Raw genomic sequence first — 72,089 nt, 5'->3', positions numbered from 1 at the left:
TAGATTTGTGCAAAAAATACAACAATCTATCCAATGGCTTCCACCCTTTAATCTCTACAAACTGTTGGCTTCTACCCTTTAATCTCTACAAACTGTTGGTTTCTATCCTTTAATCTCTACAAAAAAATACAACAGGATCCATGTTTAACAATAGAGACACCATACATCTTCCTCAAAATCATCATCAGTTTTACCGAAATGGACCTCATGAACGATACTGTTGACTCGAAGGTAATCCTTCATATGCTCATCCCATACCGGACCAGCAAGCCTGTGCGATATGATAACCACACCACCCCCCAGGTTCCTCGATATAGGGTCAAATCGTGCAGCATAGGACTTGTCACTTAAAATGATCATATGGAAATCTGAACCCAAAGCAGCCCCAACCAGTTTCTCTACTTCTTCAGTGGTGAATATCAACTCCTCCCCAACGACCTTTTTAACGATATCACTATCATCCCCATTGAGATCAAAACCATAGAATTCATCATCCCCACCATCACCGCCCCCATCCTCACCCTCGCCATTATCATCCTCATCCCCACCATTATCGTCCTCATCACTGCTGCCACTAGAATCATCATCACCGCTGCCACCAGAATCATCACCACTGCTGCCACTAGAACCATCATCACTGCTGCTGCTAGAATCCTCATCACCGCTGCCACCAGAATCATCACCACCACCGCCACTAGAAAGTACGTCCCTGAGGTCTTGAGGAGAAAACTGGATGCGGTGTGCTTGAACTCCAACACTCTCGACAAAGTTTAGACCTCTGTAACTCTGTCCACCATTAGTGAAAAATAAAAATAACATCAGAAATCTATATTGGGAAAACAATATACTGCATTAATCAAGTTCATTTGTTGCATCCTTGTTCTGTTATCAGAGAGACAGAGACCAAACTCCAATCGATCAACACCTCCATGATTTGATGCAACTTAAACCAAAATCAAATAAACAAATCGATAGAATGAATGAATAGGGATGAGTATTACACAAATGGAACTTCAAATGTAAATGGAAACAAAAGATACATTCACCGGATTCTCACTATGACCACAGCTCGGAAGCTAACACACTATTTTCATGAATGCCTATCAAGGAAGAAAGTATCTGCATTTATACCCAATCCGTTTCTCTTCTCTCCATTTTGCATTTATACCCCTCAACTTTCCTTCTCTCCCATTTCTGTTTGCTCTGCTGATGTGGCTTATCCCTCTCCACCTCAGCTTGTATGATGGTGAACTTGTAATTGCAACATCATTCCGACCCCCCAAAAAATAAAACACATACCAAATTCATACTAAAAATTTAACACTAAGCATACCATTTGAATTCCAACTATCTTGAGCGAATTCAGCCCTCCTCTGCGCTCGAACTCTTGGCGCAGAATCCTCATTTTGATTTCGATTTCCTTCAAACACATATCGCAAGATTCAACCGACGAAGAAAAAAAATTCAAGATTATACCAAAAAAGTATTGAAGAACAGAAACACATCAAGAAAGTACCTTTGGAACACCAAGAAATTTCAGCCCTCCGTCAAAGGCGCGCAATGTGCGATTTGCGACTCGAACTCAAACCTCACTTCGAAAATCGACTTCTTCTCTGCTTCTCTCCCTGTTTTGATTTTGACTTCACTCTTCTTGAACCCTTGATCTTTTGCAGTAACCGTTTTTTGATTTTATTTGCCCGCCCCTACCAAAGTTCACTGACATGACAAAATTGCCCCTTACTTCACCCATTTTAGTAGGCATTTCTTTAATCTTTATTTTCTTAATAAAATAAGGTAGCCACATACGGGAATTAAAACAATACTTAGAAAATAATAATTCATTCAATAAATCAAATCCAACAATCAAAGTAAAATTATAAGAATACATACATGGAATAAATCATCCACCACCACCACTACCCTAGTTAAAATTTAGTCTCAATTAACTACGGATCATGTTTACAATTTCCCACACCAATTTAATATTTTAATGGTTTTCATCCCATTTATATTATTGTAACTGAAGCTAATGTGATAATTAAGTTAATTAATTTCGAAAACAAAAATGAAACAAAAACTAATACTTTCAAATAAAGAAAAAGAATTCCCGTACAATAAAAAATAACCCTCTATATTTCCAAGCCACCTCTGCAAGTGTCAGAACTGTGATTACCACTAAAAGTTCACTTCACAGTTATCATGGGTCCCACGGGATTATGAAATAATAAAAATTAAAAACCCGATTAGAGCATCCAAGTCTATATTTTTAGGCAAGAGCATTGACGTGGGTTCAGATCCATTTTTATTCATTTTTTACATCATGTTTTTTCGCAAGAGTACAACATCCATATCCTTGCTCTTTTATCTATCATTTTATTATTCAATTTAAATACTTCAATTACTAAAAATATTTCCACAATATTAAAATGCATTAAAAATACCCGAACTACTATTACAAATTATAAAAAAAAATTACATAATTAAAATTCTACAAATTAAAAATTACATAATTAAATCCTAAAAAATCATCTATGGAAATTTTAAGAAGACTAGTCCGACGGATTGTTGTCGGAGAGCTCGTATCATTGCATGATGTGCATCAAATTGCTGGGGAGTCATTGAAACGCTCAGGTTTGTTCCCCCCTTTTTGGTTTTGGTTTTGGTTTTCGTATGTGAATTGGAGTGTATCCAACTGATCAGGAAGAGATTCCCGACCTAGTTGAGTCGTTGGTACGATAACCGGGACCTGGCTTCAAACAAATTTCCTCAACCCACTTCTACTGGTTAGTATAATGGAGGTAAGGGTCGAATCCCACGAGGATGGACACGTTTTGATAACTGTGGTGACTTTCCTGGGTGTTTGGTTAGCTACCACGCTTGGGTTGAGATTTTACCTAGACAGGAAATAAAGGTGGTGCTCTACTGACTAGTAGGCGGGAAAATAACAGACATGTGGGAGTGTTCGTGAAAATAGGGGACAAGGTGTATCAGAGACATATGGAAAGTGGACAGTTACTAAAAGAGGAAATTTAGACAACAAGGTATATCTGATGGCTGGGGGCTTTCTGACAGGTCTGGATAGTACATCTGAAAAGTAGGGAACAAAAACAAAAGTAACTTAAAAGTAAAAGTGGTCCAATAAAGTTGATTTTGACGTTTTCTTCCTCACCAAGTATTGACAAAAATCATATGAACACAGACACCATAACTAGAACTTCAGATTCATAAATTCAAACTCAAGATCCATTGATTAAAAGGCTTAAACTTAAATTAAACGGTAAAACTGCAACTTTACTTCTACTGACTGACATGCAAGGTGGTAATCACGGCGCAGAAAAGAAACTCATGCACGAAAACTTGACTAAACTGGCTACAACTTCAAATCAACAACTCCCGATAAGAAAACACTTAGAAATTGAAAGCAATAACTAAATCTAACTTTCCTAGGCAGAATGAAGCAAACTCGAACCAAAGTGACATGCGAAATAGAAACTTCATAATGTAAATGTTGGAAAATAACACGTACTTCAAAAGAGCAACAGCGATGAGTGTTTGCAAATAACTTAAATGATGAAAACAAGTAAACTTTAAACTAAGAAAGCGATTAAGATTGTTTGTGCCACTCCGGGCGATGATACTACTACACTGCTACGATAACTGGCTGGAACGACGGACTGATGACTTCTCCGGCAAACTCTGGACGTCAAGTGACCATGGCTGTGGCGAGGAACGAGAAGTGGGATAATGCTGAAGGATGGATCTTCTAGAGAGAATTCTACTAAGTGTAATTGTCGAACTGCGAACTGAGAGCTTCGAAAAACCGAACTCCTCCTCTCTCTCCAAGTGGCTTCTTTTATAGGGAGGCTTGCCCTTGCTTTTAGGGTAGACTTCTCCCGCACTTTGACCTTTTTGCCCTTGTCAATGATCATCCCAGCTATCCTCCTTCTCCATCTCGAGCCTTTTCTCTGGCATGCATCCTGGTCAGTATCGCACCCTTCTGGCGCCCTTTTCACTTGCGTCACCCGAATCGTCTCCTACTGACTTGGATCCTTCAATCCTGCACACTTAAGCAACTGTTTTGCACATAATACATGCATTTCACGACATACTGACCAGTAACCAAGGCTTAGAATACGACTTATCAAACTGCTCACACTTACCACATGCTTGTCCTCAAGCGTGAAGACAAACAAAAAGAAATAAGTCGAATTCGAGCCTGGTTACTCCCCCTGACCGACTCTACCTAACTAGACTCAAGACTCTGACGCAAAAGAAAAGAAAACAAAAACGACACAAACACATAAGACACATAGTTAACTTAAACACATAGAACAGGCTATATTTTCAACCACCCTTCCCCTCGAGATCAGGTGCAATCCGGCCTTAGGCAGCCTTGAACTTCCGCCGCCCCCCTTTTCTTCCCCAGTCAGTATATCTGCTTGTCGGGATCACCCAATCCTAGGCCAAACACTGGGTTCACTCAGTCACTCATTCCTCATAGGGGATGTTAGGACTGTTTTCTCTCAATGCTAAACCACAGATGTTTCGGACTCAGATCTCACATGCAGCTCCCGAAGGTCTTTAAGGTTTGTAATGGGGCTAGTGGCTTGTAATGTTTGGGGTAGTTGTCCCTAAGGCTCTAAGGTCCAACAATAACTACTTATTTGATGAGGGAGAACTGTGTGCATTCGAGCTTCTGGCTAGGGCTTCTTCTTTGGCTGGACAATTTCTGACATTGGCTTCCAACTGGTCAGTAACTTTTTCGTGGCTTCGCCACCCTTGTTCCTTCTTCTCCTTTCTCTTTTTGTGGTCAAGTATCTGCGACCATTTTCTTCAATTTTTCTTTCTGTGGCTTCGCCACCCTTATTCCTTCTTCTATTTTTTGGATCTGAAAACTTCAGATCGATTTTCTCCTTCTTTCTTTGTTTTTCTCTTCTTCAGCTGGTTCCTTTTGTATGTCCTCCTGGGCAGTTGCTTCCTTGCCTCATGCCTTGCACGCACACAGTTCCAGTGGCTGATGGGTTATTTCGGGGTATAATTCAGGCTAGAAAATGGGGTTCTAAGGGTAGTTTTTTTTTTTTTTTTTTTTTTTATGGGGGGGTTTCCTACTGCCTTCAGGGTTTGCTACACGCGGTCACCTTGCCCTAGACATCATGTGGTAGCCTCTCTTTTTTTTTCCAGTACTTAGTGGAAAATAGTTCCACTTTGGGGTTTCTAACTCACCTTTTAAGAGGGTTTTCGTGTCTGACCTAAGGGATGGGTTTTTCCTTCATACTTGCATCATCTATACTGACTAGGGGTTACTGGAGGGGGTGGTTTCTGTTTTCCGGCATGCCTTATCTCCCTCAATTCCCCTCACCGTCAGTTCGAGGCAGTTGAGTTTTAAGCCCATTCATAAAACATAACACATAATTCCTAGACCTAAACAAACCTAAAAAAAACTAACATGCACTGACTCAAATAACACATATATACATGTCATACTGGCCATTTGCTCCCCCCTCTCACTTCACAAGTGTCTGCCCCAGATACGGGCTGTGAAGTGAAAATTGGGAATGGCTAGTATGACAGACACACACTTATAACAAACATATATTATATCTAAAAACTTCTCACACTTAGACTACGCAGTAGGCTAAGTGTGAGGTAACATGCTCACGACAAAACACAAAGAAAAACATAATAAACATACATGCACCAAAAGTAGCAAACCCTTTACTTCTCACACTTAGACTATTAAATAGGCTAAGTGTTATGAATGAGGTTTGCATACAATTAAAACACATAAATCTACCTATTTAAAAAAATACGAAAACATAAACAAAAGAAAAAAAACTTAAAAAAAATAAAAAAAATAAAAAGAAAACTAACTGGTCAGTTGGGGGTGGTGGTTGTGAGAGAGAGAGTGCAGGTAAGGGTTTGTAAAGTGAAAGGGAGTAGGCGGTGGGGTGTTTTATAGAGGGGTGGGTAGTTGAGGGTTTTGACCGGTTGTAGGCGGTCGCTCGGTTGAGACGCTTCGTGTGGAAGGCGGTTGTGCTTGCTGGCAGCCGATTGGACGTTGCTTGTCACGTCCTTGCTTCACGCGCCTCCCAGCCTCTGTACTCGCCTGCAAAGCTGCAACACCCCAAAATTCAAACTTTACTCAACTCCCTCTTCTCAATTAGCTAGAAATAGAAATAAAGCAAATAAATGGCTCTTTAATATAATTCAGAGTTTCACCCAAGTGGTATCCTCGTGGTCAGTACGAACTCCGAATTAATATTTAAGATCCGAAAAATCTTTGTTGTTGTTTTTCCTTCTTAACTTAAATTAAATTACCAAATATTTAAAATATTTACATCATTACTAAGGGTATTTGAAGTTTTACCCGGTCAGTAAGTACAATACATATGACGTTGACCAGGTGGAACTTCAAATCCCTTTCCTACTGGTCATTTAGACGCTCTTAAAGTGTAGTGGAATTTCTTCCACTACACACACCTCTTCATTTTCCCTATATATTTTCAATCTATGTCCATTAACGACAAAAGGTTCAGAGTTAGGGATACTCCCTGAAATCTCGACCGCTCCATTAGCACGTAGTGCAGTGATAATGTAAGGTCCTGCCCATTTGGACTTGAGCTTCCCAGGCATTAGCTTCAATCTTGACTGGAAGAGTAGTACTTTCTGACCAACTTGGAGATCCTTGGTTCTCAGATTTTTGTCGTGCCACATCTTTGTTTTCTCCTTGTACCACATGGCTGAGTCGAACGACTCCAATCTGAGTTCTTCCAGCTCTTGAAGTTGTAGCTTCCTTTCCTCTTCACAGGCCTTAGCATCCACATTAACCTGTTGTACTGCCCAGTATGCTCGGTGTTCAATTCCCACTGGCAAGTGACACATCTTCCCAAAGACGATGCGATAGGGGGACATCCCTATAGGAGTTTTGTAGGCTGTCCGATATGCCCACAGAGCATCTTCCAACCTTGTGCTCCAATCTTTTCTGGAGGGGTTGACTGTCTTCTCTAAAATGCTCTTTATTTCCCTGTTTGAGATCTCTGCTTGCCCGTTGGCTTGAGGGTGGTAAGGACTGGATAGGCGGTGATGAACTCCGTACTTCTTCATCAATGCTTCGACCGTTCGGTTGCAGAAGTGAGTCCCTTGATCGGAGATGATTGCCCTTGGTATCCCAAATCGGCTGAATATATGACTCTTGAGGAACTTGGTGACTTCCTTAGATTCACAAGTGCTTGTGGCCTTGGCTTCTATCCATTTTGACACGTAGTCAACTGCCACTAGGATGTAGGAGTTCCCATAAGATGAGGGAAAAGGACCCATGAAGTCCATACCCCAGATGTCGAACACCTCACAAACTATTACTGGAACTTGCGGCATTTCATCTCTCGCGGAGATCCCACCGGTCAGTTGGCAACGGTCACAGCCCTTGCAGAACTCGTATGCATCTCTATTCAGGGTCGGCCAGTAGAATCCGCTATCTAGCACTTTTCTGGCAGTCTTCCTTGGCCCGAAATGTCCTCCACATGCCAAGGAGTGGCAGTGCGTCAGTACATCCCGTTGCTCCCAGTCAGGAACACATCTTCTAATGACCTGGTCTGCTCCTGCCTTCCACAAGTATGGGTCGTCCCAGAAATAATACTTTGCTTCGCTCTTGATCTTCATCCTCTGAGCCTTTGTCACGTTTGGCACCATTGGCAGCTCTCCTGTTACTAGGTAGTTTGCCAAGTCCGCATACCAGGGTTCCTGTCCCACTTTCTCCTTGCCCTTGGTTGTTGCGTCCTGACCAGTGAGTCTCATCACTTCTTCCCAATCGATCTTCCTTGCGGAGAAAATTACTTCACATAAATGCTCTTCCGGGAATCGATCCCTTACATCTTCACTGTTCCCTTCTTGTATTATTCTGCTCAAGTGGTCCGCTACCTTGTTCTCAACTCCCTTCTTGTCTTCTACCTCCCAGTCGAATTCTTGTAAAAGCAGCACCCATCTGATCAGTCGGGGCTTTGACTCCTTCTTCGCAATGAGATACTTGATCGCCGCATGATCAGTATAGACGATGACTCTGGATCCCAGTAGGTACTGCCTGAACTTCTCGAATGAATAGACAACCGCCAACATCTCCTTCTCGGTGGTGTCATAATTCCGTTGGGCTTGATTCAGGGTTTTTGATGCATAGAATATCACGTACCTTTTCCCATCTATCTTCTGACCCAGTACGGCCCCCACTGCATAGTCACTAGCATCGCACATCACCTCGAAGGGGTGATCCCAGTCAGGAGCCTGAATGATCGGTGCAGAAATCAATTTTTCCTTAAGGAGGTTGAAAGCAGCCTTGCAATGCTCATCGAAGACGAACTCCACCTCGTTCTGGAGAAGCCTGGTAAGAGGTTGGGCAATCTTGGCGAAATCCTTGATAAATCTTCGATAAAATCCAGCATGGCCAAGGAAACCTCTTATTCCTTTCTGATCAGTAGGGAAGGGTAGTTTGGATATGACATCCACTTTAGCTTGATCCACCTGGATCCCCTTTTCTGACACCACGTGTCCTAGAACAATTCCTTCTGTAACCATAAAGTGGCATTTCTCAAAGTTCAAGACCAGACTCTTTGCTTGACACCTTCCTAGCACCACATCCAAATGTTGCAAGCACGAGTCGAAAGAGTCTCCATAGACAGTGAAATCATCCATAAAGATCTCTATACAATCTTCAATCAAGTCCGAGAATATGCTCATCATGCACCGTTGGAAAGTACCGGGGGCGTTGCATAGGCCAAATGGCATACGCCTATACGCATAGGTTCCAAACGGGCACGTGAACGTGGTCTTATCCTGGTCCTCCGGGTTCACATAAATTTGAAAGTATCCACTGTACCCATCCAAAAAGCAGAAGTACTTCCTCCCAGCCAGTCGCTCCAGCATTTGATCGATGAATGGCAGGGGGAAGTGGTCCTTCCTGGTTGCAGTGTTCAGCTTTCGGTAATCTATACACATTCGCCACCCAGTAACTAGTCTGGTGGGCACTAGTTCATTCCTCTCATTCTTAATCACCTGGATCCCTGACTTCTTGGGGACCATATGGATTGGGCTAACCCATTCACTGTCTGGCACCGAGTATATAATGCCCAGTGAGAGCAACTTCAAGATTTCCTTCAGTATCTCTTCTCGCATGTTTGGGTTCACCTTTCTTTGAGAGTCCCTATGCGCCTTGGCTCCATCCTCTAGCCTAATGTGGTGCATGCAGACGTCCGGGCTTATACCTACCAGGTCCGTAAGGCTCCATCCAATAGCCTTCTTGTTTTTGCTCAGCACAGTTAGTAGTCTTGCCTCTTGCTCTTCAGTCAACCCGCTGTTGATGATTACAGGGAATGAGTCTTCCTCCCCTAGGTAGGCATACTTAAGGTTTGCTGGCAACTTTTTCAACTCCACTTGCGGGGGTAGTGTGTCTGTAGGTAGAGGGTTCTTCTTTGAATCCTCCTCTTGTTCTTGTTCAGCATCTGATTTTTCCTCCATACTGGCCGGTACCACGGCCCCTACGGATCCTGCTAGTTCTGACTTCTGACAGAATTCCGTAATTGCTTCTTCGATCTCTTCGTCAGTCAACCCTCGGCTACTGATCAGATCACACCATGCGGCTGCTTCCACATCAGCCTGGGCATACACATCCAAGGCTTGGAGCTTTTCCTGCAATAATTCGGTCTCAAGAAATTCTTGGACTAGGGGGTCAATTACATCAACATAACATAGATTTTCAGAATCTATTGGTCTTTTCATGGCTTCATTGATGTCAAAGACAAATTTCTCACCATTAAAGTCAATGCATATTGTCCCCTCGGCCATATCCACAATTGTCTTAGCCGTTCTTAAAAATGGTCTTCCTAACAATATCCCGCTAGACTCCCTAGCTTCTGGTTCACTCATTTTAATGACATAAAAATCAGCGGGATAAGTAAAGTTCTGTATCCTGACCAACACATTTTCTAACACACCCTCAGGATTGATACATGACCTATCAGCCAGTTGGATCAACACCCTAGTATTCGACAATTTTACCCCCTTTAACCGATTATAAATGGATAACGGCATAACATTGATAGATGCTCCTAAATCACACATTGCATGCTCGATTTTCACATCTCCAATCGTTATGGGTAGGGTAAACATACCTGGGTCGGCTCTCTTGGGTGGTAGCTTCTCCTGTACAATGGCTGACGCTATTCCCTCCACCATGATCTTTCCATCCTCCTGGGCTTTCCCAGCTATGAACTCCTTTATAAACTTCCCCAGAGGGGGCAGTCTCACGGCTTGGAGGAATGGTATGGTGACATCCAACTTCCCAAAGATCGACATGAAATCCACAGGGTTTTCCTTCTTCCTCTTCGTCACAAACCGATATGGAAACGGTTTTTCTCCCTTAGCTTCTCCAGTCAGTCCTTGTGGAATTCCCTTTGGCTCCTCCTGGGCTTGAGGTTCCGATGTGGGTATTACTCCTCCCGGTTGCTCATTCCCAGGTTGTGTTTCTCCCTCCTTTTCTTCCACGGTAGGCTCCTTGTTTAGAAAAAACGGATCCTCCATCTGAGGCAGAGGCCTCTTGAGCTCTTCCGCTGGGATGACGTCGCTCAGCACCCCTTCTCTACTAGACTCCCCAACAGGGTTCTTGAGCTGAGGTCCATTATAGGCTGTCCCGGACCGCAGTGTAATTTTGCTCACATTTGCCTTTTCAGGTACATGGACTGTAGATGGGAGTTTCCCTGAGTTCCCTTTCATTTCGCCCACCGAGTTAGCGAGTTGGGCCAACTGCCTGTTCATCATGTCCATATTTGCCCTATGCTCCTTCTGGGCACTTTGCATCCCTTGCATTGTTTCATTACTGGACTGCAAGTCATTTTTAATGCTTTGCTGCGAGGCAAGCATCTCCCCCATCATGTCCTCCAGATGCTGGTTCCTTCCTACCCAGTTAGATTGGTAGTCAGGGTTTGTTGGTCCGCGGTTGGGATATTGGTTCGGTTGGGGGTTGGGTTGATTTGGAGCCTGATTTTGGTTCTGATTCTGATTTCCATCTCCCCATCGGAAATTTTGGTGGTCCCTCCACGGTGCATCTCTTTGTTTCCCCGGAATCCAATTGCCATTGGAATTGTAGTATCCTGCGGCATTTGCTTGCTCCACATCCAGCGAGTTGTCCGGCTGATCATATGGTAGTGTTGGGGCTTCTTGGCCTCCAGTTGGAGAAGGTGGTGGAGTGTTCTGCTTGATTGCAGTCAGCAATTCCTTCTTTAATTCCTCCATCTTCAAGTCCATCCGTTCCTCCTGGTCAGTAGCCGAAGCACTCGCTACCCTTTCTCTGCTGTACCCATCTCTCGCGTTGTCGTACGTCTTCTTCGCATTCAACAGCTTGCGTAGCACCTTTTTGGCTTCACTTACTCTCAACTGGGTGAAATCACCTCCAGATGATGAATTCGCCAGATCCTTGGTTTCCTTGTTCATCCCCTCATAGAAGGTGTGGTGCACCTCTATCTCCTTCATGCGATGGTTGGGGCATGACTCCAAAAGGCTCATGTACTTCTCCCAGTACTCACTCAGAGTTTCATCATATTCTTGCCTTATGCACGATATTTTCCTCTTCAATGCACTTGTCTTCGAAGACGGGAAAAACTCGGCTAGGAAAACTGACTTGAAATCAGCCCATGTATTGATAGAGTCGGCTGGCAGGCGCATGAACCAAGTGTTGGCCTCTCCCTTTAGGACAAAAGGTAGGGCCTTCAGTCTGTAATCGTCCTCGCTCGCTCCTGCTGGCCGCCTCTGTGCCTTACAGATTTTGCAGAACTCATTTAAGAATTCGTATGGTCCCTCGTAGCTCTTCCCACAGTACGTCGGTAAGATTGCGATAACGTGGGGTTTCACATCACAGGCGGTCTGGCCTGGGGTGACCACTATGGCTTGTGGGGGATCTCCGTCGGCGTGTGCGGTAAGTGTTGCGAGCTCGGGATCGTCCTCACCATGGTCAGCCATCCTCACTAGTGTTCTTACTGGCTGGGGTGGAAGCTCCGGGAGTTGGTACTCTAGCTCCTCTTTTTCTTCGTCGCTACTCGTGCCTAGGTCGGACAGTGCTGTCGACAGGCCAGAACGAGTGGTAACGAGTATTGTTCCTCTGGGAAGTATCCTTGGTCTCCACTGGCCAGGAGCCGAGCCACTTCTCATAAACGAAAACAAAAAGAAAAGAAAAATTATAAAGAGTATGTACACCAAAAAGATTACACACAATAACAGGTATGAACGCCATCCATCCCCGGCAACGGCGCCATTTTGAAACGCTCAGGTTTGTTCCCCCCTTTTTGGTTTTGGTTTTCGTATGTGAATTAGAGTGTATCCAACTGATCAGGAAGAGATTCCCGACCTAGTTGAGTCGTTGGTACGATAACCGGGACCTGGCTTCAAACAAATTTCCTTAACCCACTTCTACTGGTTAGTATAATGGAGGTAAGGGTCGAATCCCACGATGATGGACACGTTTTGATAACTGCGGTGACTTTCCTGGGTGTTTGGTTAGCTACCACGCTTGGGTTGAGATTTTACCTAGACAGGAAATAAAGGTGGTACTCTACTGACTAGTAGGCGGGAAAATAACAGACATGTGGGAGTGTTCGTGAAAATAGGGGACAAGGTGTATCAGAGACATATGGAAAGTGGACAGTTACTAAAAGAGGAAATTTAGACAACAAGGTATATCTGATGGCTGGGGGCTTCTGACAGGTCTGGATAGTACATCTGAAAAGTAGGGAACAAAAACAAAAGTAACTTAAAAGTAAAAGTGGTCCAATAAAGTTGATTTTGACGTTTTCTTCCTCACCAAGTATTGACAAAAATCATATGAACACAGACACCATAACTAGAACTTCAGATTCATAAATTCAAACTCAAGATCCATTGATTAAAAGGCTTAAACTTAAATTAAACGGTAAAACTGTAGCTTTACTTCTACTGACTGACATGCAAGGTGGTAATCACGGCGCAGAAAAAAAACTCATACACGAAAGCTTGACTAAACTGGCTACAACTTCAAATCAACAACTCCCGATAAGAAAACACTTAGAAATTGAAAGCAATAACTAAATCTAACTTTCCTAGGCAGAATGAAGCAAACTCGAACCAAAGTGACATGCGAAATAGAAACTTCATAATGTAAATGTTGGAAAATAACACGTACTTCAAAAGAGCAACAGCGATGAGTGTTTGCAAATAACTTAAATGATGAAAACAAGTAAACTTTAAACTAATAAAGCGATTAAGATTGTTTGTGCCACTCCGGGCGATGATACTACTACACTGCTACGATAACTGGCTGGAACGACGGACTGATGACTTCTCCGGCAAACTCTGGACGTCAAGTGACCATGGCTGTGGCGAGGAACGAGAAGTGGGATAATGCTGAAGGATGGATCTTCTAGAGAGAATTCTACTAAGTGTAATTGTCGAACTACGAACTGAGAGCTTCGAAAAACCGAACTCCTCCTCTCTCTCCAAGTGGCTTCTTTTATAGGGAGGCTTGCCCTTGCTTTTAGGGTAGACTTCTCCCGCACTTTGACCTTTTTGCCCTTGTCAATGATCATCCCAGCTATCCTCCTTCTCCATCTCGAGCCTTTTCTCTGGCATGCATCCTGGTCAGTATCGCACCCTTCTGGCACCCTTTTCACTTGCGTCACCTGAATCGTCTCCTACTGACTTGGATCCCTCAATCCTGCACACTTAAGCAACTGTTTTGCACATAATACATGCATTTCACGACATACTGACTAGTAACCAAGGCTTAGAATACGACTTATCAGTCATCCAAGACGTATCGGCTTTAGTGGCTTGATACAAAATGGCCCACAAACTGTTGTTGGGGATGGAGGCGGCACAAAGGGAGTGGAAGCAAGAGTGGGAGCTGGACATTTTTGCAAGAGACAAAGAGTGAGAATTTAGTGAATATATTGATGAGAGAATAGTTTGGTGTAGTGAAGTGTAATTTTTTGTGTTAAAATGGAGGTATTTATAGTTATAGATGAAAATGTGAATTTTGGGGTAAAAATAATGAAAAATAAACTAAAACTGGAGAAATTGAAGCCTGAAATGTCTTGATGAAGAAATTGAAGTGAATAATCATCTTTCATTACTTCTTAGATTCCATGATTCGTACTAAATTACTATACAATTTCCACAAAATTAGTACTAGTACTAGTATATTATAATTTTGATTTTGGAATCATAAAATTAGGGGTTCGGTACGGTATATCGTACTGTGAGTTCGGTACGGTATACTGTACTGTGAGTGTCATACCGTATACCGCACCAAAAGTTACGGTATGACAAAAAGTTACGGTAGGACAAAACAAAACAAATCCATTCGCAAGTCATAGGATTGACGATGAAAAGAATATTTTGATTTTTATTGAATCTCATCCCACAACAAAAGTGAACCATTAACTGAACTAATTATAACACGATGGTAAGCAGGAGTTTCATCATGATCGTGAGGAGGTGGCAACCTGAATCGGACAATTGGCTGAAAGGCCTCGTCGCAGACTGCATACCCCATCTTGTCTCGATGAAGGAAAGCCATACCTTTTGGAGTATACGATGTCCCAAACAATCCCCCTTCACCTTGTATTAGATCGTGCCATGATTTACAAACACTTTTAAAAGTTATGATGCTCTTAATCGAAAGTCCCTCTGAATATCTCTCCATATTTCTTGCGGTAGATACAAAAATTGTTTCATTGTAAAGAGAAAAGTAGGTGTTTTCTTAAGCAACTCGTACATATTTATATTATGATTTGTGAAGATATCCTTATACAATGAAATAATTCAAAATCACTAACAAACAAATAAATCTTAATTATATAAGGAGAGATGTAAATCGCATGAAATATATGATTAAATTAAATTTTAAATTATTTTATCCCTTATAGCAATTAATATATCACATATTCTTTTCTATGTATGCTAAGTGAAGGAGATAATGGAGCTTCACCTAGAATGTTACACTCTATATTAGTGTTATTTGATTAATATTTTGTTTGTTTAAATTTTGGCGTTAGAAAGTAATTTGTGCCATATATTTGGATTTAAGATGATTATCTACAATAATTTGGTTATAGTTTATGTTTTTATTATTAAGGGTTATTGCTCATGAAAATCACAAAATTGAATAAATTTTGAAACTTTTAAAAACTGAATGACAAATCACGAAATATAAAAAATTCTCAATTCTCCCATTTGATCAAAATACACTTTTATATTTATTGAACATAAGAAAAATACTTGTACAAAAATAAATATAAGTGCCAGAAGAAAAAAAAAGACGAAGTACTACAAAAATGTATAAAACTATAACTATATGATGTTTAATAATTGAACATTGTTATTTCCCATGGCGGTGAGCGAAAAAAAAATTGGGATATAATGAGTGATGCTAGGCAAATTACAATAGAAAGATCGTCGAAGAAGACCATATTTACTGAATGCTCTAGTGTCTTTCGAGTGGATCAAAAGTTGATTTTGAATACTAATCAATAAGTCACCATTTGTCGAAACGTTAAGCGGGAGAACAATTGAATGTGCATCTGATGGAAGGGTATTATTTGGTGGTTGGTCGAAGCTATATTCAATTATCCAAGACTCTGAATCCCTATAGTTGTTCATCTTCCAAATAGCAACATGCGAATGATGTGATATATCACATACACATAGTTGATCCTCCAAAACGCATAGCTGATATGAACCATAAGTATCAATCGTGTACCGAAGATTGCGAGGAGGCGGTGAAAAACTTGTAAGAGGAGGAAGCAAAAAACTTGTAAAAAGCTCGGTTTCAATCTCAAAGCAACAAATCACAAAATTATTCTTCAAATCACATGCTGGCTAGTGAAGGTTTCCATTAAAAAATAAAGTATAATCAGGAAGTGGATTAGTTCTCTTTGATATGTCAGTCAATCTAGTTGGTACATCTGTTGGGATGTTTCTCCACAAGCATCCTCCTCCTAGAGTGTATATGTCACAACACCCAGATTCATCGACACATAAAACTTTATATCGCCCACTTAATTTGTTAACTCCAAACCCAAATAAGCACCTATGTGTAGACGACCGAGGAGGAAGCTGAATACATTCACAAGTGATCGGATTGACTACAAAAAGAATATTTTGATGGTCATCCCATCCATCCCACAACAAAAGTAAACCATTAACAGAACCAATTATAACACGATGGTAATCATGAGTTTCATCATGATCATGATATTGATCGTTAGGAGATGGCAACCTGAATCGGAGAAGAGGCTGACAGGCCTCGTCACAGACTGCATAACTCGACATGTCTTGATGAAGGAAAGCCATACCTTTTGGAGTATACGATACGCGAACAAACCTGCTTCCCCTTGTATCAAATCACACCATGATTTACACACACTTTTACAAGTTACGATGCTCTTAATTGAAAGTCTCTCTAGAATATCTCTCCATATTTCTTGCGGTAGACACATAGCTTGCTTCATTATAACCAGAATTGAGAAAAATTCAAAATCACTAACATGGAAATAAAGCTTAATATATTCTTAAGCAACTCGTGCATATTTATATAATAAGGTCTGGGAAGATATCCCTATACAAAGAAATAATTCAAAATCACTAACATGGAAATTAATCCTAAATATATAAGGAATTATGTCTAAATTTAAGGAAATAAAGATTTGTCCCAATTTATTGTTAAATAGTATGCAAATCTAAATATAAGGAATGATGTAAATCCTAATGGACATAAGTCTTAAATTTAAGGAAATAAAGATTTGTGTCAATTTATAATAAGTTAGAAAACTGAAAAGAAATACAGATCGTCTTTCGTAATTCAAAATTAAATTTATAAAATAATAAAATATACATGAATAATTGTAAAAATGAATATATACCGTTTTCATCGACAAGAGAAAAATGTTATGAAAAGGAAATCTCTTATTTCAAAAGCTAAAAGTAGGGATAATTTCATAAATAGTTACGTAAGTATGATATTTGTATCAAATTGATTACTAAAGTTTAGTTATATTAGTTTCAAGATGAGTACTAAGCTTTCGTTGACATGAAAATATTTCTTGTTGACATTAATTATTTGTAAAATGTTGTTGTTGACATAATAGTTGACATAAATAACGTTTGTTGTCGACATCGTAATTGACATAATGTCTCTTTCGTTGACATCGCACGAAAATGACAATTATGCCCCCTAGTTGACATAATGTTTCTGTTGTTGACATCACGCGAAATTTGTGAATGAGTGGCTGGAAATGCATCTTAGTTCTCAATTAGGACCAAAAATCTCAACCTAACAGGACCCTATATGTTTATATATATAATAATCAATCGGTATACCACAGTATACCGCGGTATAGGAAATCTAATCCATTACCGTACCGAAAACTACGGTATACTGAAATATCGATATTTTCAGTATTTTTTCGGTACGATAAGTCCGATATACCGGTATATTTCCCCATCCCTGTATAAAATACTCATAAAAGTATAAAACACAATACCCACCTTTTAATATATCGGTGTGATTGTTGCGCATGCGTTCAAATATTTTTTGACACTTTCTAAAAATATTAATTTTAGAGCTATTATTAATTTTAGAAAAGAAACATTCTTTTGAAAAACATCTGGAATTATACGAAAACATGCATGATACTTTTGAAAAACATCTAGAATAATAATTTTAGAAAAAACACCTTCTATATACTCCCTTCATCCCACAATAGGAGTCACTCTTATTGTGGACACGAATTTTAAGAAATGTAAAGAATAGTGAATTAGAAAAGTTAGTGGAATATAAGACCTGCTTTTTTATTTTGGTTTTATAATAAAATGTGAGTGAAGTGAGTTAGTGGAATGTGAGACATATTTATCATTTATGAAAAAATGAATTGTGACTCTTATTGTAGGATGGACCAAAATAGCAAATTATGACTCTTATTGTGAGATAGAGGGAGTATTTGCAATCAATGTTAAATTGTTATTGAACTTGAACATAATTAGTATCTCTGCTTCATCTGTGGTAAAAAGGAGCTCTTCTCATGATACATTTTACCAGACCACCATCTTCATCTTCCCCCTCTCCATCATCGTCCTCAATGCTATCATCATTCCCCATCGTCACCTCCTTCGTCATCCCCATCGTCCTCATCTTCCTCTTCGTGTTCGTCCTCGTCCGCATTTTCATTCTCATTCCCGTCTTGACCATCATCATGATCGTCCCCAACTCCATCGCCGTTATCACCCCATATCAGCAAGATAGCGTCTAAGATCATCCGGTGAAAACTGAACTTGGTGTGCCTGAAAAGAGATTGGGATTCGCAGGATTCATATCAACAATATCTTAGAATAGTACTTAGGATATTCAATCAGGGAATACTATAGTATAAACTAACCTCATTAATAGCATAAATACAGTCACTAATCAGGCCATGACTAAGGCAGAGGAAATCAAGCTTAACACCACTATATAGTACTCCCTCCGTCCCACTTTAGCAGTCCCATTGACTTTTCTGCCCTATTTTTGTGAAAATGATAAAAAAAATAGTTAAAGATGAGAAATTGTAAAGTAAGAGAGAGAATAATATAGAGAAGAGTCTTATCTACATTATTGTCTCTCTTATTTTACCATTTCATCACTTTAACTAATTTTTATCATTTTTATAAAAAGATGACCGAAAAGTTAATGGGACTGCTAAAGCGGGACGGAGGGAGTAAGTGATTGCGGTCTACCGGAGAAAATTGAATGCGATGTGCCTGTATTCCAAGAATAATTTGATCATAAATCAAGATAAATATAACAAATTGAAGGGTATATGGTAAAGTAGAGCTCAAGATGTGCATATACTAACAAAATAAAATAGGGCTGGTGAATTATACCGAAATGGGACAGAGAAATTCTACAAGTTAAATTAATTTCAACCCTCCTAAACAATGGCTATCATTCAATAACATGCAAACAAATGTAGAATAACACTATTTGAAACAGTGTCAATCAAGTAAGTTCGGTCCAAAATAAAACACATCTCAAAGTTCTTGAAATAAAACACTTCTCCGCGCCTCTCTCATCATTTTCATTTTAATTTCCTTCAAACACCCGACTAGTTTAGATAAAGATAAACAATTTCAATTCTTGAAAACAATTTCATTCCTAAAGCCAAAAAAGCAAACAAAACAGGATATTCAAATCAACAAAAAACATGTTTATGGTGTTTCCGAATCCCAGAAATTCTACCCAGATTAATAAATGAACATTCCAAAATAAAGCACATCTAAAATTGAATCGGGACTCCTAATGGCGGATATAAGGAGAACTATTTCTAGATGTTACCTTATTCGTCCCTGAAAAGTATGAATATTTGGTTTGACACGAGTTTTAAAGCATAATAGGAAAAGTAAGAGAGATAAAAAGAAAAAGTTTTTACCGTATTGTTAGCTGAGAATGAGTCACATCTCATTAGAAAGAAAAAAGTTTCCAAAATTAGAAAGTTCATACTTTTCAAGAACGGACTAAAAAGGAAATAGTTCATACTTTTCAGAGACGTAGGGAGTATTACTTTTTCGTTTTTCAAATATAGAATACAGGTTGGGTATTATGTTGTATGTGTTTTTTGTAATTTAAAATTTTATAAAATCATAAATTATGTACATGAATAATTTTGTCAAATTTTAAATTTAGAAGGACAAGAATTTGACTAAATTTGACTATTTTTCTTTTACTACTTTCTTTTTTTAAAGATGTCTCGTCGTAAAAGTTTCGTAATTGAGGGGGACTGGGGGAGGGAGCGGCCAATTTCGATTTTGAGGGTGAAGGCATAAATACAAATAAAAAGTAGTAGTAATAAAATGTTTTACGATTTTTGCTCGAACAAAAATAATTGCACTATATTCTAAAATCTAGCAAAATAGCTAGGTTTGGCTTTGGATTCATTAATGTGATCAAACATGCCATTTTAACTTTGAGTATTTATTTAAGGGATATTGGTCTCTAAAATCATGAACTTTGCTCATATTTTGGTATTTCCCATGAACTTTGAAATTGGTCTAATAAATCACAAACTTTACATTTTGTTTGTTATTTCCCATGGCAACCTAAATAAGAAATCTTCGGCAAAAATCTTATTATACGTGATAATTGTGAAATGTTTATAATATTTTAGATTACTTTTTAAATTCGTGATAAGTAGGATAAAAAGCTATGTAGAAAATCACATTGATTTAGTAGTGTCAAGTAGGATAAAAAATGCACGGAAGTTGGTTGGATATGGTGATTGAGCCGCCATGGGAAATAACAAACAAAATGTAAAGTTTATGATTTTTTAGGCTAATTTTAAAGTTTATGGGAAATACCAAAATTTGAGCAAAGTTCATGATTTTAGAGACCAATATCCATTTATTTAACAAGTCAAAGCTAATGTGGAGATCATGGCAAGAAAAAGGTTTAATTTTAAAATCTAGTCTATTTTATGCTTAGATAATGCTTAAACAAACTAAATATATGATGAATGAAAATCCAATTGGTATGCAATTTGCCCAACTTAGCCGGTAATATGATTTCATTTCCATCAATATATAGTTTGGATGTTCGAGTCATTTTACATGTGAACGACCATAGAAATACCGTTTGAACCAATGGAAGTTTCTTTTCTTTGAAAGTTTAATTAGATACAATACTAATCTATGTTCCATTCGACTTTGATCCATATAAATATATATTGTAAATGGAATTCTTATTTCTGTTCCATTTTCGGATGATAAGTTGCATCGCCATACATAGAACATTTTCGGAGTAATATTATAAGTACAAAAATGTTCCTAACAACAACATACAAACAATGAAGGGAAAAATAGATAAAAATCTATAAAAGTGCAAAAATATTCTAAACAAAAATCTATAAAACTGCAAACTTAATGACTGAAAGTTGTGAATCCTCGTACTTTTGAGGGAAACAAAACTAAGGGTATAAATAGTTATATATGCAACACAAATTATAATAAGCATATCGTTGAAGAAAACCATATGTCTCAAAATCTTCGGTATTTTTGGAGTAGCCTATTAATCCCTTTTCTATTTTATTTTTAGTATCTAACAACAAGTCGCAATTAACCAAAACTTTGAACGGATCAGCATATAGTGAATCTTTGAAGATATATTCCATTATCCAAGAACTTGTATCTCCATCATTGTCCATCTTCCAAATATGATCATGTACAAAATAAGCGTAGTTGATCCTTCAAAATGCATGAATGAAATCCCAAATGTAACAAATCCAGTCATATGTCATCATGCAAATTCGAATATGCATCGTCCGGAAGAGAAAAACCAGAAAAGAACTCAGTTTCAAGATCAAAGCAGCTTACCCTACATCCCGAGGCAGGTCCATCTTTAGATAGTATAGGCAATCTAGTTGTTGTTGATGCTAGGATCCTTCTCCACGCACATCCTCCTCCATGAGTGTATACATGACAAAACCAAGACTCGTTGACACACAAAATCTTATATTGTCCACTTAATTTGCTCATACCAAACCCAAACAGGCACCTACATGTAGGTAGTGGAGGAAGCTCGATATATTCACAAGTCACTGGATTGGCTATGAAAAGAATGCCATGATTATCATTCAATCCATCCTACAATAAAAGCAAACCATTAACTGAATTAATTACCAAACGATGGTGACCAGTAGTCGAATAAGGAGGTAAGCCAAATCGGAAAAGTGGCTCGCAAGCCTCATCAGCCAATGAATACCCCATCTTGTCTTGGTGAATGCCATGCATTGTTTTGGAGTATACGATGTCGCAAAGTGACCCCCTTTCTGTTAGATCGCGCCATGACTTACAAAACGCACTTGCACCTCATAATGCATTTGATGGGGACTCTTCCAAGGATCTCTATCCATATTTCTTGTGGTACATGTGATTGAGAAAAATAAATTCAGGAGATGATCGGATCAAGCAAAAAACATGGATATAAATTTTTGCACTTCTTTCTCAAACAAAAAAATTCATATTTAAATTTGAAATATAAATTTTTTCTAGGTTTACTACTCCTATATCATGATTAAATTCATAAGCTCGTGAACTGTTGGAAAATTATAAGCAAGCATGATCAATCCAATTATAAAGAAATAGTACTCCCTCCGTCCCAGATAATTCGGGACACTTTGACCCGGCACGAGTTTTAAGAAATCTAATGGAAAGTGAGTTGAAAAAGTTGGTGGGATGTGGGTCCTACTTTTAAATTATTAGTTTTATAATAAAATGTGAGTAGGAATGAGTTAGTGGAATATGGGGTCCACTACCAAAAATGGTAAAAGTGAAATGGGACAAATTATGTGGGACGACCCAAAATGAAATAATGGATCGAATTATCTGGGACGGATGGAGTAGTAAAAAACAAGACTAACATTGCAATACTAATTAATTTGAATTAATTCAAGTCAATTCTATTAAACTAATTTTACCGTAAATCTTTATCATCTAAGAGCTATAAATGGTTTATACTTCATAGTTTATAGTCTTAAGGAGTTGTTTATAGAATAACTCATCCCAATATATTTCATTAAAAACTAAAAGTAATAGTATATGATTAAATATATTAGCGGTTCTCGTACTTTATGCATTATAAATAAACTTGAATTTGGCCTTAATCCGCAAGCCCGGTCGAGCAGGATTAGTCAGATTCCGCCAAAAGACGAGTTCGGTACACCTGTGGTTAAACAAAAAAAAAAAAACTTGAAGTTTCATATTTTGGTCAATTTGTCCTATGCAATAGCAGCCCACAAACATAATCTAATGTATCAGAAATATGGACCTTTATAAATTATATTTAAGCACTATATATATTTAGGCCCACATATTATGTTAGAGTTGTAAATAGTATTCCCTCTGTCCATCGAAGAGGCCATTTTTTTTTTTTTTAATTTGTCACGCTCAAAGGGTCCTTACTAAAATTTGTAAACTCTTTTTAATCTATTTCTCTTATTTTATTCGTTCCACCTAAAAAAATAAAATTATAAATTACATAAAATCTCATACCATCCTAAAAAAGAGTTATTTAATAATTATAACTTTTTAAATAATTATTTAATTATAACCTGTCACTATCACAGAAAGATGATTCCACTTGCAAAATAACATTTTTAAAATTATTTGTTATGTCTGAACTGACCATTTCAAAAAAAGTTGATTTTGTTTAAGAAGAAAGTTGACCATATTTTGACTGAATTAAATATAAATTTGGTATGACTTTTATGTGTAAACACTTACGGTCAATTATTTGGAACCCTCTTTACAAAGAGAAAATATACTACTTCGTATATCATATAAATAAATATTATATAAATTTATGTTGAGGTAAGTCAAATGTGACATGATTACAATTCAATAATTAATTAAACGTTTCAAACTGGCTCAACAATATTTATTAAAACAAAAATGTTAAATCTGCGACTGTTGAATATCAATAAATCAAAATAGATATATTTGACTTTTACGGAAAAACAAAATGTCAAAAAGTTCCATTAAAATTGCACAAATTTTTGACTGACAAATATTATTGATACTTTTAAAGTTATATTCAATTTTAGTCAAAAAAGTTTTAATTATAACTTTTAACAACTAAATCGCATGAAAGAGTAGAACATATTTAAACAAAATAAATTTTAAATGATTTGATACTCTTTAATATTATAACAACGTTTAGATATACATGCTCAAATTTCATTTCCTTCATCAAAATTCAACTCTTTTTATAGTATATTATATAGAATTATAAAGAGTGTATTATATTTTTATAGTTATATCTTGTTTACATGTTGTACATGAGTTCGTATTTATAGTATGCTAACAATCTAGAATTATATAGAAGTTGTTTAATATGACCTAGATAGAAATTTTCTACCAATATGCAAGACTCTAACTATTTATTCTTTTTTTATTAATTTTGTATTAAAATATGTATCATCCACTTGTCAATGTTATTAGTAATGGACAAATTGAGTATCAATTAAAATACTACCTTATCCGCAAGCAAAGCCATTGTATAATCACACAAGGTCATAAATAGTATTCACTTCGTCTGTCATTAAATATGTCAAACTATCATTTAAAACTATCCATCGTCAATTGTCTTATTTCATTTTCACTATTTTTAATAAATAACCTCATCTTCTGTTAACTCATTTAACTCTTAGTTTTCTATCAAATCCCATCAAAATTTTCTTTACAATTTAAACTGTGTTCTGAGTAAAAATGTGACATTTAAACATAAATGAATGAAATACTATAGTCTATAGAGACATGCATGTAATATCCCTATATATACCAAAATGAAAATATAAATAATCCAAAATCTTTACCATGGGTAATTTTAGGATGCCTCAACTTTATCACTTAAATAGAGCCACATGCATTACCATCTTAATTAACTTAAAAATGTTAATAAATAACGTGTAAATCATAGATCATTCATCTCAAAGTAGTTACAAAATGGCAACACCACCGCAAAAAATGGCAAACAAAGTGAAACCAACCACTCTTTCTCCACCACCACTCTCACTCAACTCCGCCGCAAACCCTAAAATTCCACCACCATTTCAATGGTCAGAAATCACCGCCCAATAAAAAACAAATCCACCAAATTCCTATATAAACACCACACTTTCCATACTTCCCACTTATCATTTTTTTAATCATCTCTATATATATTAACCAAAGCCCCCACTCTCAAAATCAATACTTTCCCTATATACTTAGCATCAAAATCACATTTTTTTTAGTTCACATTTCTTTTTCTAATTTCAATTTGTTCAATTTTGGATACATGAAGAAAGAAGTTAGTAATTGTGATGGATCGGTCAACGGTCAACGCCCTCCGCCGCTGCGGACGGGCAAGGATTCCCACGCCATCCAAAAACCGGCGGCGGCGGCGAGGGCGCGGCAGCCGGTGATCATATACACGCACCCGCCGAAGGTGATCCGCGCGGCGCCGAACGACTTCATGAAGCTGGTGCAGCGGCTCACCGGACTATCGAGCGGCGACGACGGATCGCCGCCGGCGCCGGCGCCGGCGGAGGAGAATAATTGCGAGACGGCGGAAGCGAAGCCGGATCCGGCGATGTACGAAATGTCGAACGCGTATTTGGTGGAGGCGGCGGGAACGGGCGATTTCTTCTGCTCGCCGAGGACGAGCGCGGTGTTCGAGGCGGCGACCGCGATCTCGCCGTCGATCGTGGAATACATGAAGATGTATCCTGATTACTTGTGAAGATTGAATTGATGAATGAGGTGAAATTGTTTCATTTTTTTATATGTTTAATTATGATTTAGGTTTGGATTTAGGATAGTATAGATGTGATAAATTAGTTAGTTAGGGGGAAAATAAGTGCTTAGATTTTATTCTTTATTTAATTAGCCGTCGTTAGCAAATAAATGTAGCTATTGCTCTTATGAATCTATGTGTTGGCTTATCCGTAAAAGAGTCTCAATTATGTACATTTATACTACTCATTATATAATTTGTTGTGTTGTCGTAAAGATATAAAAAATACTCCATTCGTATACAATGCATGTATGAGAGCAATTCCGAACTATTTTCTTGTGCAAGAAAGTGTCTCAGCCAAAATGTCAATTGCATCAACATAAGAACAATTATAAACAACATATGGGCAATAATACTACTACTAACTATAGCATAAAATTAAACTGTCTCAAATCTAAACTCCAAATTAACATGATTTATCTATGGATTTGGCTCTAGTTGAAAAGTGCACATATGTCAAGGTAATATTCACGGTGTATTTCTATCTTGAAAAATTAAGTTTTAGTATATTAGAACTGGGCCACTGTCATTCCGGCCCACACGTGAGGGGGCATGTTAAATTCTCGAAATTCTGTCTGCTTGGTGATGATCCTATCTCTTCTATATAAGGATGGATAACACTCACCCCTTAAGAAGCCTCTAACCCCTTAAAAAGCCTCATAAGGGGAGAGTTATCCAAACTTATATAGATTAGATTGGATCAGATGTGGGACAAGATATTAGAATTTTAATATAGTATATTTTTAGCATTTATCAACAGTTTATCTTATTTTGAATCGTTGGAAAAGTTTTTGACAGAACCATATTACTACATAAAAATTGGTGGATATAAACATAGTAGTCTATATAATTGGAAAAATCTTATATACTTGGATGGAATTTTTTGGAAACTACGTTGTTTACAGTTTCGTTGTGGAGTAATTTTTTTCAAAGAAAACACAGTTAATCGAGCTGGAGAGAATAGTAATGCAATCAATACATGAAAATGGCAGTCTAATACAAGCATGTTTCTGAAAGTTTTCTAATGGAGTTATACTTGCAGGAATTCCCCAACTTCACCACCACATTTACGACAAAATGGCTGCGACACCATCACTTACTAGCGAGTTAACAGAAACGATGCAGCTTAGAACTCTCGCTGCTGGCTCGCATTGTGTCTTGCCAGCTCAACCTATACAGAGATGAGCAAAATTCATATCAATTCACCACGTTGGAAGTGCAAGTTTTGGTGAGCACAGATAGTGATACAAGAAACCGAATAAAAACCCAACAGCATAGTTGACAGAGGGAGTATCACTAATTTCACAGCAACAAACAGTAGAAAGATAGTGTTACCTCAAAGGCGTTCTTCAAATGATCGAGCTCCTTGTCCAGATCATTGATAGCCTGATTATACGCCTGCATTGGCGAAGACTGGCTCGTGGTTTGAATCTGCAAATTGACCAGCCAAGATATGTCAAACACAAGAAAATCCAAGAACAGCCAGACTCACGAAGTAACCAACAACAAGCAAGTCGGGAGACAAATCATCGAATTGTTAGAAAAGATTCGCACTTTAGTAAACAGCAATGCTTCATAGTTACAAAACATTTCAATTTCAGATAAAATTCAACATATCATGCCAATAATTGACAAAAGAGTAAAAGACATTGCTTTAATCCCAAAACAGGAACACATTGTTCTAAAAACAATGCTAAACTTATATATTCAGATGAAATTAAACAGAAAAAAGAGTTTCTGTTCAATGTTACAAACTGCAAATTGAGATAAAGAAAATATCAGATCATCAGTTCTAACTTTACCACAATTCTGCAGAATTAATTCTGTATAAACAGCCACACTAAGCTAATCACATTGCCATTGCCTACACTAAACTTGTGAGCCATCAATTATGCACAACTCCATCAACACAGTTCTCAATAAGAGTCCTAAATTCAATTCAGTAAAATGTAAGAGTAACAGAGAAACTCAAAAAAGCACAAATACAAACCCTTATAAGGATTTTGTACTGAAGCGGGTGCGGCAGCTTGTAGCCAGCAAACAAAACGTTCTCGTCTCTGTGCAATTGCCTGATTTAGGGAAAAAATTAGGGCTTTTTTCACGAAATTAACAACGAAATTGGAAGTGTAAAATTCACATACATGCGTAGAATGTTTCCGATCGTGTGATCCTCACGCTCGACGGTGAACGTCGCCGCGTTGATGATCTTCGTGTCCCTCTCATACGAAACCCTTGTTCAACCAATTTTAAAAAATCACCACCAAAAATCGAAAATCGCAGAAATTGGGCAGTGCAATCGACAAGTAAATACACATATGCATTTAGAGAGAGAGAGAGAGAAAGAGTACTTGGAGACGCCTTCGGGGACGACGAATCGCTCGTAACGATCGGGGGCATTCATCTTTCTCCCTTCTTCTTCTCACTGTGTATTTCAGCTGAAATTGGGAAACAGGATTTTGAGGTGAACTGTGTAGAAGCAAAGCGACGTCGTTTATTAATCTGGGAAAAGTGGGCTTATTAGTCGGGGAAATGGGCCAATACCTGGGCTTGCTATTTGAATAATTGGATACAACGTTTTTTATTCATTTATTGCCAACTCTCAAATATGCTATATAATCGTGCATGAATAGGAGTCTTACTTTTTCTCGGCATAGTAAAAGAAAATGGAGCACTTGAACATTTTCAAAAATCAAGAACTACGAGTTCACTACATTCATTTTGGGGTGACAGAGGGATCGTATTATTCGGGACGTTTTTTCATGCTTTTCTCAGAGATTTGAAAAAGGATGACATCGATGGGAATTACCTAATCTTTCCTTCTTGATGGGAAGAGCGTGGCATTCTTTTTTTCTTTACTTGGTTTTAAGAGATGGGAGTTGAAAAAAATTAGTAGAATCTGAATCTCATTTTTATACTCATATTGTAAAAATTTTAAAAGGAAATACTATGAGTTAACAAATTCATGGAATTGAGATCTACTTCGGTTTATAGTAAAAACGAAACCAGATTCCTATTAATGGGTTAACTAAAATAGCAAAATGATCATTTTGTTGATGGAGTGATAGAGGATGCTCAATACCTAATTTGTAGATTTATGCTGATAGTTTTTAAATTTGTCATTTGGTTATTAGTTGTTTAGATATGATCCTTTTGTAAGGAGTCTTTATTTATGTTTCTTATTTAATTTATTATAGTTTGTTAAGGGTCTTTTTTAGATCTTATAAATAGGCCTTTGTATTCGGTAGAAGAATTGTTCAAAAATATATTGAGATTGAGTGACTGTGACCTTTTCGTATTAGGAAGAGTGTTATCTTTTCTTTTCGACTTGCATACAAACAAAATTGTTTGTGAGTTTAATTATTCTGTTTTCTTTTATTTTTGGTCAGCCAAGTCAACTAATTGCAATCTTAACAAGAAGGGTATTATTAATTCTCATAAATTAATTTTTAATAGTTTATTTTTGACAGATAATGGGTATTGGAGAATGAAGAGTAGCTAAGAATACATCTGAACAATAATTGTTCAGTTGTTCTACTTAGCTGCACACAACTGGCCTTATTTAATGCACAAATTATGTAAAAGTCACCATCTTTATTCGGTTCATTTAATATTATTAATTAATTAATTAGTCCCACACGAGGAAATTAATGAGAAATTTCTCAGATATATTACCGTGAAAACATATATAGAGTCGTTGCTAAAAATGTTTGCACAAAAACTTTTATGTTTGATTTGTGATATATACAACTTAATTATCCTCTCTCATCGAGGTGATTTTTAATTAATTAATTTATTTATTTATAATCCCTCACTAAATTATTACTACTTCTACCCACCTAATTAAGCACTCGAAATATTTATTTCGATATGCACTTAATAAGTCAAATGAAACCAATCATTTTATGTCATGGTGTCGCTAGCAAATTGAAATTTTCCGACCACTAACATTTTTTTTTATTATTACAACGTTGGGCATATCACAATCATTAATCAGTGGGATTATTTTAGTTTTGTTAATTATTATGACGAGACGACAACTGCAAAATATTGTATCCAACTAATTCGAATACTTTATCATGAAATAAGATGTTTAAGCATATAATTCAAAGTAACTTGTGAAGCATTTTGGTCTTAACAATCGGGTTTACAACTTGCACAAGTATGTAAATCTTCAATAATTGATTTCGTAACTTAATTATGAGATAAAAGCCTAAAATCACTAAATCAAAATTACCATACATGTATGATTTTATATTTTGAGACAATGAGATATATCGAAATTGACAATATTTATCATTTTAGACCATGAATTTTGCATCAATTTTTATCTATCACTTGCTTTTCACAAATTAAATAATAATTTACGAAGCTTCACTTTTTCCGAATTTTAAATAACTACTTGAGGTGGAATACCGAAATAAATGGTGAGCTATAAGCTTGAAATTACATCAAACAAACCAAAATTAAAAGATGTTGTGGTGTGTGCATCACTTGCGCATCGCTTTGTCCCTATTACCTGAATTTTTTAATTAATTATATGCATTAAAACACGTAATAATCACGTCAATTTTGGTTTTGCAATAAATCTTCACTAGGGAAAAGTTATAAAGATCGAAACTTTATGATTGTTTCATTCAAATTTGAAAGTTATACTAATTACAAATGATCAAAAGTTCATATTTTAGCAACAAATTTATCATTTAAAATACCTACCTAAAAATCGTGTGATCGTAAAGGGACAGACGACTTCTTGGCCACGCCAAAAATGTGATGTAAAATTAATGTATTTATTGTATTTGAGCTGTCATTATTACATAGGAAGGAAAAAAATTGCAAGTTCGTGTTTTGTCACTCTTCCTTTAGTCAAACTGGTCCTTAATCAATACTCGTTTAACACCTCTCAATTTTTTATCTTTCTTTAGCATTTATGCAATGGAAAATTTCCCAACACACAATCAATCTTGGCAAACAAAGAGAAGTTAAATCTTATTTTAAACGATTTTGTCAAAAAAATGCGTTCGCACAAAAAAAAAAAAAAAAAAAAAAAAAAAAAAAAAAAAAAAAAAAAAAAGAATGTCGTGCAAGATAGTAATAATTTTATTAGGAGCAACTCCAATTTATTAATCCTTTTCCAATGGATTATACAATAGTAATTAATAAATATCTATGTGAATTGCTTGGTAAAATTATGATTTTTGTCGCATTTGATTTGCTGACTAGTGCGGATAAGTTTTGATAGCATTCAAATCTGAGCTTTAACTTTTTCTAAAATTTAATTAATTAATTAGAAATCGTTTTGCCAGAGTCTGCAAATCTTGTAGTACTACTATTTATTTATTAATCTCATATACGTGCAATAATAATAATAATTTTAAAAACATTTTTAAATTGCGTAATTACTCAACTAATCTTCCTCGAGATCTGTTTTGCGTACCCGCAAAGATAAATTATTGTATGCGTACTAAAAAAAATTCACCGGCCAAACAAGGCAGACGAATTTAGGGCTAAGCAATTTTAAATAAGAAAGTTAAGTAATTGTTTTACTCCTGTTACTTTATTTTAATTTCTTTTGGCAAAATTGTTTTTCAAGGGGTGAATTTTGGACAAATTTTGGTTCATCTTAGTGCAATCAAAAGGAGGCGTAAAAATTATGAACTTAGCCTCTCTTTTTTTTCAATTTTTCCATGAAATATTTTATTTTCTTATGGAAAAATTATCTTAAAAATCATGAATCAAGTACTCCCTTCGTTCCACTCAAGATGACCAAATTCTTAAGTGGCACGGGATTTTAGAAAGTATTGTTAGGTGGAATAAAGTAGAAAGTAAAAAAGTAGTTAAATATTTTAATGAGACAGGAGAGAAGAGGTTATTTTCAAAATTAGAAAATGGTTATCTTAATTGGAACAAATTAAAAAGGAAATGGGATAGAAGGAGTAAGATTTTGATTTATCTTATAGTAATTTAAAAATAAACCATAAAAATCACGATTGTAACATTTTTTCTAATATTCCCATGAAATCTAATTCGGATAAAATTAATTATATCCATTTGGCATCTGAAAAAATTTACAAGGATGAGACCGCCCAAGACACTTATATAAAACAACTCAACAATATAACCAAATTTTCAAAATCAGATGTACAATCATCGATTTTAAAATTAGGCGTTAAATCATGAATTTAACATTTTCTCAATTTCTCCATGGACTATAGTTTCGGATAAAGTTCTATTTAATGTGATACTCTAAAAAGTATAAATTATACAAGAACAAGACTAGTATATCATTTTTTTCTAACACATTTTGAGAAACAACTCAACCACATCATTAGTTATAAAGATGAACGCAACATATTGCAAACTTAGGTGGCGTTCGGTTATCATGACTAATCCATCTAGGATTAAGTTGTGAGATTATTTTAGTTGGAGGAGGGAGGCTATGACTAATTATCATGAGACTATTCATCTAGGATTAAGTTGTGGGGATCAATCTTATGAACCAAACATAATACATATTTAATCATGAGATTTAGTCTTGCCAACCGAACACTCCCTTAAAGAGTAGTATCAGAATATTTTCGACATGAGAAACTTAGCCAAAATGTTAAGCTCATGCTACAAATTTTAAGTTCTATTGAAGGTTAGTAAATCACCAAAATTTATGATTTTTTCGGATGTTTTAACTTTTTTTTAATAAGTAAAGTCATTGTTTATAATTTACTCGTGAATTTCGTTGTATTATAGACATAGTAATTTTTTTCTTTAAAACTGCACCCTTTTTTCACAGTTGTGCAAAAAAATGTCAACTTAAAAAATATGTCAACTAGATTATAAATTTAGACACTACACAAGCCCATATTTATTTATTTACGATCAAATAATACGATAATCACCATTGAATAAAAATGTGAAATTAAATAATAAATAATCGAGCAAATTTTTATTGAAATAATTATTTACAGAGACCAAAGCTTTCCATCATTTCTTCCAAAATTAAATCTTGGGGCATCAATTCGCCCACTTCCATTAAATCGGCCGCGTCACCTCAGGAAAACCCGGTCTAACTCGAAAACCCGGTTCTTCACTCATTCTCCACGATAACGGCGTCAGCGTCCCACCACGTCTCGCCGTCAGACTCTCTCACACACTCTAACGGCCTCCTAACATTCCTCACATCGCCAACCGTCACCACCCCGCTGACGTCATCCCTCACATACACCTTGCTAACTCCGCCGCCGCTAGCCAATCCTCCGCCGCCGCTCAGCTTCCACTCCGCCACCAGCGCCGGCACTCCGCTCCTCATCCTCCGATCGTATCCGCCTAAAATCACGCCGTCGCCCTTCGCGTTCCCCTCCGCCGTCAGCACCACCGCCGGCGCCGGCCAAATCTCGCCGGAGAAATCGCCAGATCTCTCCTCGCGATCGCGATTCCAGGTCGAGACTACGCTACTCGAATCGTAATTGAACAGATCCTCGTCGAGATCTAGATTAAACCCCAAGCTATCCCAGAGCTTGACGACGTTTTTACCGGAGGCGATCTCCGACCACGCGCCGCCGCCGCAGCTGCTCCGGCGATTGCGCTGCCGCAATTGACCGCTTCGGAAGCTGAGAATCGAGCCCCGCACGCAGAAATCTTCACCGTCGCGGCGTCGATCTCGATCCTCCTCCGCTTCCTGTTCGTCATCCGAAGACGCGACCGATACGGCGTCGTCTTCGTCGTCGCTGAAATCGAATTCGTCTTCGGTTTGGATAAAACAGGGTTTAACAGTGTGGAAACGGATGAAAATCAGCTTAATTCGTCTAATTAAACTGCTGAAAGTAGCGAAAATTGCGAAAATCAAAGCGCCGTATTTCCAGAAGCCTGGAAACGAGAAGAAACGGGAGATTGTTGAAGGATTTTGCAGGCATTTGATTCCTGCTTCGAAATCGCACAACATGTTTATCTCTGGAATTTCCATAGTTTTTTCAATTTTTTGCCGGATTTGCTTCTCAGATTGTGATGAGATTTACAGCTGGATGCAGATTGTGTGATGGAGATGAAGAAATTTGAGAAAGAAATTTGAGAAAGAAATTGCCTTTTTGTGAACTGATTAAAGAGAGAGAGGAAGAGAGTTGGAATGGTAAGCTGTATATATAAGAAACGTTAGTAGAGAGAGAGAGACAGGGTGTGGATAATGACCTTTTAAAAAGAAGGTTTGCTTGATTAATGATAATTATCCAACCCTCCATATTTAATTGGCATAACTTTTTTTTTTCGGTAAGAAATAAATCAATAATAATTTTATTTTTTTATTAATAATGTTCCATTAATTCATCGAATTCACATTTTATTATGAAATTAGTAATATAAAAAATATAGGATTGATATTTCAATAAAAAAAATTCATTTTTTTATCAATAATATTTTATAAAATTCAAGCGGAGTAAATTCATGTCAATTAATCATGGAAGGAGTATTGTTTAATTAAAAAGACGACTAGCAAATGGGGTGGTTAGATTAGCCATTATTAGTGTGGTGGAGATGATTGGATTATAAGATAAAGATTGATTATCTTAATTCTTAGTTTCAAAAACCAGTATGACTCGGAAAAAGGGAATCTTTAATACACAATTGCTTTCTAAATAATTAAATTTAGAAAATTGAAAAGTGCACTTATCTAATGGAATTATTATTTGGGATATACCTCATTTGATAAGACACTCCAACAATAGCTGTTTTAATAAATTTCCATGTATTACCTCATATTTTCATGGTAGTTAACATTAGTATATTTTTGGAAATGGCTTTGTCTTCCTTGTACTTACCAATCACATCCATGAAACATTCATTTACCCATCTAATTTTTTTTCCATATAAAGTAAATCTGTGCCTCATACTCTTGATTTACAATTACAGTATATTATAAAAAAATTCATAAATGTGGCATTAGAGTGAAATAGTTTTCAACAAAACACAAATAGGGTCAATGTTATTGATTTAACTACGTACAATCTCGAGGGTCGAAAAACTCCATTAAATTTGGTATTTGAAGTTCTAGTTAATCTTACAGTGCGACAAGTCGACAACTATGTCTCAACTCTTTGGGATTGGTGTTCACTTTCGTTGTACCACATCCATTATTGGAGACGAGCTCGTTTACTATGTCCGAGCTCTACATTTTTAATTCCTATAACTAGCAATTGTGAAATTCTCCATTGCATTAAAGAAATTTGAATTGATGAATAAAGCATTGATTATAAAATAGGGAGTAGTACTAGCATTATACATTGCTACATGATAGTAATAAATTAAATAATTTAAATAAAAAAACATTAATTAGAATACGTAATTACTTAATTAAATTGCCTAATGGAAAAAGTGCCAAAAAGAGATAGGAGTAAAATAGACTAACTCAGTCCTGAGTCAGCAGCATCTACAGGCAATACCAAATTTGTGGTTGCATTTTCTCGGTAAACAACTCACCATTACTCTCTCGCCACGTGTCGGCTTCTGGTTGCTTCGTAAGCCCACACATCTTTTTCCAATCATTTCGGCTTTTCTAGGATTTTCTAACTTGCTCTTTTTATGTTTTTGTCTTTTATTTTATTTATTTACATAGAAAAAACAGTGAAATTTGAAGTTTATACCTCTTCGTTAACTCTAAAAAATGTTACTATCGGATGTCCATATGATTTTCATATCCTTTATTTATTAACTCAAGTTTCCTAGATTAGACATGACTCGTTCCAATGTCATGTTTTTGGATTTACCTAGATTCAATAATTAATAGCCCTTTGTACATTAAAAATAGTCACATTTTTGAACGGCACACATTTAATAAGAAATTGCTAAAAGTAAGAGAGATGAGTAGAAAAAATAAGTAAAGTATAACAAGATGAGAAAAAGTAAGAAAAGTAAGACAAACTTTCTATAAAATTAGACTATTTTTTGTGGACATTCCAAAATGAAAAAATATATGAGATTATTTTCTATGGACAAAGAGAGTACTAAAAGGTAGTAATTTATACTCTCCTTCATAAAAATAAGGACATTTTGAGATGACAAATAAATTAATGCATAATTGATAAAGTAAGGGAGATGGAGAGAAAGATAATTAAAATAGTAAATAGTGAGACTCATATTATTATTAGTGTTTAATTATTAATGATGGTTCCTATTGATATAAGTTATAAATAAATTGATTTATATAAGTAATGAATTGAAGACAATTTTCTACAAATGAAAATAGACTACTTTTAAGAAACTGTCAGAAAAGAAAAGTGTCTCTATTTTTATGGAATGAATGGAATTTTATGGAATGAATGGAAAAAAAATTCAATTTTTAGCATTCTCGAGACAATTTTGATTTAATAACCAGACACTCTTAGCAATTTCAATCTAAAATTTTTTGCATTTAAAAGATCATTACAATTGACACTCTAGCATATTCGATTGTTTCAAGCTAAAAGTTTGTATGGTCAATTATGGATCAGATCAAAGTTGTATATCGTGTCATTGTTTACATCTCTAATCAAAATTGTTTACTTTACTCGTTTAAGGACCACTTTCCCCAAATTTTAAAAAACAACACTATCTAATTCATTGGTGTCATGCAATTTACCACAAGTAATTATTTTTCAACTAAAATAACAATTTTAGTTTTTCTTCTAAATTACACAATCAATAAAGGGTAGTATATTCTTTGAGTATAGTTCGAATCAAACTATATATAGGGAAGACTATTGTTGTTGTATGGTGGCTGCAATTAGTTTACTAATTCTACACTCTTTTAATCCCTTTTTTTTTTGTATTTGCGTGCAGTTCTTATCCACAGTTCAATCCCATCCATAGTGAAGGAAAAAATATTCGTCTTGGCATTGAAAGACTAAACTAATGGATCCATAATTGACTAATATTTCTAGAATTTTCAATTTCTTCGTGCCAATATATTACTCCCTCGTTCCACGAATAAAAGTTTCGTTTTTCCATTTTGTCCGTTCACAAATAGGAGTCCCGATTCATAATTACTATAAATGGTAAAGACACCTCACATTCAACTAACTCATCCCATTCACATATCATTTAAAACTAATATATACAAATGAGACTCATGTCCCACTAACTTTTTTCCACCCACTTTTCTTAATACCGTCCACAAAAAATAGATCATTTTTGCCATTTTGGGACGTCCACAAAAAATAGATCACTTTCTAAAAATGAAAAGTTTATCTCTCATACTTTTCTCACTTTTTCTTCCATCTCTCATACTTTACTCACTTTTTCTCCCTATCTCTCTTACTTTACCTACTTTTTCTCCTCCTCTCTCTTACTTTAACAATTCTACATTAAAATCAGTGCCGAACAATAATAAATCTATTGTTTGTGGATGGAGGGAGTATTTCTTAAAACCCGTGCCAGATAGAAATGTATCTACTATTCTTGGAGGGAGTACTACTAGTGTTTCAATTTCTTCCTAGCTAGACAACATTGAATTAATATGTCCGATATTTACTTATGGTTATTTTTAATACGAGTTATTATAGTTTATTATTTGTGCATTCAATTTGAAGTTTAAATTTTTATCTATGTTGTTAACTTTGAAAGTTTGTTTAATTATGTCCACTATCATTGATAATGTGAAGTTAACTTTTATTCAATTTTTTAATGTTTTATTTATGTTTGTGCTTTGTGTGGCATACCAAGACCATGACTATATAGCTTGACAATTTTGTGTAGTAGTAATAAGAATAAATTTGCAAAACAAAATGAAGAAAGACTATAAAAAGTTTGATTTTGAAAAATCATAAATTAGTCAATTTTTTATAGCCCATTATTCATAGTTCATACTAGTATTACTTAACATTTTCATCAACACATAAAATATAAATAAATTCGGAGATTTTACTATTTTCTTTCATAATTAAATTTCTAATTCTCTACTCAACATTTAAGACTATTCTAGCTATAAGCAGCATGACGAATTGTTAGTTATCAAACAAATTAATATAAGAAGTCAAAATAATAATTGTGGAGAAACGAGTTATTTTTGCCGTGGGGAGTTGAATTACGATGGATGTGCATGATTGAATTCCAAAAGAATTAATTATGAAAAGTCTTCAATTATTTTTGGATTAATGTCGCCTCAAACAGCAATCAGTTTGATTTTGACAAAGTTTCTCATTTTTTGCTGTTCAAAAGTGGAATTCTTCGACGTTGAAGTCAACAAAGGCTAATTCACATTTAACCATAAGCAAATTTACACGTAAACACGGTGAAATTAATTATAGCTAACTACATGCCATTAACTTGTTCAAACTCGGTTAATTTTGAAAAAATAGTCAAACAGAGTTCTTAATTTTTTCTGTATAACAATTTTTTTTGATACGCGATTTTAGTGTTCTTTTGTATGTACTCTTTGATTTTATTAGAAAATAAAATATGGTACTTCCTCTGTCAAAAAAATAGAGTAATTTGTGTATGACACGAGTTTTAATGTAGAATTGATAAAGTAAGAGAGAGAAAGGAAAAAAGTAAGTGAGAAGTAATGTTAGTGGAATGATGTGTAGGGTATTAGAGCATCCGCAATGGTCGGCTAGCGACCGGCTAGCCGATTCGTCGCGCTAGCCGATCGGCTAGCCGAACCATTGCAATCGGCAACACGAAATCGGCGAGCGGATCGGCGTGGGCTGGCCGAAGCGCTGGCCGATCGGCTAGCCGCCATTGTGGCGGCCCGATCGGCCAGCGCCGATTTTTTATTTATTTATTTTTTTAAAAAAAAATCATATATAAATGCGATTTTCGTTTCATTTTCATTTGCACCACTTGTTTTAACGAGTTTTCTCTCTCTCTAACTTTCTGTACAAGAGCATCATCGAGCGATGAGTAACGCGGGTGGTAGCGGTAGTGGTAGTGGTGGGGATCCTGAGGAGTACGAACGGAGGATGAACGAGGCTATGGAGGCCTACATGAACCGCGGGATGGAGCGGTACATGCGTATGGTGGAACAGCGGGCGATACCTCGCCCTCCATGCGAGTTGTCCACCACCGAGCGGTGATTGATCGGGATCACGTAGCTGCACATCGGCGGGCATGCGAGGACTACTTTGCGAGTACCCGCGGTTTCCCGCCAACATGTTCCGGCGGCGTTTTAGAATGCGCGGGGAGTTGTTTATGCGCATCGTTGGGGCATTGGAGCGTCAATATACGTGTTTCCGCTTCGGGCACGATGCGGGCGCAGCACCCGGCCACACCCCTATCCAAAAGTGCACGGCGGCAATTAGGCGGTTGGCCTACGGAGGCGCAGCGGACATGTGGGATGAGTACCTCCACATCGGTGAGTCGTCGGCCACGAAATGTGCGAAGGAGTTACGTGGGCGTGATCGGCATTTTCGGTGAAGCGGTACCTTCGAAGCCCTCTCCGAAGATTGTCGGAATTTGATGCAGATGCACGGGGAGAAGCATGGGTTCCCCGGGATGTTAGGAAGCATAGGCGCCGTATGCATTGGGAGTGGAAGAGCTGTCCGATTGCACTGGAAGGGGGCTACACGACCGGCTACAAGTCAAAGAACCCCACGATAATCCTCGAGGCCGTAGGCGGTCTGACCGGCTGTGGATGCGGCATGCGTATTTTGGGGTAGCCGGTCGAACAACGGCCTCAACGTCTGAACTCGTCTCCACTAACAACGAGAAGTGCCGGGGGCGTCGGTCCAGCCGTCTCTTTTGTGGCCAACGGCAACGGCATGATATGGGCTACTACTTGGCGGATGGGATATACCCTCGGTGGCCGGTCTTTGTGAAGACGATCCGACAAACAAGTGATGAAAAGAAGGCCTACTTTGCGCAACGACAGGAGTCGGCGCGCAAGGACGTGGAGCGCGCATTTGGTGTGCTCCAGGTCTCGATGGGCGGCAATTAAGGGCCCAACGCATTTATGGGATGTCGGATGCGTTTCCGAGATAATGTACGCTGCATTATCTTTGCACAACATGATCGTCGAAGACGACGGCGTACAACCGACTAGTTGGGTCGGTGGCGATGAAGCCGGTCCAACCCACGGGAACGGCCACCCCTAGTGTACGGCATGGGGTACCTCTCGATGAAGCCGGCCGACTCAAGGAATTTGCCAACATGCGCCAAGTGGATGCTCATATTCAACTCCAAAAGGATATAATTGAAGAGTTGTGGGCGCGGAGGATTGCACGGCGATAGTTTTTTTTCTTTATTATGCATGTAATTTTTTTTATCTATGTAACTTTTTTTAATACAATTAATGAATTTTTCCGTATATGTGTCGTAAATTTAATTCCGTATTTTAATCGTAATTTTAATTGAACGTAAATGTAGTATATTTTGAATTGTTTTTATCATGCTGGCCTGCATCGATGTGGCAGGTGGTTTTTTTAGTGTTGCGACGTGGCAGGGGAGAGAATGGCTGGCCTATGGCTGGCCTAAGCACCATTGCGGATGCTCTTATTTGTTGAAAACTTTCCATAAATGAATGTGCTCTATTTTTTATAGACGAAAGGAATATTTTTTTACAGACGATAAGAGTATTTACAATGGAACAAAAAATTTGGGATGGACCATTTCAAAGATATAAGGGGATTGGGACCAGGAGGGTTGTTAGACCCGACCTGAATAGCGGTCCAGCATCGACTGCGGTCCACGAGATATTTTTATATTTTTTTTATATAAATCCAAAAATATGTTTTAATTACATTTTTTTTGCAAAATTAAGTAAATTTAAATTGTACCATAATTTTTGGTGAATAATTACTATTTTTTTAGGAAATTTTGGTTTTGCATTTTTGGTATATAATGATTGTGACTTTTTGTTATTTATTTATATTGAAAGTAAATATTATAGTATAAAATTGTATAGTAATTAGAAATTAAAAAATAAAATCATACTATGGTACATTATGGCATAAAAAATGATTAAAATGATAACACTAGAGAGTTAGTGCAGGGAATAGAATATGTGGAGAAGGGTGAGTTGTGGACTATGCAACTTATTAAAATTGGACAGTCACGAATAATTTCAAGTAGCTATCGATGATGTGATAGGTGCATCAAACCACCTTGTTCTACTAAATTTATAATTACTTGTCATATTTGAGAAATAAAATAAACCTAACAATAAATGGTCGGAGGAATAAAAATAACATACATACTCATAAATATATGGTGGAAAAAAAAGAATTATGTCATTGTCACTATAGAAATATGCTTACTCCACCACCATTCATTCACAATTTAGTGCTAGCACTCTTTGTTTTTTACCGACCAATTAAATGGCCGGTGATAAATACTTGCATAAAATATCAGCGATACAAAAATTTCACAAAACTGAAATTTATATGTAACTACAATATTTTATAAATTCAGGTTAGAATACAATAATTAAAATATGCATTTTTCTAATATGCAAAAGTTATTGATATAACACACTAAAATAAAGACTTCAATTACAACTTCTTCGAAGAGCTTTTAATAAGTCGCAACAAGAAAAGCATTAAATATACATAGCTTTCTCCAATAATAAGGTTGTCACTTTCCAAATTCCAAATCTCATTACACCACGAAAAAGCCATTTTAACCATTTCAAACACATGTCGTCTCTCTCACAATGCAAATACAAAGATTGTGATAAAATCACAAAGGGTCCATTCCATACACAAAATTAGAATTAAAACTTAGCAGCTTTGATATTTAGTACCACTTTCATATTGTTAATTTATTTTTTTTCATATTTTTATGCTAGGAAATTCATCGACATAGAATTTACGCATTATCAACTGATTTTTCTGTATAATGATTTTTCTGAATCTTCCCGTTCTCCACTATGGAGAATATTAATAGAAGAATGGGTAGATAAATAGCCACATGGGCTAAAAGCCGATGGGCTCATGACTTCATATGAGTATAGCCCAACTATAATTAACTAACCCATATTAATCTAATTTTAGCCCATTTCCTTTCAGAACTTACATGGATTGATATGAACACCGGATAATCTCTAAGCAATTCTCTTCCTAGCCTATTTCATTGGAGACATCCATCAGGTTACAACGATCCTAGTTTCGATTTGACTAAGGTTTCGGTGATGGAGATACAATCTAAAATGAATCTAATGGTGCAGCCTCTACATGTGGGATTCACTTCAGACAGAGGAGGAAACACCATTGATGTGGATTGGTACACTACTAAATAAAACACTTCTTCATCATGTAAGTAGATTCAATCCCTCCTTAAAAATCTTCCTTTTTCGAAGATTCTATGTTTGATCCGTATCCTACATGTATGGGACGACAGCATTACTGAAACAGCAGAATAAAGGTTCTTTGATTCCAACGTATATAGACGAACTCACTAACATGCTCCAAAACGAACATAGCGGTATCCATACCATGCCATCTCAACTCAATGTGTTCAGTTGGTTTGCAACATAAGGATCACATTTCAGTAAGACATCAAAAACACCATTTTATATCACTCTATAACGTACAGGTTTGACAAGCAACAAGCGTGAATTTATTTCGAAATAAAAGCAAACACCAGATAATGACTAACTACACTTGATATACATACAAAGTATTGATTTATTGGATCATCACTAGATGTAAATACAAGCATCCTAATAGTAGTAGCAATGTGAGGCTCACTCATTTTTCTTAACAACTAGAACATGGCATTTGGCATTGTGAACACAATAGTCACTAACACTTCCAAGAAAAGCCCTGTTCAAATCCACACCAAAATGAAAATATGCAATAATGTTACAACGCATGAAAGGGTAGTAAGTACTCTTCTATATAAGTAAGAACAAGAAATGAAAAGAAAAAGATTTTTAAAATCTAACCTCTGCAAACCTCTGCGCCCATGGCTGCCAAGAACAAGTAAATCTATATTGAGCTTTTCCACAGCTTCACATATGACTTCTTTAGGTTCTCCAACTTGGGTAATGGTTTCACCACTTACCTGAACAAACACCAAATCTAATTTCCGGATAAACCATGACGTCTACATAATTTAATAGCCGAATTTATGAGAAAACCATGAATCATAGTCAAATTCTGATCTATCCTGCAACTTCAAAAACTATGAAATCTAATATTTTTCTCAGTTTTCCCGTGACCAAATATTCCAATTTCCTATTTGTAATATGTTGTTGATCTAATGTACATGTGTGATTTGTTCTATATGTATAGAAAAATGATGTCCTCATATAATTTTCAGGATACTACATTAGATACAATTTCACTCAAATTAAAATTCTTAATAGTTTTTAATTATGATTTCTTTCAAGTTGTGGGCAATTTGCTCTATTTTATTCCCATTTACTACTACTAGCATATTGTCAAAAGCATAGAACAAAGAAGTACAAGTAGATATTGTGAAGTACCCCATATTTAGAACAAATGCCCTTTGCTTTCTCCAACAAAGCTTCAGCAATCTTCCTATTGTTTTCTTGCAAAGAAGTAACTAATTCAATAGCTGCGAACACAAATAAGAATTCATCAGATAACAATCAAAACAATGTAGTACTCCATCTATTGTATCCATCTCACAATAGATATTGTATCCATCTCACAATAGATGTGAGACTTTCTTTTTTTAGTTTGTTCCACGAAATATGTCATATTTCTATTTTAGGTAAAAGTTCTGTTTCACATAAATATGAAAAATATATTTTCTCTCTGTGTTTAAAACACAAAACAAAATCTTTTAAAATTTCGTGTCGTCTAGAAGTGTGACATCTTTTATGAGACGGAGAGAGTAATAAATAATTATTTATTTAAGGGAATAATGAAGAGAAATTGAGACAAAGAAGTAAGGAGACATACGCGCGGCTCCATACGATGAAGCATAGAGAAAACCGAAATCGGAGAGGGATTGAGCAGTGAAGACGACGAGCTTCGAATCTTCTAGAGTTTCTAGAAGGTTCTGGAGAGTCCACTCGAGAGCGTAGAGGCTGAACTCGCTCTCGTCGATCGCCACCATCACCTTCTTCTTACCTCTTCTGCTATTTTCCATCTCTTTATCTTTTCTTCAACTCAACTCTCTCAAATTAAAATTTCTATTTCTTCTCTACGTAGAAGGATTGTGCTAGAATTTAAGGTGTGTGATAACATTAAAGTATTTGTCGGAAAAATAATTTGATATTTTGATTATTATAGTGTAGAATAGGCTGGAAAGAGCTACGTGTGATGCTTTCTTGATTTCTTCTGGAAATGTGTATAACCGCACTACGTGTGAATCCAATTTCTTTTATTTACCTAAAATATTTACAATAGAGTAAGAATAGCAATATATAAAAAAATCATGGATTTTAATTAAATTTTTATATGCTCCAATTCTAAAAGATCAACAGTTAAATAATACGGATTAGTAATTTTTAGTATTTCTTTTTGATAATGAAATATTCACATATTATATTTAAAAATACTGTTGTTGATGTACATATATTTCAAATTGATAATGTGATTATACTATTTGTTAATCATGTTGAGAAAATGATAAAATCACATGCATGCAATTGTTCATGTTGAAAAAAATGATAAAATTCATATACAATTTCGTTTATAAATGTCACAGTAGGGGAGTAATCAATTGTTAACCCATCATATAAAAGCTATCTACAACTAATTTAAGCCCATAGGATTTTAGAAAATGTGTGGTCTACAATTTGCCACGTGTAATTTTCGTTTTTATTAATTAAATCGAAAAAGATAAAAAAAATCTCCAAATTAGGGTTTTGGATGAAAATGTCAATATAGTGTTCTAAAAATATCAACACAATGCTTTGAGAATGTCAACTCATTCCTTATATTGACATTCTACATGTATTATATTGACATATTTTATATAGTATGTTGACATTTTTGCTTGTACGAAAAAATTTAAAAATTTTGAATTTTTTTTCAAATTTTGACGTCGGAACATATGCATGTAGGATATCGTTGAATCCTTATGAAATTATCTTTAATTTGATATGTTTTATGAATTTAAAGTTTTGAGATTTCTTTTAAAAATTAGTTATAACTAAACATGTAGGTAATTGACATTAATACCCCTATTGATATTTTTTGGAATTAATCCTATGTCTTTATTGACGTTTTTCGTTGATCATATTGACATTTAGAGATTAATGATCTAAGCCCTTAATTTGAATATCTAATGACTATTATTTAGTTGTAGTTCGCAATTAAGTTATGAGTTAGCAATATAACATTCCCCTGTCACAGTATATATAATTTCACTTAAATTATTTTATTATAATTTTTGAAAAATATTAAAATTATGATTTTTTCAGCTAATTATTAAAGTTGCCGGACAGAGAAAAAACCAAAATTCATAACTTTTCTGGCAGTTTGTCCAAATATATAAAAATAGGAGTAGCTAAATAGTTCTTGTTGTTGTAGACTTGTAGTTGGAGATTAAATTCAATTACCATAGGAATTAATAACCTTTTTAATATATATGGAAAATCTATTAATATCATTACAAATAGAAGATGCAACAATATTGAACCAGTGTTCCTTTCTGTTCTTTGTCTCTCTGACTAGTGACAGGAAAAGAGTGACGTTGGCAAAGAATACTAGGATGCAAATGAATAAATAGTTTATTGAATAAATAAACTAATATTATTAAACCAGAGATACAAAGACAAACACATGAAAGCACAACAGCATTACAGTTAATTGACTATGTCATAGTAAGACTTAATCATCAGCTCCTCTCCTTCTTCAACACTTTAGAAATTGCTCGAACCGTGCAAGGAGAAGTCCGGCAGCAGCCACCGATCAACGACGCTCCAGCATCCCGCCACCTCGTCGTGAACACCTCAAACTTGTCATCATCAAAGCATTTCGATGGCTGTTGAAGAACGAACAAGATAACAAAGTCAGGATAATCTATCATTTACTTCGATGGACTGATTAATTTCAATCTTGACTGATCATTTTTCCTTGCGAATACTCATTCGTACGACTCAAAGTAAACGCATATTACACTCACCAGCCATTTTTTGGCAATGCCATCCCATATCTCACCACTGTTGGGGTAGACAACTATGGCCTTATCAGTATGCTGCAAACAAACACAAGACGGGCATTCAATCTCCATAAAACCGGGCGTTTTCAACTCATTTTCACTCAAAATCTTACCAGCTTGAATCTCTGGATGAGGCTGAGAACAAAATGAGGAGGAGCACAGTTTATGCCAACAGCACCGACTCTGCTGCTCTTGTTGATCACGTCGAGGCATTCCTCGAAGCTCTCTCCCGAGGGGGCATTCTCCCCATCAACAGAGCTGAAACAGATCCAAGATGGGATTGAAACGCCCTCTTCATCAAGCAACTCTGCACATGCCTGGTAGTCAAGGTAAACATCAGTGGATTTCGAAAAGAGAAGGCTTTTGTAAGAAAATCGATGCTTCTAAGCATACCTGAGCCTCTAGTTTGTTAGGAATGGTCTCAAAAGCAAGCAAATCAGGACCTGCTTCGACAAGAACCTGCAGACGACGTCTATGGAAGTCCTTCAGCTTCTCCAAATTAACATCAGGGCCATAGTTCCCACTAAGGAAACAAGCATACACAGATCAATCAGATAAACAACGCCCGTTATCTTGCAAATGCTGTTATAAAGATTAGATTAAAAAAGTCAAAAAATCAACCTGTATTCGGAGCCATCAGCAAGATAAGCACCATAGCTTCCAATTGAAGCTGCAACTAGAGCTCTGTTGTAGTTATTTCCAGCTCTCCTCTTAGCTGAGGTCCAAAACTTATCACGAGCCTCAACTGCAATCCTTACACTCGTTGTAAGAAGTGATTCTGCTTCTTCCATCGACAATCCCCTCGACTGGAATCCTGGTAAAGTAGCCTGTTCGTTGAAATAATTGCTCAGTATCATATCATTGGTGTGAATATTTGCATAAATTTGTGTAAAAGCAATGGCAGAAACCTGATAAGACGAAGTTACTATAACATCCGCGCCAGCTTCCAGATACTCGAGATGCACCTGAAATTCATTGCAAGTTATGAGAAACAAACCACTCTTAGTTAATGCAACATAGATTTATCATTTATGAAACAATGGCTGATTTAGAATGCTCATAAACATATAATCAAGCATTTATCGTAATCCAGCACTCTCTATTCAACAAAGTAGATCTATATTTCTACTCATCATCGCTCAATTCCTCCATCCACCAAAACCAGCAATCATCTCTGCGCCTAATCATTCAATAAATCCATCATTGCAATAGCACAAATTTTAATGAGTTCATGCAATGCCAGTAACAAAAACCACGATTTCCACAACTAATTGCAAAACATCTTCATGAAATTCTTAACAACAGAAACTAATCACAATTAGGCATTACTCCAATTTCTGCAAAAAAAAAAAACAAAACCGCGTGCATTGAGTGCTAAGAGTACCAATTCAATCCCACAAATCCATCGATCAATAAGCCTTAATCAGCTGGAATCGCAAAATGCATTATTTGTAAAATTCTCAGCATCAAAAACTAAACACAATTTCTGCAAAAAAAAACGAAATTCCGTGCATTGCACCACAAATTGATGGATCAATAAACCTAAATCAGCTAAAATAGCAAAATGCATTTCCACAGAAATACCTTTTTGATCAAATCAGGGCTCTTAATGAGGCAGAGCGCGCTCCACAGAGGATCGTTAATGGAGGCGCCGTGCTTCTCCAGCTGCGTGGCGAAGCCGCCGTCCACGACGGCGCACCCCCCCGCCTTCGCTATCAAATCACGCAGCGCATCCGCCCTCAGATCTCCCTCCCTCTCTCTCCCCATCTCCCTCTCTCAAAACTCAAAAAAAAAAAACCAAAATTGAAAGCTCTCAAAATGTGGGGAATCGGGAGAGGAAACGAGCACGTTAAGTAGGAGTAAGTGTGGGGAATTAATTGCTGTTTTTGATGGGAAGAAGAGAAGCGGAGAGAGAATGAAAATGGCGTTTACGTGTGAAGGACGACGATGAACGCGGACGGTTTTGTGCTTTCACGTTCATATTTGGACTGAATTTGAGCTTTATTTATGAACTTGGTCAACATTTTCGATTTTACCAACTCCCATTCATTCTTTTCTTGTAAGCTTAATTTTTAATACTAAGTCTATTTTCCACCAACCTATATCAAGAATTTTTGAATAAATTGGCAAATATATAGGACTAGGTCCTTATAAATTATAAGGTCTTTGATTTAATTCCCCACTTGTTGAAAAATGTAAATTCATGGATATGTTTATAGTGATTTTATGAACTTTATAGGAGTACTGAGTATGTTTTAGAGCTAGGTAAAATATTCGAAATCCTAAAATTTGATATGGATTAAATCAAATTTTTTAATTCGGTTCAGAATTTTCAGATTTTAAGTTCGGATATGTTTAAATCTAAGGTAATCTGAAATATATTTATATACTAGTATTAATAAAATATATTATAATTATAATCTAACAAATATAAAATCGAACAAATTTATTGGTGTTTGGAAATTAGATTTTTGGATTTTGATATTGGATTATCCAATTTTCGGGGCTTTGTTATTGAATTTTCAATTTTTTGTTCTATGCAAATTTTTATTTTTCTGGATCAGATTTAATAATTTGGATTTTGGATTTTTAATGAAAATAAGATTTTATTGCACTCTAAAAATGGAAATTTCACCCATATAAGGATTTGAGATCATATGTTGCACTCATAGAGGAAAATGGTCCATTCACTACGAGTTTTCAAGATCAAATGCTTGCCATTAATACTACAGAGTTTTAATGGTAAAAAATATATCTCATCTATCTATAAAAGAAAGTAGTCTTAATTTTTCTTTATTGGAAGTTGAAAAAAAATTCTTGTTCCATTTATAAAATTAAGAATATTATCCTCAATTTATTAATTTATTCATCTATCTATAAAAAAATAATCTTAATTTTTCTTTATTGGAGGTTGAAAAAAAATCTTATTCCATTTATATAAATTAAGAATACTATCCTCAATTTATTAATTTATTTACATATTTTGTATAATGCGAACCACTTTTTTAACCAAACACGAAACCTACTAATATACTCGTATGATTTCATATCTCAAACTAGGAGTAATATCTTTGCAATATCCCCAAATCAGTGTTACCTTATCCTACAATTCATTTTTATGGAAATAAATGATGTACATATTTTTTCACTAAAAACACTGTATGTGAATAATAGCATTGTTTAATTCAAATGACATCCAATTTAACGGCGATCTATTCATTGCACAGCCGTCCCTACAAATACAAGAATTTAAAGAATGGTTTATTTTTATTGGATTCAACTAAAATATTGTCACTAGATCTGGATATTCTCTGACTTTGAATATAAGGATAAGAATAAAAAACAAATATTATTAAATTAGAAATTTCCCACTCCATAATGTCTATCCTTCATTTATATTACTCCTCACAGTATTCAAGTTAACTAAATTATGTATAAAACTTTTTAGGATATATCAAATTAAATGAGTCATTTTCTTATTTTTAAAATTTTACATCATTTGTTATTATTTCATCGTTTCTTTGTTTTATTCTCTATTTTTCTTAAATCAAAAGAAATAACATCGATTCATTAGAAATGAAAAGGGGTACTTTTTTTCTTTTCTTTTTTCTTTTTGACAAATGGAGTGAAATCTAAGAAACAAATTCCTCATTTCCGGCAGTCAAAATAATATTGAAAGAAATCAAACTATTATTGTTGAGTTAGGACTTAGCTAGGTTAGGTATAATACACATTTACTTATTCAAAACAAATATTGAAGTCATACCTAAAAGTACACGAGGGTTGGTGGCTCTATAAAACATAATTTTTTGAATTGGAATGAAATAAAACTTAAACCCACAAAAAAATTGTTCCTCGAGTTATTTTTTTGGTTTATTGTTTGTGGGAATATAGTACTACTACTATATGGTTAAGTGTTGGTCACCTATATATCCAGATATAAAGAACATGACCATGATTAATTTACAATCATATGTTTGACCAATCGAAACCTAGTCAGAATGATCTGACAAGATCCGCTTACATTTGATCAAATTTTGAAATTATGCTTAGAAACTTCTAAAATTGCTACTTTCTTATAATTGTCATGCGTATTATAATCATGCAATGGTTTAGATGGTGTAGTTCAAATATACTCCCTCCGTCCCACGTAATTTTATCCAGTATTCCATTTTAGTCTGTCCCACATAATTTTACTCATTTTACTTTTACCATTTTTGGTAGTAGACCTCATATTCCACTAACTCATTCTTACTCACATTTTATTATAAAACCAATACTTTAAAAGTAGGACCTATATCCTACCAACTTTTTCAACTCACTTTCTATTACATTTCTTAAAACTCGTGCCAAGTCAAACTGTGTAAAATTATGTGGGACGGAGGGAGTACCAAGGTACCTTACATTTAATGCGTAAGCCGTCAAGTATAAGGTACACTGTCTAAAAAATACTCCATCCGTCCCCCAAAGTTTGACTCATTTTGACCGGGCACGATTTTTAAGAAATGTACTCCTTCCGTCCCATAGTAGATGTCATACTTGGGAATTGACACAAGGTTTTAGGAGGTGTTATTTTGTGTGTTGTACGGAGTGAGAAAATAGTACTCCCTCCGTCCCGCTTTAGGAGTCCCGGTTGATCAATTTTGGGCGTCCCGCTTTAGGAGTCCCGGTTGAGATAAATTAATAAAAAATGCTTACAAAGTGTTAAAAGTGGGTCCCAACATCTACTACAACTAATAACAAAATGTTAAAAGTGGGTCCCAACATCCACTATAACATTTATTTATTGGACACTCAATTAAAAGTGGGTCCCAATATCCACTACAATATTTATTTATTACACACTTAAACACTTTTTTCTTAAAACATGTGCTCGACTCAACCGGGACTCTTAAAGCGGGACGGAGGGAGTATATTTATATTAATGTAAGAGAGAGTTTTTTCTAAAAAAAGGAAATGTGATATTTTTTGTGGGACAAACTAAAAAGGAAAGTGTGACATCTATTTTGGGACGGAGAAAGTAAAAAAAAAAGTGAGTTGAAAAAGTTAATGGAATATATAGAGTCCACTGCCAAAAATGGTAAAAAGTGAAATGAAATTTTGTGGGATGGACGAAAATGAGACAAACTTTCAGAAACTCAGGGAGTAAAATTTAGCCAAATTCTGGTATATTCTGCAATTTTAAAAATCGATAATAAAACTTTTTGATTTTGACATTTTTATAAATTTTCCAACTACCCCAATTATGTGATCTAATATGACATTTAAGAAATTCAATGCGGGACTGTCAATGAATTTTATCATTTTCTCTACTCACTTTGCAATTATAACCCATCCTCATCATCAATTTTTATTTTTAAATTATGAATTTTGACATTTTTATCAATATTTCAACGAGTCCAATTTGATTGAATTGTATCTAATGTGACATTAAAAAATATCTATATGTACGAGACCGACAACAACTTTCAATAATTTTTAGTGCTCTACATCAATAACATACTAACAAATAGACAAAACTATTACTATGAGAAAATTGAAAAAAAAATTGTTTAAATTGCAGTATAAGAAAATTGATAATCTTTGAATAATGTGGTTATACAACTCAGCCTATTTAGTGCATTTATACAAATGTGGCTAATCAATTCAGGTAATTTAATTGAGGTAGTTTTGTTAGGCGGATAATAAAAAAAGTGACACCAATTGAATACACACAAAACACAACACACACATATATGAATACAAAAAATTTATAAAATAAACCACCGACAAATCTATGGTATTAGATATTTGATATACAATTTCGAATAAATTATCAAAAGCGTACAAGGTGGATCTATTTTTGTAAGATTGCTAAAAGTGAATCAAATCGAGTTAAGCTAACTATTTAAAATTAAATCATAACATATATAAGTCCAGATTAGAAGCCCTAATAAAACAATTTACTTAAAAATGCTGAACACCTCGGACACACTTTATCATTTGAATATAGCAAAACGTAGTTAACATCTTTAATTAATTAATAGGAGTATATGATTCATCATCCACGTGAGGTACAATAAAATGTATCGATAAGTTCAATTAATATAGCAAGTTACTGTTGAGTTCATAAATGCATCTAATGACGAAGTTGCACAATCCGTTACTAAGAAATTAGAATCCTACTCGATTTCTTAAATTTAATTAAAGCTAATATATAGTTGTATATATAATATTCCTTTCATCCACGAAAACTAGTCTCATTTTTTCAGTTTAAGATGTCCACAATAAATAATCTCATTTCTATAAAACGAAAATAAATATATATATAGTATATTTTTTATTTTTTCTCATCTCTAATACATTACCTCCTTTTTTCCACATATCTCTTAGTTTATCATTTTTTCTCTTCTTCTCTTTTCATTTTCATGTACTCCCTCCATCCCATCGAAGATGACCCACTTTCTTTTTTGGTTTGTCTCAATCAAGATGATTCATTACTTAAAATAGAAACACTTTTATCTCTACTTTATTCCCTCTTTTTTAATTCACTCTCTCCTCCTACCACACAAAATATAACTGCATAAATACCTGTACTGCCCAAGGAAGGAGTCATCTTCCTTGAGACGGAAGGAGTACTAATTTTTTAATAAAACTTGTATTATCTATAAATGAAACTATTTTTTTTTTGGACCAAGAAGTATGTAATTGCAAATCAGCAATCTCTTTTCATTTTCATGTACTAATTTTTCAATAAAACTTGTATTATCCATAAATGAAACTATTTTTTTCTTTACCGAAGAAGCTTGCAATTGCAAATCACAATCACATCCTGAAATTGATTCCCTCCATTTTCCTTGTCAAACACCCAAGTGGCCAATCACTTTCAAATCTTAACTATGTGTCGATATAAAAAATCATCATATTTAGCGATGAAGCTAGAAATTTGACAGCGGGATTTAAGTTGTACTATACTACTTCCTACGTCCCGGCTAAAATGACACATTTTTTTACTAGCACGAGATTTTAGGAATTTTGGTTAAAGTGTTTAATTGAAGAGAGAAAATGTGAATGTATATATTAAAATAGAGAGAGACAGAAAGATGAATATTTTAATAGAAGTGAGAAAAAGTGATTGAGTATATTAATTGATATATTTACACATTAATGATAAATATTATATTTACACAAATGTAACCTTGAAATATTATACTAGGAGTACTATATAAGTATGTTTTAATAAGTCAGAAAATATCTTACTTCCTCCATCCCTAAAAAATATGAACTTTAGGTTCGACACGGATTTTAGTGCATTATTGGTAAAATAAGAGAAAAATAGATAGAGAAAGTTTTTTAAGTATTGTTAGTGGAAAATAGATCCCACCTTATTAGATAGAAGAGAGTTTCTAAAATTGGAATGTACACATTCTTTGAGAACGGACGAAAAAAGAAATAGTGCATACTCCCTCCGTCCCACATAATTTTACACAATTTGACTGGGCACGGGTTTTAAGAAATGTAATAGAAAGTGAGTTGAAAAAGTTGGTGGGATGTGAGTCCTACTTTTAAAGTATTGGTTTTATAATAAAATGTGAGTATAAATGAGTTAGTGGAATATGGGGTCCACTACAAAAAATGGTAAAAGTAAAATGAGTATGTGGGACAGACTAAAATGGAATATTGGGTAAAATTATGTGGGACAGAGGGAGTATTTATCAGAGACGGAAGGAGTATTATAGTAAATGTATTGAGCCTAATGTACCGATGATGAGCCTAATGTTCGATCCAAATGTGTCGTCGAAGATGACATGCATAAGTAATCGTATTTAGATATTAACAAATACATATGATTATCATAGATATACAGTATGTGGGTATGCAGAAACAAATATAACTAAAATATTAAAAATTGGTTGAATTGATAGGCAATTCGCGACTGAACTGACCGGTTTTTCCATCATACCAGCTTGAAACTATGATGGGACCTTATTGTTTTCAACCAAATAGATCAAATTGGTTAATCTGTTCAGTTTTTTCTTGAAATATTTTGTCCCATATAAAAAATATAAAGAAAAGGTATCATATCAACTTACATAAGTAAACAGTAGACTCACAAGTCCACTCCCAATCGAAACAAACCTCGCGATCCATCTCATTAAACCGTGACCGTCCATTTCCAGAGATTGAATCAATCCAACAGTTAAACTCAGCCCTACACCGAAACCTCTTAATTAGAACAATTATTCGATCAAAGCCCTCCGATTACGATACTCATCTACTTCCCTTTACAACTAACTCTTTCCCCACACTCCATTAATACTCCCTCTTTCCCTCACTCTTTAAATAACCAAATCTCCCTCCATTCAATCACTCCACCACCACCACCTCCGCCGCCATGGCTCCATTGTTAACCAAACGAACCTACCAATTCGTCGTAAACAATTTCTTAAAACTCATTTTCATACCAATCGCACTAGCTGTTTCATCCAAAGCGGACTATATCATACAGTTCTACAATTCCATGCATCTCACCCCACTCCACTTACTATGCACCACCTTCCTAATCCTCTACACCCTCACCGTGTTCCTCGTCTCCCGCCCGCGCCCCGTCTACCTCGTCGACTACGCCCTCTTCAAGCCCCCCCGCAGCTACCGCGCCTCCTTCGCCGGCTTCATTGAGCACGCCCGCATGGGGCGCCTCTTCTCCGAGCCGAAAAGCGTCCACTTCCAAATGAAGATTCTAGAACGTTCCGGCCTCGGAGAAGAGACATGCCTCCCCCCTGCCCTCCACTACATCCCCCCGACCCCAACGATGGCGCTGGCCCGGGAAGAAGCTGAGCTCGTTATTTTTTCCGCGATGGATTCACTATTTACCAAGACCGGAGTCAAACCGAGGGATATTGACATTTTAATTTTAAACTGTAGCTTATTTTCACCGACGCCGTCGCTGACGGCGTCGGTGATTAATAAGTACAAAATGAGGAGTAATATAAAAAGCTTCAATCTCTCCGGCATGGGCTGCAGCGCCGGCCTGATCTCAATCGATCTCGCCTCCGATCTCCTCCAAAAGCATCCTAATTCAAACGCGATTGTGATCAGCACCGAGATTTTAACCCCAAATTCCTACCTAGGGAAGGAGAGAGCAATGCTCCTCCCAAATTGCCTCTTCCGGATGGGCGGCGCCGCCGTGCTCTTATCCAATCGCAGATCCGATCGCCGCCGCGCGAAGTACCGCCTCTCTCACGTCGTCCGAACGCACAGAGGCGCGGACGACAAATCGTACGGATGCGTATCGCAGGAGGAGGACGACGAGGGGAACGTCGGGATCAAATTGAACATCGATCTGATGGCGGTGGCCGGAGAGGCCTTGAAATCGAACATCACGGCGATCGGACCGCTGGTCCTCCCCGCATCGGAGCAATTGCTCTTCGCGATCTCTCTAATTATGCGAAAATTCTTCAATTCGAGATCTAAACCGTACATTCCCGATTTCAAAGAGGCGTTTGAGCATTTCTGCATCCACGCCGGCGGGAGGGCGGTGATTGATGAGCTGCAGAAGAGCCTCCAGCTGACGAATGAGCAGGTGGAGGCGTCGAGGATGGCGCTGCATCGATTCGGAAACACTTCTTCTTCGTCGCTGTGGTATGAATTGAGCTACATTGAGTCGAAGGGGAGGATGAGGAAAGGGGATAGGGTTTGGCAGATTGCGTTTGGGAGTGGATTTAAGTGTAACAGCGCGGTGTGGAGATGTAACCGGACGATCAAGTTGCCGGTGGAGGGGCCGTGGGCCGACTGCATTGATAAGTATCCGGTGCATATTCCGGATGTTGTGAAGCTCTAGTCTACGAGCGAAAATTTAGTGGTCTGGATAAATTTTTATTGCTATGAGTCTGGATAAATTTTTATTGCTATGATTGTTATATTCTCTCCGTCCCAAGAAAGATTACTACTTTATGAGCGGCATGAGATTTTATCTAGTTTATTTGTGTATTGTGTGTAAAGAATAAAGTAAGAAAGAGAATAAAATAGAGATGATGTTTCTATTTTTAATAATGGAATATATTAGTTGTGACAAACTAAAGAGAAAAGTGACTCATCTACTATTTATCTGAATTATAAATTTCTACTACCTTTTTATTATTATTGTTATTGCCAATTGGTTTTTCTTTATTCTGTTTTATTGCGTGTTATGTGATGAATAAGTAGTCTATGTAATTGAATATGGGATTAAGTTTTTCCCAAAAATATATTCTCTCGTCCCATTAAATATGCAATATTTGGGAATCGGCACAGGTTTTTAAGGAGTGTTGTTTTGTGAGTAAATAAAGAAAGAGTAAAGTAAGAGAGAGGAAAAGTAGAAATGGAGATGTTTCTGTTTTAGGAAACGTTTCATTTTTAATGGGACAAAATAAAAAGGAAAACATTTCATTTCTAATGGGACAGGGAGAGTATGTAGGAATTAGGATGGCTAAATCAATATGTCTATTTTTGTAGAAAAACACATTAAATAGACTAAAAGTAGTCAATGCTACAATCAGTAATAAAAAGATAAAAGCATAAAAGCTAGAAATATGTTCTAAATATTATTCAATCGACAATGGGATGGCAAATACGAATTCAGACCAGTGATGTGTTAATAATGTCCATTTTTGTTGAAAAATAATATAAATGTGGAATTCTATATCATGTGTCTATTTTTTTTAGAAAAAACTTTACATTGACTAAATATAGTTGATAATGCAATCTATAATAAAAGCTACAAACATAAAAGCAAAGCAAAATCAAGAAATATGAAAGAGTTACGAGTTAGAATAAACCCTGAATATTTTTCGATCAATGAATTGAATAAACTACTACATTAGGTCTCTGTAGCAGTAGTTATTAACATTCCAAGGTGGCAATTGCATATTCGAACCAATCGAGGGATGTGTACAATTCATGATGGAGAAGACTACTCCATGTGGATCTGTATACATAATATCTGGACCAGGGCAATTTCGATACTGCACCTGTGCATCCGTGTAACACTAATCTTTTTTATAAATATAGATGCAGAGTTGTGATCAATGTCGAACCAATTTTAAAGACCGAACTAGAGACCAAATCTGGGCTATTAGATCTAGTTTTTTTGATGAGATGTGTTGCTGTGAAAAAATTTTCGGCTTCATTACAAGCCCATTTTACTTCATTGTTTATTACTTCATTCTGTACGTAATACCTTGAAACTACAACATGTTTTTACTTGCTTCCAGTAGGTTTTGAAATAATTCAACATATGCTTCATTCAAATTCATTGACGTGGGTTTTTGTTTGATTAACATTTAAAAATGCAATTTATTCAAGTGAGTTTATTACTTCATTCAGAAACATTATTACTTCATTGGATAAGATTTTTACTTCATTCCAGTAGGACTTCAAATGCTTCTACACATACTTCATTCCAATAATTTATTACATTATTCCATGTGATTATTAAACCATATTAGCGCTATGGCGGTGGTGATAGATATTGTAGAGAGAAATAACGGCACGCGACGGCGAAACCACATTTACGTACTAGAATGAAGTAAAAACCTACTAGAATGAAGTAAAAACCTGATCTAAAAGCCCTAATTTGATAGGGTTCGATGGTTCGGTTTTTAAGAATGGATTTGTGGATAATGGGACTCTATAGATGCAGTCCCAAATTATTTATCCTCAATATAGGAGTAATAGTTTAGTTATTCCTTCTATTGTGTTACTTGTTATTTTCTCTACTCACAATCATATGGCATAGTGTCTCCAATGAGTAGTGTTACTTAAATTTGTATTGTTAGGAAGTTTAATCTGGACTTATGTTATGATTAGAGTTTTAATTTTCTATTAATATTAAACCGTCGGTTTAATTCATTTTGATTCATTATTAACTATTAGCAATCTTACAAAAATAGATCCACCTTTGACACGGCATATTCCCTAAGATTATCCCCGTATCTTTACTATTTAGTTAGCTATGATTTCCCATATCTTTTCATACTTATTAGGATTATTTTCTTTTTCCTTGAGTTAGGGTATTTAGCATTATAAATAGGGTCTTTGTTATTCCTTTCCATTATTGAAGAAATATCAAAGTATTTTATTTATCTTTTACGCTATTTCAGTTTTTGCAAAGTAATCTTGTTTTGATCGACCGACAAAGCTCCAATGACTACCTTTATACCTAAATTTGACGCCGGAGTGATCGTCGGACAATAGCTCCCGCGACGTTCGACGCAAATTATCCGAGTTAAGGAACTTCATCCTTAACAATTTGGTGCTTTCATCTTCGCAACTCATGGCTCATACCAACGAGGATATAATTTCCTTGTGTGACCGGATAACGACTTTCCGCATCAGATTAAACGAGAGGATGGATGCAGCCGATCGTCAGGCTTACATGGAGTGGCAGCTTCCCACCCATAATCAGTACGTCGCTGCTCACTCGTGGCAGCAGGACCGTACTTCCTTCTACCAGCCGGACTGGTACCGTTCTCCACCGGATCCAGACCCGCCTTATGCCCCTCCGGCATATGCCAACCGCGCTGATCATTCCCTGGATTGGCAGCACCTCCGGCCGCCAGATGCTACACCGCTTCACGGCATGAATCATCAATTCGGCTTGAATTCCTGCTGGTATCCACCGCCACCGCTAACAGCAGCTCTACATGCCTCCTCCAAAAACCTACAACCCGCCGCCGCAGCTGCCGATTCTTGATTGTGATCGGGTTGAGGACGGTTCTGCTGATTCTACCGAGAGGATTCACGATTCTTCTTCGGGTTTTGATGGAGTTGAAAAGGTTGAGAAGTTGGAGAAGTCCAGTCAGGATTCCCCGCGCAAAGAGAAACCGGTTCAAGGTAGAGAAGAGCTCGAGTGTTCGCGACAAAGCTCGCACCATGACCACCCGCAGCTGCCCTCATGTTCACACCGCTGCTCTGCAACAACGCCTCTTCCCCCTGTTGCTGCCTCCCCGAACTCAACCCCAACATGTACAACCTCGGACTGTCCCCCGGCTTTGATAACTCAAAGCCGATCCTGCCCCGAACATTCCGTTGTTGATGCTGTTCCGCCGCCTCCACAAGCTGCAATCACTTCGACGTGCAGCCCCGATACTATCACCGGCGCCGCTGCCTATTGGCCCGCCTCAACAGGTTGTACTCTCTCCACCATGCAGCCTCGACATGATTAATATCGCCGTGCAGCGTAGAGCAAAGTCTTCCATCCTCGACGGAGAGGTTGAGTCTATTTTGACAAACCAAGGGTCTATTGGGGGAATTGCTTCAAGAAATCAGCCGATGATCATGGGTGTTGACAGTCTTAAAGATGTTATTATGGGGCAAGTAAAGATATTTTTGAAGGACACTTGTGCATTTGATCCAGGAGGGATAACTTGTGAAGCTTGTTATTGGCGTTCTTCATTGCTTCTTGATTCCCGATTCCCACTTTGAAGACAAGGTGGATTTTAACCGGGGGGAATTGATACGGCATATTCCCTAAGATTATCCCCATATCTTTACTATTTAGTTACCTATTGATTTCCCATATCTTTTCATATTTATTAGGATTATTTTCTTGTTCCTTAAGTTAGGGCATTTAGCATTATATATAGGGTCTTTGTTATTCCTTTCCATTATTGAAGAAATATCAAAGTATTTTATTTATCTTTTACGCTATTTCAGTTTCCGTAAAGTAATCTTGGTTTGATCAACCGGCAAAGCTCCGACGACTACCTTTATCCCTAAATTTGATGTCGGAGTGATCGTCGGGCAATAGCTCCCGCGACGTTCGATGCAAATTATCCAAGGAACTTCATCCATAACAACCTTCTACACTTTTGATAATTTATACGAAATTTTATACCATGAATATCTACCATAGATTTGTCGGTGGTTGATTTTATAATTTTTTTGGGAAGATAGAGTTAGAGTAAAAAATAAATGGAAATCAAGAAAATTAGTGAGAGATTTCTCGCCTAAATTAGTGAGAGATTTCAAAAAATTATGATCAGAATACAAATTTTAGGTCAGATAACTCTTTTATAGCGCAGCCTCTACACGTCCGATTCAATCTAGATAGAGGAGGAAACACAATTGATGTGCATTGGTACAATACTAAAACAGTTCTTCATCATGTTCAAGCCAATTAATGTAACGTCGAAAATGACACGCATAAGTGATCGTATTGAATCGATCCAACAGTAAAATGCAGCCCAACACTAAAACCTCTTAATTAGAACAATAATTTGATCGAAGCCCTCCGATTACGATACTCATCTACTTCTGCTCACAATTAACCCTTTCCCCGCACTCCATTAGCAGTTTAGTACTCCCTCTCCCACTCTTTAAATACCCAAATTTCCCCTCCTTCCAATCACTCCACCACCACCATGGCTCCGTTGTTAACCAAACAAAACTACCAATTCGTCGTAAACAATTTCTTGCAACTCATTTTCATACCAATCGCACTAGCTATCTCAGCCAAAGCGAATTATATCATACAGTTCTATAATTCCATGCATCCCACCCCACTCCACTTACTATGCACCTCCTTCTTAATCCTCTACACCCTCACTGTGTTCCTCATATCCCGCCCGTGCCCTATCTACCTCGTCGACTATGCCCTCTTCAAGCCCCCCCGCATCTACCGCTCCTCCTTCGCCGGATACATCGAGCACGCCCGCTTGGGGAGGGTCTTCTCCGACCCGAAAAGCGTCCACTTCCAAATGAAGATTCTAGAACGTTCCGGACTCGGAGAAGAAACATGCCTCCCCCCAGCCCTACACTACATCCCCCCGAACCCAACGATGGCGCTAGCCCGAGAAGAAGCCGAGCTCATAATTTTTTCCGCGATGGATTCACTATTTACCAAGACCGGAGTCAAACCGAGGGATATTGACATTTTAATTTTAAACTGTAGCTTATTTTCACCGACGCCGTCGCTGACGGCGTCGGTGATTAATAAGTACAAAATGAGGAGTAATATAAAAAGCTTCAATCTCTCCGGCATGGGCTGCAGCGCCGGCCTGATCTCAATCGATCTCGCCTCCGATCTCCTCCAAAAGCATCCTAATTCAAACGCGATTGTGATCAGCACCGAGATTTTAACCCCAAACTCCTACCTAGGGAAGGAGAGAGCAATGCTCCTCCCAAATTGCCTCTTCCGGATGGGCGGCGCCGCCGTGCTCTTATCCAATCGCAGATCCGATCGCCGCCGCGCGAAGTACCGCCTCTCTCACGTCGTCCGAACGCACAGAGGCGCGGACGACAAATCGTACGGATGCGTATCGCAGGAGGAGGACGACGAGGGGAACGTCGGGATCAAATTGAACATCGATCTGATGGCGGTGGCCGGAGAGGCCTTGAAATCGAACATCACGGCGATCGGACCGCTGGTCCTCCCCGCATCGGAGCAATTGCTCTTCGCGATCTCTCTAATTATGCGAAAATTCTTCAATTCGAGATCTAAACCGTACATTCCCGATTTCAAGGAGGCGTTTGAGCATTTCTGCATCCACGCCGGCGGGAGGGCGGTGATTGATGAGCTGCAGAAGAGCCTCCAGCTGACGAATGAGCAGGTGGAGGCGTCGAGGATGGCGCTGCATCGATTCGGAAACACTTCTTCTTCGTCGCTGTGGTATGAATTGAGCTACATTGAGTCGAAGGGGAGGATGAGGAAAGGGGATAGGGTTTGGCAGATTGCGTTTGGGAGTGGATTCAAGTGTAACAGCGCGGTGTGGAGATGTAACCGGACGATCAAGTTGCCGGTGGAGGGGCCGTGGGCCGACTGCATTGATAAGTATCCGGTGCATATTCCCGAAGTTGTGAAGCTCTAGTTTACGAGTAAAAATTTAGTGGTCTGGATAAAAGGAGGAGATATAAATTTCTTAATTATTATGTCGGACCACTAAATTTTTATTGCTTAGATTGTTTTACTCTCTCCATCACATCGACAAATTTAATAGGCGGACATGAGATTTGATCTAGTTTTATTTTGTGTGTTGTGTGAAAAAAATAAAGTAATAGAGATAGAATAAAATACTGATGTTTTTCATTTTTAATAATGAATGATCTTGATTGTGACAAACTAAAGAGAAAAGTGAGTCATGGGAGGAAAGAGTACCACTTTTCTGAATTGCAAGTTTCTACAACCTTTTTATTTTTATTGTTGATGCTGATTGGTTTTTCTTTATTCTATTTTTTTTCGTGTTATGTGATAAATATATGGATTTTAGTTTTTTTCCAAAAATATATGTAGGATGGCTACATCAATATGTCTATTTTTGAAAAACACATTAAATAGACTAAAAGTAGTCAATGCTACAACTAGTTATAAAAGACAAAAGCATAAAAGCAAGAAATATGTTAGACATTCTGAGATGGCAATGACGAATTCGGACCAAGAGTGATGTGTTCATAATTGAAAAATAAAATAAATGTGGAATTTTATATCATGTGTCTATTTTTGTAGAAAAAACTTTACATTGACTAAAAATACTCCCTCCGTTCCGTGGGTGAAATTTTTCGTCACAAAGTTTAAGAAAGGGATGTTGAGTGTGTTAAATAAATAGATAAAAAAAATAAAAGAGAAAAAAAAGTATAGAGATAAAGTAGAAAGTGAATAAAGTAAGATCGAGTAAAGTAACTCAACTATGAGGAAACTTCCTGAAATAAAAAAAAATGACTCAACTATGAGGGAATGGAGGGAGTAGTTGATAATGCAATCTGTAATAAAAGCTACAAACATAAAAGCAAGAAATATGAAAGAGTTACGAGTTAGAATAAGCCCTAAATATTATTCGACCGATGAATTCAATAAACATTCCAAAATTGCAATTGCATATTCGAACCAATCGAGTGATGTGTACACTGGATGGAAAAGACTAATCCATGTGGATCCATATACTATATAACACCTGGACCAGGGCAATTTCGATTGATGGACGTGCATTGGGACTGCACCCGTGCATACGTGTAGCACTAATCTTTTTTATAAACATGCAATCCCAAATTATATATCCACAATATAGGAGTAATAGTTTAGTTATTCCGTCTATTGTGTTGTTATTTTATCTACTCACAATATTTTTATTAACTATGATTATCTGTATACTATAGTGGGTGTGGAAGGGGAAGTGTGGACCATTACTTCATTCAAAAGTACTACCAAACATTTGGTACTCATAATTCGTGGGAAGTAAATTTGCAAGTGTCCCGGATGTGCATAAAACATGTTACACCTAAGTTTCAGGAAATTAATACTGTCATTAATAGTATATTTCGTACTAGGGTAGTGATAAATTAACAAAAATTGTATATACAAAATTGGACATTTTAGGTATTTAACATTTAAAATAAATTTATAGTTATTTACTAATTTGATGTATTACATAGTTACCCTTCTATGATTATTAAGGAAAGAATAAATTTTCTATAATCAATATATAGACATTTAGGAAATAGATTTATTATATCTTTGAAATCAATTGTTTAGATTAACGTAACATCCATTTATATGTTTGCATAATTTCTTCTTCCAGGAATGATGATATTTCATTTGTCTATGGTGTCCCAAATGTCTTGGCTCGAGCTTTTTCGGTCAAAACTCATCTCTGGTTGTCCAATGAAAAATAAATATTAATTTTTTTTAATTGTTGTGTGTAACTCGACAATTGATATTAATTAATAAATTATAGATTACTTAACTATAGACATGATTTATGTCCTTTATATATATCTCTAAATGCGATTTTTGAAAATTAAAATTTAATTACAATTAATGGATATATTGTACAAAATATATGATGTCATATATTTTGCCATTTCAGATGATGAACAGGAATAACTGAAACAAATTTTATAATAAAATTACAATATTTAATTAAAATATAAAAGATAAGTTTTAAATTAAGAAAAATGAATCAAAGTTACCTTCTATACAACTTCTTTTTTTTCCAAATACAATTTGATTATAAATACGTACCAATTTTTGGAATAGTAATGAAGTCTATGACTTTTTATTGCATAATTTCCTGAGGATGAATAGGAATGAATTAATAATTGATTTTATAATATTTTACCATATTTGATTTCACAATATTAGACTACACAATATTTTATAGTAATTAAATTTTGAATAATGAACTTGACTATATATATATAAGTAATAAAACGACTAAATGTGTATATAAGTAATAAAATGAATAAATGTGTATAATTAATTTCGTCAAATGAAAATATGAAATAAATATAGTCATTCGTATTCAATTATTTTATTATTAAATCATCTTTAAAATTCTAAACTATAAAAACGACTGCATATTAATTTCTTTGTTATCCAATGGAATAATAATAGCCATCCACATTAAATTTTATTTTTTATTACTAAATAATTATTATAATTCTTAGTTGTAATAATGACTAATGCATACAATTAATTTTTTAGTGTTATCATCTAACGATCCAAGTATTTTATTATTAATTCATCTTTGAAATTCTAAGTTATAAAAATGACTGCATGTGCATACACTTAATTTCTAAACGTTATCATCGAATGGAATATTAGTAGTCATTCATGCAATTAAAGTTATATTACAAAATAATTTTGAAAATTCTAAGTTACAAAAAGTCAAAAATGCATAGATGTATAAATAATTTCTTAGTGTCATCCAATGAAGTAAACATTTCAATTATTTTATTACGTAAATTCATCTTTGTAATTCTAAGTTATAAAAATGTTTCCAATTAGTTTTGTTTAGTAAATAATTCATAAAATTTTAAGTTATAAAAACGAGTGCATGTGTATATATTTAATTTCTAAATGTTATCATCTAATGAAATATTAGTAGTAGTATTCAATCCAATTATTTTTTAGTACTAAATAATTCTTACAATATGAAGTTATAAAACGACTAGATGCATATGTAATTAAATTTCTTAATGCTATTATCCAATGAAATAATTATAATAGTTACTCACATACAATTAAATTTTTATTACTAAATAATTATTAATATTCCAATTATAAAAAATTGAGTACAGGCATATAAAATTAACTTTTTAATGTTATAATCCAATGAAATAGTAATAATAGTCATTCACATCTAAGGTTGGCAATTTTTTATACGACACGGATCCGCACGAAGTTAACACGACATGAACACGCACGTTGAGGATTTGGGTTCTTATAGGGTCGACCCAATAAGAACCCGAAGATAACGGGTTGGGGTGGGGCCGGGTGGGGTCGGGTCGGGTTTGGGCCGGGTTAGTGTTATACGTTAAGAAAAAAATAATTACTTTTTATAAATTAAAAATTCTTAAACTTTAATTTTAGTTATTTTTGTTGATTGAAAAATATTATACATTAATTTTAATTAATTAAAAAATATTATACTTATATTTTAATTAATTAAAATATTCTATACTTTAATTTTATTAATTAAAAAATATATTAGTTAATTTTTTTATGAATTTTAAGAAAATATTAGGTTTAGATTTTATCAAAAATTATTTTATTAATTAGTTAATTTTATTAGTTAGAGTTATTATTACTATACTTTAATTTTATTATTTTGATTAAGAAAATAATTATTTTAATTTTATAATTTTTTATTTTATCGTGTAATATCATGTTAAATCGTATAATAACATCATGTTTTAGTCGTTATCGTGTCGTGTAAAACTAACGAACAATAATTAACAGAGGGTTGACTTTTTTGGGTAACACGATAACGACCCAACCCGCACGATTTGACAGCCCTATTCACATCTAATTAACTTTTTGTTGCTAAATAATTATTAAAATTTCATAAAAACGACTATATGCATATATATAGTGCTATCATCCAACGAAATATGCAATAATAGTATTCATTCTAATCCAATTATTTTTTATTAATTCATCTTTAAGATTCCATGTTATAAAAACAACTGCATGTGCATATACTTAATTTCCAAACGTTATCATCCAATTGAATATTAGAAGTCATTCACGTCCAATTGTTTTTCATTGCTAAATAATTCTTATAATTCTAAGTTATAAAAACAACTGTATAAACTTAATTTCTAAACGTTATCATCCAATGGAATAATAATAGTCATTTACATCTAATTAATTTTTTTATTTAATCATTCTTGAAATTCTAAGTTATAAAAACGACTATATTCCTATAATTATTATCTTCAGTTTATCATCCAATGAAATAATAATAATAATAATAATAATAATAATAGTTATTTAGATCTAATTAATAATAATAATAATAATAATAATAATAATAATAATAATAATAATAATAATAATAATAATAATAATAATAATAGTTATTCACTTTCAATTTCTTAATTTCTTAATGTTATCATCCAAACAAATACCTTCTTATATCATCTCGTTTTTGTGAACCTTCGCGTACTATCTCATTTTGTGAATCTTCTCGTCATGTGAGTTGTGTGTATCATCTTTATACAATTTTTCGGAATTGAATTTCATCCCCGGGGCATTGTTCGACTCATTTGTACACAATATTTCGTCTTCATCGTTGGATTCAAATATCTTAGTACAAAATATCATATATATTAGCCATGAATATTACTCAAATTTTTGAGGATTCAACCACTTTCTTAATAAATTTAAAAAAATAATCTTATATTTTTTTATGTTTATCGCACTTCTAAATACATTATTAAACTGATTTGTTTATGACATGCATAAAACACAATTTGAAATTTGAAAATTAGATTAGCTCGATTTGAAATTTCCCCAAAATAATGGAATGGTTTGTATTGCGCCAGAATTTAATTGTACTATATCCAATCAATGTAATTTGACAAGAATTTAATTATACATTACGCAATCAATGTAATTAGAGAGTGATATGACTTTACATATATAATAAAAAGGGTAATGTAGTAATGAAATAATAGTTGATAAGAAAACCGGTTTACATAAAAACCGGTTCAAAATTGAAGGGCATTTTGTTAATACAATTTTTGTTAATTTATCTTTACCCTTCGTACTAATATAATGTCGGGTATATTTCGTAACTGCCATCAGGGGCATATTTCGTACTAATATAATGTCGGTTAGTGATAAACATAGTTAATTATTGGGCTGGGGAAAAATACCGAAATACCGAAATACCGGCTTTATCGTATCGAAAAAATATCGAAAATACCGAATTTTTGGTATACCGTGACTTTTGGTACGGTATGATACTTTACCGAAAGATTCCGGTAAGGTAACGGTATGAATTTTCAAATACCGCGGTATACCACTGCATACCGAAATTCGGTATATACCGTAAATTAAGGTATATACCGTAAACTAAGGTATATACCACAAAAATATAAACACAATTATATATAAAATATATTTTATATATTTTTAAATTATAAAATCTATTATGAAATATAAATATAATTATGAATAAATTATATTTAATTTATTTTTAAAATTATAAAATATAAATAATATTCTAAAAACTATAATTTTCTATTTTAATTGATGTTGAAAGTCAGGTATACCGCAAAAGTAAGGTATATCGAACTTCCGTACGGTATGCCGAAAATGAGGTACGGTATCGGTATGGAAATTCGTCATACCGAAAATAAGGTATATTGAAGTTCGGTATATCGAAAACTTTGGTAAGGTAAAGGTATGACTTTTTCGCATACCGTATTTACGATAAGGTATACGGTATGATGGTTTCGGTAAGATATACCGTACCTACCCACCCCTAGTTAATTATACATACATAATCGAACTTCTTTTAACAGTTTACATTGGTTAGTGATAAACATAGTTAATTATACGTACATAATCGAACTTCTTTTAACAGTTTACATTGATAATCGATTTATAAATATTAATTGATTTAAAATAATTTTCATATGAATCATTTGTAACATTTCGAAAAAAAATTAAAATTTTAACTTAAAGATTTGTATATTTAAAAAAATATATTTTTCACTAAATATTTTATAATTAATTCAGATCAAGCTCATGTTACGAGTTGACATAAAATTTATATATCACTTCCTTCTTATTGTTACATATGATACAATAATAACAAAATTAATTTTTGATTAAATTCAATTAAATTTAATAATTTAAGGATATCATGTACATGTACAACTTAGGTATATTTTCTCATAAAATAATTAAAGATGTTAAACATATTTTGCTAAGGGTAATGATTTATTAACAAACATTGTATATACAAAATGCCCTTATATTTTAAACCGATTTTTATTTAAACCGATTTTATTATTTTCTTACTAATTTACCCTTTTATATGGAAAATTATGAATATGTGGAAGATCAATACAATATTTATGGAAATTTCATAAATTAAGATAATTAAAATTTATCTAGCCAAGATTGTTGCTTATACGTATGATTTAAACAAATAAATATACTACTACTAATATTTAGCACTAATCTATCGTTAAATTCAAAATTATAAGATTACATATCTTAAAAATTTTATACTTATTTTTTGTGTATTAAGTAAAGTGATGAAAAAAAAAATTACTTTATAATTTTAAATTAATATTATATAGTAGAAATTTAAGGGGGAAAAACCAATAGTTTAAAAGAACCAAGCTCCAATATAGTAGTATCAATTAATTATATACGAACAGAATAGTAAAGACTAAAAAAAGATGGTGTATAATTAGTATTATTTTAGTGAATGGTCATATTAGAAAACAGTATATACATCTAGTTGTTTATAATGCTTAAATTTTTAGTGATAAGTTAATAATAAAATAATTAAATGTGAATGATAATTATTTTTTTATTTAATTAAATATAAAATATTTTTTTTATGTGATAGTACTATTAGTATTTTGTGAGATAAATAAAAAGAGAAAAAAGTAAAAGAGAAAAAAAAATAGAGATGATGTTATTTCTATTTTAGCAAATGTGTCATTTTTATGGGACAATTATAAAAAAAAAATTCATTTTTAATAGAACAAGTGGAATACTTTTGTTGGATGATAACACAAAGAAATTAAAAATATTTTATTTTTAAAATAAAATAATTGGATGAGAATGAATGTTATTATTTCGTTGGATATTAACACTTAAAAGTAAAGTATGTGTACATGTAGTTGTTTTTATTAACTTAGAATTTTAAAGATTATTTCCTTGGACGATGACACTAACAAATTGAATATACATCCACGTAGTCGTTTTTATAACTTAAAATTTTATTGATTATTTAATAAGCACTATTCTAGGAAGCGAATGACTAATATTATTTCGTTAGATGATAACACTAGTATATATACCTGTAATCATTTTTATAACTTTAAGGTTTAAGAATTATTTAACAAAAAATAATTAGATTAAAATGGCTATTATTTCGTTGGATGATAACAATAAGAAATTAGTACTATATATACATGTCGTTTTTATAATTTAGATTTTTAATGATTTTTTATGAATAAAATAATTAGATGTAAATGACTATAATTATTATGTTGAATGATAACACTAAGAAATTAAATATATGCTTTTTCATAATTTAGAATTTTACATAATATTAAAGTAACTATTTGATGACTATGATTATTTCGTTGGATGATAACACCAAATATATATACATGTAGTCGTTTTATAACTTAGAATTTTAAATAATTTAAATTAAATAATTGAATAAGAATGACTATGATCATTTCGTTGGATGACAACACTAAGAAATGAAGTAAATATACATGTAGTTGTTTTTATAACTCAAAGTTTTTATAGAAAATATTATAATAAAATAATTTGATGCGAATGATTATGATTATTTCATGGATAATAACACTAAGAAATTAAGTATATATAGATGCAATCGTTTTATAACTTAAAATTTTAAAAATTATAAATAATTGAATGGGTATGACTATGATTATTTCGTTGGATGATAATACTAAGAAATGAAGTATATATACATGCATTTGTTTTTATAAACTTAGAATTTTAAAGATTATTTAATAACAACACAATTAGATGCTAATGATAATCATTTTTTCGTTCGAGGATAATATTAAGAATATTTATACATATAGTCGCTTTTATAATTTTAAATTTTAAGATTATTTTATAATAAAATAATTTGGTATTATTGACTATTAGATGAGTGAATTAAAAATTGGTATGTATCAGTTCTAAAGCAAACTCAAACGATATACTCCCTCTATCCCGAAGAGTATGCACTATTTCCTTTTTTGTCCGTCCCCAAAGAGTATGAACATTCCAATTTTGAAAATTCTCTCCTCTCTAATGAGGTGAGACTCATTCTCTGCAATAATGTTTAAAAAAACTTTCTCTGTCTATCTCTCTTTTACTTTACCAATAATGCATTAAAACTCGTGCCGAACTTAAAGTTCATACTCATTGGAGATGGAGAGAATATAAACTTTTATATTATTGTTTGAATATTAAATAAAATTCTCCATCGTAGAATGTAAGTCAACTTGGAATCCTTTTATAGTAGTAGTAGTATTTTTGCAAATTTGAAGTGAATCTATAATATCTTGCTAAAAGTATTGTAAATTTTTAATTAAATTTATTTTAATTTATTCCTAATCAAAATATTCATCCGAAAATTATGAAATCATGAACCATATGAATCTAGCTAATTTGAATTTTTATAAAATGGAGAAGAAATATCCTCATTTTTGTTAATGAAAGAAAAAATTATGTAACGGTTAGTATACATAATCAATTACTAATCATTCCTTAAATATAAGATTATGAGAAACTTAATCTTTCCTAAATAATCAATAAAAGGGTAGATATGTAATACATTACATTTTAAAATGTAAAATACCTTAAATGTCCAATTTTGTATATACAAATTTTGTTAATTTATCACTACTCTTTTGCTAATTCATATATGGCATAGTGTCTCCAATGAGTAGTGTTAATTAAATTTGTATTATTAGGAAATTTAATTTAATCTGGACTTATGTTATGATTAGAGTTTTAATTTTCTATTAATATTAAAACGTCGTTTTAATTCAATTAGATTCAGTATTAACTATTATCAATCTTACAAAAATAGATCCACCTTCTACACTTTTGATAATCTATACGAAATTTTATACCATGAATATCTATCATAGATTTGTCGGTGGTTGATTTTATAATTCTTTGGGGAAGATAGAGTTAGAGTAGAAAATAAATGGAAATGGAGAAAATTAGTGAGGGCATCACTCTTGCTGATTAGTAGTAAATCGTAAATTGGGACTGACAAGAATTGAGTAAAGGGGAACATATATAAAAACGGATGTTGAAAAATAATTGCAAAAGAAAATTGAGTGCTGAATTTTGCACATAAAGTAGCAATAGAACATATTAGGAATCGGGCAATGATGCATTTTTCAGCTAGATAACTTCAGATTCTCATAAGTCATAACCAAAATAAGGTGAGGATAGAGTGAGAGAGAAGAGAAAGTATGATAAAGAAAAATATAATGAATCTCGAATAATGAATATATAGAAAATAAGAATTTAAAGTAACGTGAAGATTTACAAAAATAGAAATGTATTTATTTTGTCTCATTCTAAATGAAGAATTTACTACTCCATAGTGAATGAAACATTTCAAATTCGGAAAACAATTTTAAACAATTTTAATTTATGACCTAAGTGGAGTAACAACAATAAAATTAATGACAAAGATAAGATGTGTCACTAATAATCAAAAAGTATGATTTAATTATAATAAGTTATACAGAGATGTAAGTAAAGAATAAAGAGTAAAAATCAGATAAATGGAATATACAATGAGCTCAACAAATATGATCAACAAAATAAATATTCATATACAAGAAGCAAAACATAGAAAAATAATTAAATTAATGACAAAGAGAAGATGTGTGACTAATGATCAACTGATATTAGTTAATTAGAATTTAACTAACCTATCATACACACACTCAGCGAGTGACGAATTAACCAAAATTCTTCAATAGCTCACACACAAACGTCATAAATCATTGTTCGAAAAGCCGCTAACGTGCTACAGTATTTCTAGATCAACAACTACGGTTTGAAAATCCAATTCTCCCATCACCAAAACCAGTCGCTAAAAATATACCCCTACTTTCATAAATATAGCCCAATTAAATACTTCATCCGTCTCATAATAGGAGTCACATCTGGTGAAGGCACGAATTTTTAAAAATGTAAAAAATATTAAGTTGAAAAACTGCAATTAACAAATCAAACAAGGAAAATTATGTGAATGAATAACAGAGCCCAAGCCAATTTCTGTTTAAAATCTGAATCAGTGACATTATAGCCCAAACAAATAAATATCAGAGCCCACACCAATTTTTATTTAAACCGCCACTTTACATTAGATTAATTGGTGTGAACACCTGTGTTATACACGTGACACAATAAATTTTCAAAATATAAACATAACTTGTAAACAAATTTTGAAAAAAATAGTGTGACAATCAATGTAAGGATCATGGTTCAAGGTTTAAACCATTTATAAATACAAACAACAAGCAAAACTAATCATAAAACAAAGATTTGCAATAAATAATACTCTCTCCGTTCCTAAAGAACATGCACTTTAGATTTGACACGAATTTTAATGCAAAACTGGTAAAGTAAGAGAGAAATAGGGAGAAAAAGTAATTAAAATATTGTTAGTGTGGAATGGGTTCCACCTCATTAGAGAAAAAAGAT

At 34.9% G+C, this 72,089-nt stretch overlaps 7 protein-coding genes across 7 annotated transcripts; 3 read left to right on the top strand and 4 right to left on the bottom strand.

Annotated features, from left to right (window-relative positions):
- Positions 1 to 24,644: 24,644 nt before the first annotated feature.
- On the top strand, positions 24,645 to 25,568 carry LOC125217014 (protein MKS1-like). Its single transcript, XM_048118832.1, has one exon. It carries the CDS (start codon positions 24,875 to 24,877, stop codon positions 25,316 to 25,318), a length of 444 nt encoding a protein of 147 aa, XP_047974789.1. The 5' UTR covers positions 24,645 to 24,874; the 3' UTR covers positions 25,319 to 25,568.
- Positions 25,569 to 26,324: 756 nt separating this feature from the next.
- On the bottom strand, positions 26,325 to 27,844 carry LOC125215388 (DNA-directed RNA polymerases II, IV and V subunit 11-like). Its single transcript, XM_048116791.1, has 5 exons — positions 27,721 to 27,844; positions 27,514 to 27,603; positions 27,363 to 27,441; positions 26,708 to 26,803; positions 26,325 to 26,543 (listed from the first exon to the last, which is right to left on the bottom strand). The coding sequence occupies exons 1-5, from the start codon at positions 27,771 to 27,773 to the stop codon at positions 26,499 to 26,501; spliced, it is 363 nt and encodes a 120-aa protein (XP_047972748.1). The 5' UTR covers positions 27,774 to 27,844; the 3' UTR covers positions 26,325 to 26,498.
- Positions 27,845 to 32,282: 4,438 nt separating this feature from the next.
- Positions 32,283 to 33,485, bottom strand: LOC125211447. The gene has a single exon (XM_048111245.1). It carries the CDS (start codon positions 33,324 to 33,326, stop codon positions 32,451 to 32,453), a length of 876 nt encoding a protein of 291 aa, XP_047967202.1. The 5' UTR covers positions 33,327 to 33,485; the 3' UTR covers positions 32,283 to 32,450.
- An 8,328-nt stretch (positions 33,486 to 41,813) lies between these two features.
- Positions 41,814 to 43,489, bottom strand: LOC125215574 (universal stress protein A-like protein). Its single transcript, XM_048117029.1, has 4 exons — positions 43,195 to 43,489; positions 42,753 to 42,844; positions 42,210 to 42,328; positions 41,814 to 42,087 (listed from the first exon to the last, which is right to left on the bottom strand). Exons 1-4 carry the CDS (start codon positions 43,382 to 43,384, stop codon positions 42,009 to 42,011), a joined length of 480 nt encoding a protein of 159 aa, XP_047972986.1. The 5' UTR covers positions 43,385 to 43,489; the 3' UTR covers positions 41,814 to 42,008.
- A 1,460-nt stretch (positions 43,490 to 44,949) lies between these two features.
- On the bottom strand, positions 44,950 to 47,389 carry LOC125214855 (homocysteine S-methyltransferase 1). The gene is made up of 7 exons (XM_048116041.1): positions 46,988 to 47,389; positions 46,312 to 46,368; positions 46,025 to 46,230; positions 45,797 to 45,926; positions 45,517 to 45,720; positions 45,368 to 45,439; positions 44,950 to 45,226 (listed from the first exon to the last, which is right to left on the bottom strand). The coding sequence occupies exons 1-7, from the start codon at positions 47,168 to 47,170 to the stop codon at positions 45,080 to 45,082; spliced, it is 999 nt and encodes a 332-aa protein (XP_047971998.1). The 5' UTR covers positions 47,171 to 47,389; the 3' UTR covers positions 44,950 to 45,079.
- Positions 47,390 to 53,741: 6,352 nt separating this feature from the next.
- LOC125214854 (3-ketoacyl-CoA synthase 5-like) lies at positions 53,742 to 55,344 on the top strand. The gene has a single exon (XM_048116040.1). The coding sequence runs from the start codon at positions 53,778 to 53,780 to the stop codon at positions 55,221 to 55,223; it is 1,446 nt and encodes a 481-aa protein (XP_047971997.1). The 5' UTR covers positions 53,742 to 53,777; the 3' UTR covers positions 55,224 to 55,344.
- Positions 55,345 to 59,784: 4,440 nt separating this feature from the next.
- Positions 59,785 to 61,454, top strand: LOC125210015 (3-ketoacyl-CoA synthase 5-like). Its single transcript, XM_048109590.1, has one exon. It carries the CDS (start codon positions 59,785 to 59,787, stop codon positions 61,228 to 61,230), a length of 1,446 nt encoding a protein of 481 aa, XP_047965547.1. The 3' UTR covers positions 61,231 to 61,454.
- The last annotated feature ends 10,635 nt before the right edge of the window (positions 61,455 to 72,089 follow it).

The sequence above is a fragment of the Salvia hispanica genome, chromosome 3 (assembly GCF_023119035.1).
Source record: "Salvia hispanica cultivar TCC Black 2014 chromosome 3, UniMelb_Shisp_WGS_1.0, whole genome shotgun sequence".
NCBI lineage: Eukaryota > Viridiplantae > Streptophyta > Magnoliopsida > Lamiales > Lamiaceae > Salvia > Salvia hispanica.
The sequence above is the reverse complement of the archived record's forward strand: the minus strand, read 5'-3'. Positions and strand labels throughout refer to the sequence as shown.

Coding starts and splice junctions, on each gene's coding strand:
- LOC125217014 (XM_048118832.1), top strand. CDS start 24,875: ATGAAGAAAGAAGTTAGTAATTGTGATGGATCGGTCAACGGTCAACGC.
- LOC125215388 (XM_048116791.1), bottom strand. CDS start 27,773: ATGAATGCCCCCGATCGTTACGAGCGATTCGTCGTCCCCGAAGGCGTC. Junction 27,604..27,720: donor GTCCCCGAAGGCGTCTCCAA/GTACTCTTTCTC, acceptor TGGTTGAACAAG/GGTTTCGTATGAGAGGGACA. Junction 26,544..26,707: donor ATTTGAAGAACGCCTTTGAG/GTAACACTATCT, acceptor ATCTCTGTATAG/GTTGAGCTGGCAAGACACAA.
- LOC125211447 (XM_048111245.1), bottom strand. CDS start 33,326: ATGGAAATTCCAGAGATAAACATGTTGTGCGATTTCGAAGCAGGAATC.
- LOC125215574 (XM_048117029.1), bottom strand. CDS start 43,384: ATGGAAAATAGCAGAAGAGGTAAGAAGAAGGTGATGGTGGCGATCGAC. Junction 42,845..43,194: donor TTCATCGTATGGAGCCGCGC/GTATGTCTCCTT, acceptor TTGTGTTCGCAG/CTATTGAATTAGTTACTTCT. Junction 42,329..42,752: donor GCATTTGTTCTAAATATGGG/GTACTTCACAAT, acceptor GTGTTTGTTCAG/GTAAGTGGTGAAACCATTAC.
- LOC125214855 (XM_048116041.1), bottom strand. CDS start 47,170: ATGGGGAGAGAGAGGGAGGGAGATCTGAGGGCGGATGCGCTGCGTGAT. Junction 46,231..46,311: donor TAGTAACTTCGTCTTATCAG/GTTTCTGCCATT, acceptor TTCAACGAACAG/GCTACTTTACCAGGATTCCA. Junction 45,721..45,796: donor CTAACAAACTAGAGGCTCAG/GTATGCTTAGAA, acceptor CTTGACTACCAG/GCATGTGCAGAGTTGCTTGA.
- LOC125214854 (XM_048116040.1), top strand. CDS start 53,778: ATGGCTCCATTGTTAACCAAACGAACCTACCAATTCGTCGTAAACAAT.
- LOC125210015 (XM_048109590.1), top strand. CDS start 59,785: ATGGCTCCGTTGTTAACCAAACAAAACTACCAATTCGTCGTAAACAAT.